The 70,771-nt window shown below is 47.8% G+C and overlaps 2 protein-coding genes across 3 annotated transcripts; both read left to right on the plus strand.

The window, feature by feature from the left end:
* Positions 1–475: 475 nt before the first annotated feature.
* SF3B4 (splicing factor 3b subunit 4) lies at positions 476–53,825 on the plus strand. Of its 2 annotated transcripts, XM_056852896.1 has the most exons (7): positions 476–480; positions 41,870–41,903; positions 43,622–43,750; positions 49,918–50,460; positions 51,738–51,929; positions 52,858–53,028; positions 53,634–53,825. In XM_056852896.1, exons 2-7 carry the CDS (start codon positions 41,870–41,872, stop codon positions 53,816–53,818), a joined length of 1,254 nt encoding a protein of 417 aa, XP_056708874.1. In that variant the 5' UTR covers positions 476–480; the 3' UTR covers positions 53,819–53,825. The 2 variants fall into 2 exon arrangements, with proteins under 2 accessions (XP_056708874.1, XP_056708873.1); XM_056852895.1 differs by lacking the exon at positions 476–480 and having other exon boundaries at positions 41,831–41,903.
* MTMR11 (myotubularin related protein 11) lies at positions 10,921–37,652 on the plus strand. The gene is made up of 16 exons (XM_056852892.1): positions 10,921–10,969; positions 15,686–15,822; positions 16,975–17,047; positions 19,814–19,956; positions 22,012–22,090; positions 22,184–22,322; positions 25,135–25,222; positions 25,938–26,026; positions 26,508–26,638; positions 27,980–28,052; positions 29,502–29,572; positions 31,426–31,598; positions 33,197–33,367; positions 33,905–34,153; positions 35,808–36,089; positions 37,542–37,652. The coding sequence occupies exons 1-16, from the start codon at positions 10,921–10,923 to the stop codon at positions 37,650–37,652; spliced, it is 2,058 nt and encodes a 685-aa protein (XP_056708870.1).
* Positions 53,826–70,771: the final 16,946 nt, after the last annotated feature.

The following is a 70,771-nucleotide window of genomic DNA, read 5'->3' on the forward strand; positions in this document are numbered from 1 at the left end:
GATTCAAAACAGATAAAAGGAAGTATTTTTTCACACAACGCATAGTTAAATTGTGGAACTCCCTGCCCCAGGATGTGGTGATGGCTGCCAACTTGGAAGGCTTTAAGAGGGGAGTGGACATGTTCATGGAGGAAAGGCGTATTCATGGCTATTAGTTAAAATGGATACTAGTCATGATGCAGACCTATTCTCTCCAGGATCAGAGGAGGATGCCTATTATACTGGGTGCTGTGGAACACAGGCAGGATGGTGCTGCTGCACTCGTCTTGTTTGAGGGCTTCCTGGAGGCACCTGGTTGGGCCGCTGTGTGAACAGACTGCTGGACTTGATGGGCCTGGGTCTGATCCAGCAGGGCTTTTCTTATGTTCTTTGATTCCAGCTTCCCTCTGGGTGAGGTGTTGTTCCGCCTCTGCTGAAACCTCCCATCTCGGAGGAGCTCAATTTTTTCCACCCCGGCTACTGGCAGGCTGCTTTGCCAAAGCTGGGCCAGAGCCATTCCCCAGAACGCTGCGTGCCGGAGGAGCTTCCTGCCATTTCAAACAGATGTTTCAAGTAAGCCACGGCCGGCCGGGACTCCCTGGGCTAAGATGCTCAACTCTCCCCATAAAAATGCAGATGGAGTCAGCCGAGGAGGATTGGCTAACTGCACAGTCTTGTGAAGGAACACTTTGGGGTTGGTGCATTCACCAAAGCAGTTATGTGCTGCCTTTGAGCAAAAACCTTTGGCTGGCAGCTATATACAGCCCTCCCCCAAGGCGTTGGAGATATCCTGGACCCAGCAAAATTCTTTAAGAAGAAAAAGAGTTGGTTTTTATATGCTGACTTTCTCCACCACTTGAGGAAGAATCAAACTGGCTTACAATCACCTTCCCCTCCCCACAACAGACACCCTGTGAGATAGGTGGGGCTGAGAGACCTCTAAGAGAATTGCGACTAGCCCAAGGTCAACCAGCTGGCTGCATGCTTAGGAGTGGGGAATCGAACCCGGTTCTCCAGATCAGAGTCCACCGCTCCAAACCAATGCTTGTAACCACTGCACCACACATAAGTGTTGCTTCAGGCCTGCGGCCTCCCTATCCCTTTCTGCTAACTGTTATTTTTGCCTCTCTGGTGCCAAGACGGTGCTGTTCCTTGTTTTCCTTAAAATGCCCTCTATGCCTCTGCCACTCTGTCTTAACCATAACCCCCCCAGGTGGGGGGGGGGGGCTTTGCGCTGTCTGCTCAAACAAAAATGTTTTCAGGCCATGAGTCTGCGGCATCTAAAAATGGCTCCCTCGGTTGACAGAAGACGCCCCCAAACACCACTTCCAAAGAAACCAAAAGGCACGGCAAACATCTTTGGAGCGAAATTTGCTATTCAAGAAGGGTACACAGGAAAGAAAGGCAGACAAAGAAGACAAGAGAATAGGCCTGGCAGAATTGCCAGCTCCGGGTTAGAAAATACCTGGAGATTTTGGGTGCGGAGCCTGAGGAGGGCAGGGTTTGGGGAGGGACTTCAGTGCCATAGAGTCCAATTGCCAACACAGCCATTTTCTCCTGGTGATCTAATCTCTATTGGCTGGATATCAGTTGTAATAGCAGGAGATCTCCAGCTAGTACCTGGAAGTTGGCAACCCTACTGTCAGTCTTTTAACATTTTTTTTTTCTGGAAAGACACCCCTATGAATTGGCAGGTCTGTGGCAAAATAGGGGCAATTGTCCGGCATTCTTTAGCGGGGTCGAATAGGGGCTTGGCTGTTGAATGTGGTGGGCGCTAGAGCGGTCAATGCTTTGCCAAGCCCAAGGGAAGCAGAGGCGCTGGTCCAATAGATGGGAGAAGTTGCCAGAAGAAAAGAGGCTGCTTGAAGAACTGAATCAGGACGTTGGCAACACAGCTGGGGCCACCTGAAGGGAAGCGGTCCTGAGTTCAGGAACAGCACCTCCTGCATCAGCTCTTTGTTTTCCCTGCTTGTGGCATGGAGGAGCCCAGGAGCCCTGCGGTTGCTTGGTTCTGAACAGAGGCTGTGCCCTCAGCAAGTGTGGGATGGGCAGAAAGGTGAGGGGAGTCTCTTCCCTCCCACCAAAGGTCCAGAAAAGCCGCACCACTTTAAAGGCAGGGAGCCTCTAGTCTCCAGGGATGGCGCTGGAAAGAGAATGGCGGTTTTAATTGACGTGGCCTTCCTCAAGGGTCCTGGAGGGAAGGCAGCATTGTTCGACCCAGTTGGGGCAAATCATGGCAGCTAAGCAGGGTCAGTACTTGGATGAGAGACCACCAAGGAAGGCTCTGCAGAGCCAGGTGATGGCAGACCACCTCTTTTGTCCTGACCTGGATGGGCCAGGCTAGCCCTTTCTCATCAGATTTTGGCTGCAAAGCATGGTTGGGACTTGGAAAGGGAGACCACCAAGGAAGGCTCTGCAGAGGCAGGTGATGGCAAACCAGCTCTGCTTCTCTCCTGCCTTGAAAGCCCCTTGCTGGGGTCGCCATTGGTCGGTTGTGACTTGACCGCACTTATGAACCTCACCACTGGCCCTGGACAGATGGGGAAGCTCTGAAAACAGCACCACCTATTTGCTGGTGAAGGGCCCCCCCCCCACAGAAGCAGTTCTGGTCTACATATTTTTCCACTTTGATCTTTTCTAAGGTCAACATTTAGGAAAAGTTTCCCAAAAAAAAAAGGCGCCTTAATATGAATGGATTCTTTCCTGCACAGTGGCTCTGGGAGATCCTTTGAGAGCTAGATAGATATTTAATCTGAGAATGAAAATAAAAACATGCCTGGCTCCGCTGTGGAAGAGAAAGGGAGCACGGCGGCTTCGGCATGTGGGTTTGTCATCAGCTCCTTGGAATTAAGTTACCTCATTAAGCGGAGGAGCGGATGGGGGGATAGAGATACAAGACGTTGTGGGGGATGTTTTTCTCAGTTGTGGAAAGGACACCAGAGGGAAATTCCTGGAGATTTTGTAGGTGGAGCCTGGGGAGGGACTTCAGTTGGGTATAATGCATACAGCCCACCCTCCAGAGCAGCCGTTTTCTTCACGGGGGACTGATTAATGTTGGCTGGAGGTCAGCTGTAATTCCAGAAGATCTCCAGGCCCCACCTGGAGATTGGCAACCTGACTCCTGGTGCACCAGTGGCCGCCTACTTTGATGAAGATCCTGTCATTGATACGGATTGTGTGCAAGTGACTGGAATCCCTAGTGGGGGAGATTATGCCTCTTTAGGGAGGGTTGTGGCTGGTCAAGACGAATTCCTCAGGAGTGCTGAAATAAAGCACCGTTGTGGTTTGTGGCAGTCTCCTTTGGTCCCACCCTCTCCTCCTGTTGCTGGCTGTGCTCCAGTTGGGCCCTCGGTGGGTGAAGCTGCCTGCCCACATTCATCTCACATTCCTTTCCTCAGCTTAATCCCTTGAGCTTTTCCTACCCTCTCTGGACCACTGAGAAGCCTGGCAGGCAGGCCGGGGGAGAGGGCCCGGGGCAGCCTCCTGCTTCCTGACGGAAAGAGAGGAGAGAACGTTTGGGGTGAGCTCCCAAAAGCCCTTTATTTCCCAGAAGGCTCCAACGGGCGACACCAGCTCCCCCCAACAAAGGGCAGGCCATTGGGAGACTCCTCTCCTGCTTAATTCCAGGCTTGTGCCTCTTTTACAGTTTACCTTACATAGGAACATAGGAAAAGCCTTGCTGGATCAGACCTGGGTCCATCAAGTCCAGCAGTCTGTTCACACAGGGGCCAACCAGGTGCCTCCCGGAAGCCCACAAGCAAGACTGCTGCAGCAGCATTTATCCTGCCTGTGGTCCACAGCACCTCAGATAACGGGCATGCTCCTCTGAGACTGGAGACAATAGGTGTGCATCATGACTGGTATCCATTTTGACTAGTGGCCATGGATAGCCCTCTCCTCCATGAACATGTCCACTCCCTTCTTAAAGCCTTCCAAGTTGGCAGCCATCACCACATCCAGGGGCAGGGAGTTCCACAATTTAACTATGCGTTGTGTGAAGAAAAACGTCCTTTTCTCTATTGAATCTCTTACCCTCCAGCTTCAGCAGATGACCCTGCGTTCTAGCACTATGAGAGAAGGAGAAAAGCTTCTCCCTGTCCACCCTCTCTGCTTCTTGGTAGGAGAGAGAGAAAGACACACATGGTATATTTTAAGTGATAGTTAATTTGAGATTAACCTTGGATAATGGTTCTGTTTGCACTAGGGCGACTGTAACATTTCCTCCCATTTTCTCAAAGATCTTGTGTGATTTTGTGGAAGGAGAATTAATGGCTGCTGGTGATATTAAATCCTTCTTCAGACAGTAAAATCAGAAAAGCCCGTGATCTTCTACCGAGAGTATTTTTGAAGGCGGTTGAAGGATTCCAATTAACTGGTCCATGGAGATTCTTTGATCCAAGGGAATAGAGAGTAGACCTCTTTTTCTCACATTCCAGTGTAAACTATTGTGGGATTGATTTTATTTTAGTAACCTCTGGAATTTTAGCTCAGCTTTCTGAAATTACAATGCAGCCAAAAACATTATCAGATCATGCAGCCATGAGGTATTAAACCATTTTTTTTTGCCGTAAAGTCACAACTGACTTATGACAACCCCTGGTGGGGTTTTCAAGGCAAGAGATGTTCAGAGGTGTTTTGCCATTGCCTGCCTCTGCATAGCAACCCTGCCTCTCCATAGCAAGGATGTCCTTGTTGGTAACCAGAGTACTAACCAGAGCCAACCCTGCTTAGCTTCTAAGATCTGATGAGATCAGGCTAGCCTGGACCATCCAGGTCAGGGCAGAGACCCACAGATGTGGGTTGGCCATAATCTGCCTCTGTGCAGCAACCCTGGACTTCCTTGGTAGTCTCCCATCCAAGTACTAATCGGAGCCAACCCTGCTTAGCTTCTGAGATCTGATGAGATCAGGCTAGCCTGGGCCATCCAGGTCAGGGCAGAGACCCACAGATGTGGGTTGGCCATCATCTGCCTCTGCGCAGCAACTCTGGACTTCCTTAGTGGTCTCCCACCCAAGTACTAACCAGGGACAACCCTGCTTTGCTTCAGAGATCTGATGAGATTGGGCTAGCCTGGGCCATCCAGGTTAAGACAAGAGACATTCAGAGGCGGTTTGCCACTGACTGCCTCTGTGTCACAACCCTGGACTACCTTGGTAGTCTCCCATCCAAATACCAGCCAGGGTCAGGGCTGAGTGTGTGTTGCTGGCCCAAAATCACCTGTAAAGCTTCCATGGCAAAAGTTGGGTTCGAACCTGGGTTTCCCAGATCCTAGTCTGACACCTTAAACATTGTACCACAGTGGCTCTCATTTTAGCCATTTTTTTTAAACCAGCGACAAACATATTATTTCTTAAGGTAAGAAAGAATATAATAGGAAGGGGGGGGGAAACAGCAATGAATTGTTTTTGCTCAACTGAAGGCCAGCTATCAGTAGATCAGTAGCCAGCGTAATGGCTGCAATATTGGGTTCAACCCCATATTACTAGCTTCAAGCACTGGTTTAGATCTAGAGTTGCCAGCTCCAGGTTGGGAAACACCTGGAGATGTTGGGGGTGGAGCCTGAAGAGGGAGGGGGTTGGGGAGAGATTTCCATGGGGTATAATGCCATAGAGTCCAGCTTCCAAAGCAGCCATTTTCTCCAGGGGAACTGATCTCTTTTGCCTGGAGATTAGTTGTAATCTCAGATCTCCAGCCACCAATGCACTCCTATGTGCATTGACTGGTATGATCTTTTAATTATTTATTTTATCTATTTATGAACATTTTATAATGAATGGCATATTGTAGAACCATGTGTATTTTTTGCAGAATAGTGCACAAAAAGATTGAAGGCTTGAAAAAGACTGCACGAAATGGAATTATACCGGATTTCCATTGCCCTTCATCTTGCTTTTGCGACCTATTGATGCACTTTATGAAATTATTCATGCGGACTCTATAAGGACTGAGTATTGTTCCCGTGGTTCACTCATGGACTTTATGAAATTATTTATGTAGACTGAATAAGGATTGAGAATTTGGGCTCATATTTGTATTGTAAAGCCCTTATTGAAAGTTGGGGTCTTAATTACCTATGTGATACTTTTTTGCTCCAGAATTTTGTTCTTTGTATGTTTCCAATACATATTCTTAATAGCACTAATTGCTATAGTTTGGTCTTCTTCTTATAGAAAGAATTGTCTTGTGCTACTTTCTTGATTTCCACACCACCTAGAGTTTGGCAACCCTATTTAGATCCTCAGCAGCTTCCTCAGAATTAGGTGGGTGCGGGGAGGCAGAGCTGGGTAGCATCCCCATATTGGAAACACCACACCCCAGACTGCTTTCATGTAGATATGAAACAGCACGCGGGATAAGACTGAACCCTGCAGAGCCCCACAGGCCTACGGCCATGAGGCAGAGTAGGAATCCCCCAGCACCACCTTCTGGGACCTGCCTCAAACCACCATAACACAGACCCCTCCCAACACTGCGAAACAGCCCGGTAGGACAGCCCGGTGGATGGACTCGAAGGCCACCAAGTCACTGGAAAAGACAATAACGCTAGGAAAAGTTGGAGGCAGCGTGAAAAGAGAAACGCCCAACAGGAGATGGATTGACTCCATCAAGGAAGCCAGCAAGGCCCTCGGTTTGCAAGACCTGAGCAAGGCTGTTGACCGGAGGAAGTTTGGGAGGACGCCGATCCCCCAGGTCGCCTAAATGCTTCAGGGCACTTCACCTGGTGTTCTGCAGTGGTGCCTTTAGGCTCAATCCGCTCTTGGGAGAAGGACCAGGAGGAGGGAGAGGCACCACCTGACTAGATCCCCTGGGCAGGTGGCATCAAAATGCGTCAAATCAATCAAAATGTCAGGCTGTTATCACGGTTTCTATGTTGCCTCTGTTCCTTTGCTGAACCGTCCAGACTTCAAGGACGGCTCCACATACCAGAGCCTGGGAACGCTACTCCTGGGAAAGTGTGCTCTGTTTATGCTTTGTAATCTCCCGCCGTTTTCAAGCTTTATATTGCCAACTAACGAGCGAGGCCCTCATAGCTGTCATCTTATTCTCAATGCACTGTATTGCCTATTTGACCAGTCAAAGCCATCTGCTTGGATTCTAAGTGTCTCTGTGGTGATTTCTGGTTCTTTGGGTCAGGAGCTCACATGATGACAGCTATGAATGTCTTGCTCGTTAGTTGGCCAGGGGAGGAACCGGTGGCCAGAAACCGCGGAGGAAGGTCGCGCTCCCCGGGCCGGGTCTCCAAGCGCGACATCCTCCGGGCTGCGATCCAGAAGGGTCGCCCGCTCGGGCTGGCGGAGAGGAGAGGGCCGAGGGCGGTTCTGCAGGGGCCGCCCTGGCAAGCGGCCGTCCCCTTCAAGGGCAGCGAGCGAGCGCGCTCCTCCGGGGCCGCGTGCCAACGCCGGGAGATCTTCAGGCCCCGCCGGGAGGACGCCCACCCCGGCGGGCAATCCGGCAGCTGTCTGCAGGCGGGCGGCTCCCCGGGCGTCGCGCCTCCCCGCTGCGGGGCTGCCTGCCTGCCTGCCTGGCGCCGGGTCAGTTGCGCCTGCGGGCCGGTCAGCTGCAGCGCGGCTCTCGGCCAGCCCGGCCCGGCGGGGCAGCGCGCGGCAGACGGCCGGCCGGCCGGCCGCCCCCCTTGGCAGAGGGCAGCCCCGCCGAGGCGCCCCCAGGAGCCGGAGGCGAAGCGCCCCGCAGTCCCGCAGCCGGCCCCCGCTGCAGCCGACCCCCCGCCCCGGGCCGGCCTTTGCATGGGGCGCGCAGGGGGGTCTCGGCCGCCGCCATCGCCATGCTGCCCGGCTCCAAGCAGTCCTTCACCATCCGGCAGCAGCAGCATCTCCCGGAGGGCGGGGTGAGTGGGGGCCGGCTGGGGGGTCCGCATCCCGGGCTCGCAGGTTGCAGTTGGGGAGGGGAGGGCGCGCGCGAGGAAGCGCCTTTGCGCTTTGGAGGACGAGGGGGAAGGGGGTCTCTGCGGGGCGTGGGAAGGCGAGAGCCGCAGACCCCCCACCCGCCCCGCCCCGCCGCAGCCGGGATCGAGCCCCCCGCGGCCCCTCTCCACACCAAAGGCCCTCCTCTCCGCACCGCATCCCCTTCTAGCCTGCAAAAAAACAGGTCACGCTTTGCGGAGGAGGTGCGTAGTGTGGGTTCCCCTCGCCAGGTGCTGGGTGCGAATTCAGGGGATGATGCTGAGTTCCCACACAGCCCTTTTCTCTGAATGGTGGTGGTGGTGGGGGGGGGGGAAGCTGAACTACCCCCCGCCCCACTCACACACACGAAAGCGGTTGTAAAGGGGAATGGGATCGAGATTGATGGGGGGCAGCAGGAAGACAGGACACCTGGCGGGGGGGGGGGAGGGAATTCTGTATTCCCTGGACCAGTCTGCAACCTCTGAGGAGGGAGGGGAGGGAGTTCATGTCTGGCATGTGGATTTTCTAGTAGGGAGGAGAAAAGAAGCATTTTTAAATGAACCGGACCAGTACGAACGATAAAAGATTTTGCGTGCTCACCTTTTAAACATTGTTTACTGTCCTGAGAGCTTTTCAGGCTAGGAATCTGCTTTCTCTAGGTCTCGGGGCAAACCGCATAAAATGAAACTGTAAAACTGTTGGCTGGATTTCCCTCCAAAGCACATCAGACCCAAAGAAAGCCCCCCCCCCATGACCCCGCTGGGGTCTTCTCTGCGCTTCGCTCCGGTCCCTTATTCTTAGATAGGCTGAGTACAGGAGAGATGCCGGATCATGTAGGGGTGGGGAAAAATTAAACTCATCATGAAAACTGGCTGCCCCCCCCCAGGTTTGAATTTGGCCCTTCAAGGCAGGAAAGGGGGCAGGGGTCACTGGGGGGGGGGGTTGAACGCAGTTGCAAATGTCCTGCATTGTGCAGGGGGTTGAACTAGATGACCCTGGGGGTCCCCTCTAACATTCTAGGAAAAACATCCCGGGCCTTTCCTAGGCTTCTTTTTGCCAGGCTGACTGGGTCTGGGGGCATCCACACATACACACATGTCAGTGTCCTGTGCCTGATTCTGTGTGCGTTTGGGAAGGGTTTGCCCGCCCCAGGGTCCCTCCCTTGGCCTCTGTTTTCCTTTGCTCGGCCTCCAAAGACAGGACTTCGAGCCAGGGTAATTTTAGCAATGGGTGTTTCTGGTTGAACATCGTGTTCTCAGCAGTGGAGTTCCACCAGGGCATCTTGCCCATTAATGATTCACAAAACTTTTTTGTTGTTCTTTTGAAATTATTTTTACTGACTTTCTGGCCGTAACCGTCTCGGCCCTTGAGTTGGTCGCTAGGAAACCTGGGCTTGGCCTGGACGCTTCATCCCACTTCTCTCGCCTGGAACTGGCCACAGATCCCTTCCAAATGCTCCTTCCAGAGTAACTACAGGTTCTTCTGGAGAAAGCAAGTTTTTGGTGTTAATTCTTTTGGGGGGAAGGCATCCCAATATAATATTTTTAAAGCCGTGGGGGGGATGGATTTCCTTATTTCAAAATCAAATGCATTTTCATGCAAGGCCTGGCTGCTTTCCTGGTGTTTGTGTTCATATTCTCTCTCTCTCTCTCTGCCGGCTCTTGAATTCTTTGCATAATCAAACAGTGTTTTCCAAATCCAGGGCAGAAAAATGCAGCAAAGAAGCCAAGTCCTTCGTCAGATCATCTGACCTGAAGACAGAGGGAAGGAGCTAAAAACAAAAATCTGGGTTTCAGGAGAGGAGGAAAATCTCAATTTTGCTGGGCCTGAGAGAAAGGTCTTAGGAGAAGCCCCCCTCCCCCCCGAGTGTGGCGTAATAGATACTTCTGGGGTCCTCTTTAGGCATGAAGTTCGGTGGTTGACTTTGGGCCGGTCTGTCAGCCTGCAGGAGTAACCTCATGCTTGCTACTTATGTGGTTACATGCTTACATGCATGCTTCCCAAATGCACACCTAAAAAAGGATATTGCAAAGCTTGAGAAGGTGCAGAAAAGAGCCACCAAAATGATCAGGGGGCTAAAGCTACTGCCCTATGAGGAGCGGCTAAAGCACTTAGGGCTGTTTAGCTTGGAAAGAAAGCGGTTAAGGGGAGACATGATGGAGGTCTATAAAATTATGCATGGTATGGAGAGAGTGGACAGGGAGAAGCTTTTCTCCTTCCCAACACGGGGTCATCTGCTGAAACTGGAGGGCGAGAGATTCAAAACTGATAAAAGGAAGTATTTCTTTACACAACACAAAAGGAAGTATTTCTTCTTCCTCTTCCTCTTATTATTATTTAGATTGTATCCCGCCCTCTATCCCGGCCAAGGGCAGGCTCAGAACAGGTAACAACATAATGTATCATAACATAATAAAACATCAATACATACAAATAATTAAAATCAACAATCCAACATTAAAACAATTTAAAACAAGGACAGATGGTGCGCAAAAAAACTTTCTTACACACAGGATCTCGGCCAACTCATTGGCACAGCCTGGCTCTCTCACTCATTTACCGCTGCCTTCTGTACAAAATGATGTTTCAAAAGATTGCAGGGCATTACCTAGAGTGGCGGTTCCCAAACTTTTTGAGTGATGGAGCACTTTTCAGGAGAGAAATGCATCACAGAGCACTAGTTTTCACCCCAAACCTAAATACTAAACCGAATGACAGTAGTATTTTTCTTTCCAATCTCTTCACGGAGCACTAGGAGATGTTTTGCGGAGCACCAAGTGCTCCTTGGAGCACAGCTTGGGAACCGATGACCTAGATTACTTAGGCTATGGTCCTAAAAGAGGAGAATATTTCCAAAGCCCTCAAGAAACGAGCTCCGGGGGCAGGCTTTTGTTCTGGAGAGCTGCCTGTGCCACATCGGACCAAAGGTCTGTCGAACTCAGCCTTCTGTGTCAGCCAGACAGGCAAAGGAGAATCCAGCCTAACTCTCCCTCCCCTTCTCTCTCTGCCGTTGCAGCCCAAGGATCCAAAGTCCCCCAATATGAGCGCCAGGAGGAATAGAAACTGTCCGGCTCTCCAGTGCCTTCCAGGTACCGAGAAAAGGGACAATTTTGGGGAACGGGGAGAGGACCTGGAATGAAGATGGGCTATTTTTCTTGGGATGGCCATGATCCTGAAAAAAGGGGGGTGTGTGACCACTAACTGTTTAGGCTCCTCATTGAGGAATCTCCAGTTGAATCCTCGGTGGTTTTCAAACGCAGCCGGCCTGCTTCTCCCAAGGAGGGCATGAGAGGTTAATACTCCACTCCACGCTCGAGTGCCGCTGTCTGGAGGCATTTTCCGGGCGGAGGGGGACAATGGTTGCCGGGGCAGATGGCTCCCTTGCGGCCAAGGCTGCTCCGCCGCTCTCTTTGGTTTACGTAACCGGTCGAGAACAAAAGCCACAAAAGACACCAGTTGCCAGGGGAAATGCTGCTCAAAGCAGGGCCCCTCTCCCCAGGAACTGGGTGTGTGTGTGTGATTCTGAGAGGTTCTGAATAGGGGCAATGTTAGAAGATGCCTGGCTGCTGTTGCTGCTGAAGAAGAAAGCTTCCTCTGTGGAAGACAACTGCAGGCAACAGGACACCTGGTTATGGCCCGGACCGTGGCATTCCTTCCAGTTCAGTCAAAAGGGCCCCTGAAGAAGGATGAGTCGACGCCAAAGGGGACTCGGCATTTGTCCTGCTGGCAGACTAGCTTTGGAGAAAGGCATGTTGGGGGCTCACTAGAGTTGCCCATGCTGGCTTCTGAAATTCATGGAGATTTGGGGGAGGAGAACATAAGAACACCAGAACAGCCTTGCTGGATCAGTAGGGTTGCCAGCTCCGGGCTGGGAAACGCCTGGAGATTCTGGGGGTGCAGCCTGAGCAAGGCGGGGTTTGGGGAGGGGAGGGACTTCAGTGTGATATAATGCCATGGAGTCCACCTTCCAAAGTGGCCATTTTCTCCAGGTGAAGTCATCTCTGTCGCCTAGAGATCAGTTGTAATAGCAGGAGATCTTCAGCCACTACCTGGAGGCTGGCAGCCCTACGTGGAACTCACTGCCACAAGACACAGTGAGTGGACATATTCATGGAGGAGAGAGGTATTCATGGCTACTAGTTAAAATGGATACTGGTCATGATGCGTACCTGTTCTCCCCAGGATCAGAGGAACATGCCTGTTATCTGCGGAGCACAGGCAGGATAAATGCTGCTGCCGTCATCTTGCTTGTGGGCTTCCTAGAGGCCCCTGGTTGGCCCCTGTGTGAACAGACTGCTGGACTTGATGGGCCTGGGTCTGACCTAGCAGGGTCTTTCTTATGTTCCAGATGTCCCTGTTGTTGCGAGGGTTGCCAACTTCCAGGTGGTATTCAACAAAATGCAGCCTGTGGCAATTTCTAAAGTATAAAACAATTGTGCAGAAGCAAGGCTTATATCTTATATCATGTTTATTTACAGTCTCCCTAGTTTAACGTATTCAAGCCTTAAATTCAAGCCCCGTGGCGCAGAGTGTTAAGCTGCAGTACTGCAGTCAAAAGCTCTGCTCACCACCTGAGTTCGATCCCGACGGAAGTCGGTTTCAGGTAGGCGGCTCAAGGTTGACTCAGCCTTCCATCCTTCCGAGGTCGGTAAAATGAGTACCCAGCTTGCTGGGGGTAAAGGGAAAGATGACTGGGGAAGGCACTGGCAAACCACCCCATAAACAAAGTCTGCCTTGGAAACGTCAGGATGTGACGTCACCCCATGGGTCAGGAATGACCCGGTGCTTGCATAGGGGACCTTTACCTTTAAATAAACATGATATAAGATATAAGCCTTGCTTCTGCAAAATTATTTTATACTTTAGAAATTGCCACAGGCTGTATTTTGTTGAATATCATATTGGCAGCTATATGTTATTTTTTCTTGACAACTTCCAGGTGGTGGCTGGAGATCTCCTACTATTATAACTGCTCTCCAGCCAATAGAGATCAGTTCACCTGGAGAAAATGGCCACTTTAGCCATTGGACTCTATGGCATTGAAGTCTCTCCCCTCCCCAAACCCCACCTTCCTCCGGCTCTGCCCCCAAAATCTCCAGGAATTTCCCAACCTGGAGCTGGCAACCCAAGGCCAGGGGCCCCGTGGCTCAGTGGTAGATCTGATCTCTGTCATCTGGAGACACGTTCGTTTCAGAGGGTGGCTGGCCATGTTGGTCTGCAGTAGGACAGCTAGATTTGAGTCCAGGATCACCTGAGAGACCAACAAGATCCCTGACGAAGGAAGCTTTGGCTCTTGAAAGTGTCTATCCCCAAAATCTTGTGGGTCTCTGAGGTGCTCCTGGACTCCAATCTAGCTGGAGATAAGTTGTAATTCTGGGAAATCTCCAGGCCCACCTGGATGACACCAACCCTACCTGTTTCCCATGGCTTTGTTGGCTTTTGCAAATCCTGGGGGCGAGAGGCCCAGATGGAAATGGAAAGGGAGTGTCCTGTTGGCAAATGATTAACTGGAGGCCGCACAAAAAGCGAGCAGCTCCCTTCCTGATCGCGGGGACTTAGCGTCTCGAAAGCAAATGGGCTTTGTTTGGCGGCATCGCGGTCACCTGGACACCCGGTTTTGTGCATTCAAGGACAAACAGCCGGGGCTGCGGGTGTTTGGCAACGGCTTTTGTGTGAAGTAGCTGAGAGAAACCAGCCATGGTTACCGTAGCCAGGCTCCTTTCCTCTTTCTCCAGGGAGGTGTCAGGCAGGCTTCCTCGGGAGGTGGTAGGTTCTCCTTCCCTGGAGGTTTTTAAGCAGAGGCTAGATGGCCATCTGTCAGCAATGCTGATTCTGTAACCTTAGGCAGGTGATGAGAGGGAGGGCATCTTGGCCATCTTCTGGACATGGAGTGGGGGGTCACTGGGGGTGTGGGAGGGGAGGCAGTTGTGAATTTCCTGCATTGTGCAGGGGGTTGGACTAGATGATCCTGGTGGTCCCTTCCAACTCTGTGATTCTATGCAGCTGCAATTTTTGGATTACTTGACGTGAATTCTGTGGTGGAGGGCATTTTTCCACACATACATTGGTAACGAAGGGCTAGAGATTTAGGCCTGGATACCTTTGGAACACCAACGCTTCTGTTCATCTATTGTGGATGAGGAGCCTCTGAGGAGCTTGTTCCTCTTCTGGTAGGCAATTTGTAACTCACTAAAAGACGTCAGTCTTACACGACTGGAAGTGCCCTTACGCCACAGAGTGAGGGGGCACGAACCCCAGTGGAGAGCTGCTGCCTTGGCAATGGACGAAGAGAAGCACAGACACCACGAAAGCCAGGGAATCCAAGCCTTACTCGTTAAAAAAAATGAAAGGTGGGAAAGCACAGGTACTCGTAGATCATGGCAGTAGATAGTTACGATGCTCTAGCACAATGGTGGTGGTGGAAAATGCCTGCAAGTTGCAGCCGCCTTATGGCGACTCTGCCAACTTGGAAGGTTTGGAGTGGACATGTTCATGGAGGAGAGGGTATCCATGGCTACTAGTCAAAATGGATACTAGTCAAGATGCACACTTATTCTCTCCAGGATCAGAGGAGCAGGCCTGTTATATGAGGTGCTGTGGAACACTGGCAGGATAAATGCTGCTGCAGCCGTCTTGCTTGTGGGCTTCCTGGAGGCATCTGGTTGGCCACTGTGGGAACAGACTGCTGGACTTGATGGGCCTGGGTCTGATCCAGCAGGGCTTTTCTTGTGTTCTTATGGAGGATAAGGCTATCAATGGCTATTAGTAAAAAAAAAGAATACTAGTAATGATGCATACCTATTTTTTCTGGTATCATAGGAGCATGCCTATTATTTTGGGTGTGGTGGAATACAGGCAGGATGGTGCTGCTGCAGTCGTCTTGCTTGTGGGCTTCCTAGAGGCACCTGGTTGGCCCCTGTGTGAACAGACTGCTGGACTGGATGGGCCTCGGTCTGATCCAGCAGGGCCCCTCTTATGCTCTATTGTCTCCTGTATCAGAGGAGCATGCCTATTACCATAGGTGCTGTGGAACACAGGCAGGATAATGCTGCTGCAGTGGTCTTGCTTGTGGGCTTCCTGGAGGCCCCTGGTTGGCCACTGTGTGAACAGACTGTTGGACTTGATGGACCTTGGTCTGATCCAGCAGGGCCTTTCTTATGGTCTGATGTTCTTAAGGCTCTGTAATGCCTATAAAATCATATCCCTCTCTCTGCATTTGAAGCTGATTGCCCAAGCATTGGACATTGGTAGAGAGATACCGCACCTTCATCTCTTTTAGACCTGGCCCTCTCAGGTGGGCCTCTGCTGTTTACTCTCCTTGGAACAGTCTGTTCTCTTCTGCTGATGTGGCCGTTGACCCTGAAGGGAGTGGATGCATCTTAGTCTGGTGTCTCAGCTGTGACCATTCTGCCTTGAGTAATTCTGCTAGGAGTTGAGACCCCTTACGGTATTGCTCCCAGCTTTGCTGACACACACAAAAACCCCTCACCCCATTAAGGTGTGCGTCCAAGAAGGTGTTACTTAATATAATATGGGGTGGTTTGTGATTATCATGCTTGCTACTCACCTAAAGACTTTGGGGAGGGGAGGGAGGTAATTCGAATAAATAAAATTAATAAAATGGGTTTAGGCAGAGGCTTTCGGGAGGAAAGGTATCCTGGAAGGTCGGAGTTTGTTGTTTGCAAGACTTAGAGGTAGCTGTTCAAGGTGCTTCAGCCCCTGTTTATTAAAGTTATTTGAAGCCATTTCGATTGATCTTTCTCTGTGGACCCGGACACATTCTGCTCCCCTGCATTCTTTGGCAGGTGAATACGTCCAAGAAGAGGCCGCCCACGTGAGGAAGTGTGTCCCACCCCGAGATGGTGGCGGATTCATCCCCGGCAGCCTCTACTGCACCAATCTCAGAGTGGCTTTCTTACCAGACCTCTCCGCAAACACGGCGGTAGGTTTGCCAGCCTTTCTGGGCCGCAAGTAGCCCTCCCTTTCCTCCAGTCAAGCTGCAGGCGGGGATAGGGTTGCCAAGTCCCTCTTTGCCACCGGCAGGAGGTTTTTGGGGTGGAGCCTGAGGACGGTGGGGTTTGGGGAGGGGAGGGACTCCAGTGCCATAGAGTCCAATTGCCAAAGCAGCCATTTTTCTACAGGGGAACTGATCTCTATTGGCTGGAGATCAGTTGTAATAGCAGGAGATCGCCAGCTATTACCTGGGGTTGGGCAACCCTGGGGGGCGATGCACAGGCTATGGAAGGTGGGCGGTGGAGGAGCAGAGTGCCCAGTGGTGGGCAGGGGCAAGCAGCGGAGGCCCTGTGCTGCAGTACGGGGACTGGGCCCTGGGACCTGTTTGCCTTCTAAATAGGGCTGCCAGGTGGGGCTTGGAGACCTCCCTGAATTGCAACTGATCTCCAGACAGCAGAGATTAGTTCCCCGGGAGAAAATGGCCGCTTTGGAAGGTGGGCTCTGTGGCATCACATCCCTGCGGAGCTTCCCCCTTCCCCAAACTCTGCCCTCCCCAGGCTCCGTGGCCAAAGCTCCAGGAATTTCCCAAACTAGGCTTGGCAACCCTATGAGGCCTACATTTTAATTGTATCTTTTCATGTTGTTAGCCGCCCAGAGCCAGACTTCGGTCAGGAATGGGCAGGATAAAAATAAAATAAATTTAATTTAAAAATGCCATATGGATAGGGTTGCCAGGTCCCTCTTCCCCACTGGTGGGAGATTTTTGGGTTGGGGTCTGGGGAGGGTGGGTTTTGGGGAGGGGAGGGACCTCAATGCCAGAGAGTCCAATTGCCAAAGTGACCATTTTCTCCAGGTGGAACAGATCTCTATTGGCTGGAGACCAGTTGTAATAGCAGGAGATCTCCAGCTAGTACCTGGAGGTTGGCATCCCTACATATGGAGATGTGACCTCGATTCTGGACTTGCAGTTCTCCATCTAGGCCTGGTGTCTTTGTAGTGCAGAGATGGCCGGCTGGCCCTTGCTGCTACAAAGAGCTTTGGCTCAGTGCAGACTCAGGAAAGGGACAACTCACCGCAGATACCAAGAGGGTAAATAATGATAGTTATAAACTGGCTAACAGCTGTTTCTCTTCTGCTCCAGGACTGCTCTGGCCCTTTGTTCATGCGCAGTGGTTGCGATGTGGCCCTGTCTTGCATCGGAAGGCTAGTGGCTGGTAAGGCTTACAGGTGAAGCTGGCAGGCTCTCTATAAGACTGCCACCCTTTCCACTGGCAGGGTCCTGCCCCGGGGGTACTCCAGCCACACTGCTTTTCCCAGCGCAGAGATGCTTGCAGTACGGATAGATTCACCTGCTGAGTTTTGGCCTGCCGTTCAATTGTTGGTGCGCGCGGCGCTCTCGTAAGCATTTTGTGAGTTTCTTAGAATTCTGCTGCATATTTTATATGCTGCTTTTATTAGAATAATAGAATCATAGATTTGGAAGGGGCCATAGAGGCCATCTAGTCCAATCCCCTGCTTAATGCAGGACCAGCCAGCATCCCTGACAAATATTTGTCCAGCCTTTGCTTAAAGACTTCCTTATACTGTGATTTAATTTTAATTTTAAATATGTCGTGTGTGTTAAGTGCTGTTAAGTCACTTCCGACTCATGGCGACCCCATGAATCAATATCCTTCAAAATGTCCTACCATTAACAGCCTTGCTCAGGTCTTGCAAACCTGAGGGCCGGGGCTTCCTTTCTTGAGTCAATCCATCTCTTGTTGGGTCTTCCTCTTTTCCTGCTGCCTTCAACTTTTCCTAGCACGACTGTCTTTTCCAGTGACTCCTGTCTTCTCATAACGTGACCAAAATACGACAGCCTCAGTTTAGTCATTTTAGCTTCTAGGGTCAGTTCAGGCTTGATTTGATCTATAACCCACTGATTTGTTTCTTTGGCAGTCCACTGTATCCGTAACACTCTCCTCCAACACCACATTTCAAAGGAATCTACTTTCTTCCTGTCAGCTTTATTCATTGTCCAGCTTTCACACCCATGCATAGTAATAGGGAATATGATGGCAGGAATTAACTTGATCTTGGTTGCCAGTGACACATCCTTACACTTAAGAATCTTTTCTAGCTCCTTCAGGGTTGCCCTTCCCAGTCTCAATCTGATTTCTTGGCTGCAGTCTCCTTTTTGGTTGATGATGGGGCCAAGGAATAGAAAGTCTTCAACCATTTCAGTTTCCTCATTGTCAACCTTAAAGTTGAGTAGTTCTCCAGTAGTCATTACTGGTTTCTCCTTTAACTTTCAGCAGTTGTTGTTTCAAGTGTTCGCTATTTTCTGCCAGTAATGTAGTATCATTGGCATATTTCAAATCCTCATAGTATCATTGGTATATCCTTCCTCCCCTCCACCTTCATCTAAATCTAATACAGCTTTCCTTATGATGTGTTCTGCATACATATTGAAGAGATGGGGAGATTGTGCAGGGGGTTGGACTAGATGACCCTGGTGGTCCCTTCCAACTCTACGATTCTATGAAATACATCCTTGTCTGACACCTTTGCCAAGTGGAAACCATTCTGTTTCTCCTTATTCTGCCCTAACAGTAGCCTCTTCTCCAGAGTACAGGTTGTGCATCAAAACAATTAGATGCTGTGCCTCCCCCATTTGCTATAAAACCAGCCATAGCTGGTTAAATATGTTAAATAAGTATAAATTTTATAGCTCTGTCACATTTCTGCCAAAGCTGTTATGATTAAACAGCTGCGTTTACTATTTTGATTGCTGATTTCTTTTTCAAATTGGAAAATGTATTCTAATCCTCTATTGCCCCCCCACCCCGGGTGTTCTTAGGAAAAAGGAGAGAGGGAGATAAACTGAGCAAGCAAACAAACTTTGCGTTGGCTGTGAATCCCCAGGATGGCTTTGTGGTGGAAGCAGCTGTTTCTCTGCTTAGCCTACCTCACAGGGGTGTGCGACGTGATTGGTGTCATGCTTATTCTTGATTATTTCTATGTATTTATTAAAGGACTTGTAGTTCGCACTCTTTTCCTCGTGGAAACAATAAAAAAAACTCTCCAACTAAGCCCAACCGCTGAAGGCCCAGTCCTCTGCCATCCTTCCTGCTTCCTTCCCGCAAGTTCTGCCGAGAAAGGTCTGCCTCGCAGGGCCTGGGGAAGGCCGACACTGGAGGTGACCTTGTAAGGCCGTTCCCAGGAGAAAGCCTGCAGCAAGGCTGAGCTGATGGAATAGCAAGAATGCCGTCGTCTTGTTAAAGGAGGGAGGAGAACTGGATCCTGGAAAACCTCCACATAACATTATGTGTTTCCATTACCTGTTCTGCACTTAAAAAAATATTCTGCCCCAAGATCATTCATGCTTGGCAACGTGCATAAATGCTGCCAACTGAGCAAGCAGGTTTATTCTGCTTCTCATGGTGTGGCCAAGGTAGGGCTGCCAACCTCCAGGTGGTGTTTGGAGATCTCCCGCTATTACAACTGAGATCAGTTCACCTGGAGAAAATGGCCACTTTGAAAGGTGGACTCTATGGCATTGTACGCCAATGAAGTCCCTCCCCTCCTCAAACCCCGCCTTCTTCAGGCTCCAACCCCAAAATCTCCAGGTATTTGCCTACCTGGAGCTGGCAACCCTAGGCCTAGGGTTGCCAACCTCCAGGTAAGGTCTGGGGATCTCCCACTAATTGATCTCCAGTCAACCGAGATCAGTTGTGAATTTCCTGCATTGTGCAGGGGGTTGGACTAGATGACCCTGGTGGTCCCTTCCAACTCTATGATTCTATGATTCTATTCTATGATTCTTAAGGACTAGAAACTTGCTTTTTGTTTTTTAAAAAAGTGAAAGTAGAGATTCCTAGGATGCTGGGCATGAGCTACCCAGGGCACAGAGAGGCAAAACACTATTTGGGGTGCCGTCCGCAAGAGTCTTCTCTGTTCTCCCCAACATTGTCTGACTCTGTTTTGTTTTTAAATCTTAGTCAACAGCTTTGCAAAAGCCAAGGTGCTGAGCAGTACCTCCAGCCTGAAGTTCATCCCAGAGGAGCTAATCATCTACTGCAGGGATTTCCGGGTGCTGAGATTTCGTTTTCATGAGAGCGGTTTGGAACCTCAGGCCTTCCGGGTGAGTCTTTGGGGGAGCCGGGAATTCAGCGGGGGAGGCAGTGGCATCTGTAGTCCGCTGAGCTATTAAGCTAAGACCCAGCCTTTTTGAGCCTTTGGGTGCCTTTGGAATTCTCACAGTGGATGGTGGGTGCAACCACAAAATCTCAAGGAGTGGAGTCACGCGTAACTCGAATAGGAACAGCATTTCAGGCAGAAGCTCTGCTGAACGGGACACCTTTTAAAATCGTTTGATAGTACTTTCTTGCATACACACTGCTTATCTTCAGTCTTATCTTCAGTCTTTCCAACCAAAGCAAACATTTTAAAAATCTGCAAAGCCAAACAGATCTCCCATGCGTAGGGTTGCCAGGTCCCTCTTCGCCACCAGCAGGTTTTTGGGGTGGGGCCTGAGGAAGGCAGAGTTTGGGGAGGGGAGGGACTTCAATTCCATAGAGTCCAATGGCCAAAGTGGACATTTTCTCCAGGGGAACTGATCTCTATCGGCTGGAGATCAGTTAAAATAAGAGGAGATCTCCAGCTAGTACCTGGAGGTTGGCAACCCTACCCAGGGCCAATCAGAAGCCCTCCTGGGCAAATAGGGTTGCCAGGCCCCTACTTACCACTAGCAGGAGCTTTCTTGTAGTGGTGGAGGGGGGAATGATTTGCGTGCAGAAGGGACATTATTTCACCGCATGCTGCCATGCGCGCAGGTAGATTGCCCCCCCTCCCCTTCAGCTGGCCTGGTTCCCACTAACTGGCAAATGGGAACCCTATGGGCAAAAGCCCCACTTACTTTCTAAAAACACTTGGTGGGCACCAGAAAAAAGTGTCAGTGGGTGCCCATGGTCATCATGTTGGGGACGTCTGGGCTTAAGGAGTCCTCTGGGTGGGTTTGCATCAGACTGAAGGCCAAAGGCAGGGGCAGCTCCAGGCTATATCAACTGTTTTTGGATCTGCATTTCGAGCCTGTGGGATCCTCTCATTGAGAGTGACCTCCTACCCTTCAAGACAGGAAGCTGGAGAATTGTTTTGCCTCCAGATCCCGCTGGAAGGGATCACCAATCAGTCGGGCTGTTCTCCTTTCCTCTGCGTAGGAGGACACCCCAGGCAAGTCCAGCCCGAGGGTGCTGCTGGTCTCTCTTTAAAATATTCAAAGAGACGTGAAGCAAAGCACAGGAATACAATTCCGTAGACAAGGGCATTAAGAACCTAAGGAAAGCCCTCCTGGATCAGAGATCCATCAAGTCCAGCAGTCTGTTCACACAGTGGCCAACCAGGTGCCTCTAGGAAGCCCACAAACAAGATGACTGCAGCAGCACCATCCTGCCTGTGTTCCAAAGCACCTAATATAATGGGCATGCTCCTCTGAGACTGGAAAGAATAGGTACGTATCATGACTAGCATCCATTTTTACCAGTAGCCATGGATAGCCCTCTCCTCCATGAACATGTCCCCTCTTAAAGCCTTAACATAAGAAACATGAGAAAAGCCCTGCTGGATCAGACCAAGGCCCATCAAGTCCAGCGGTCTGTTCACACAGTGCCTCTAGGAAGCAGACAAACAAGACGACGGCAGCAGCATTCTCCTGCCTGTGTTCCAAAGCACCTAATATAATGGGCATGCTCCTCTGATCCTGGAGAGAATAGGTATGCACCATGAGTAGTATCTATTTTTACTAGTAGCCATGGATAACCCTGTCCAAGAACATGTCCACTCCTCTTTTAATGCCTTCCAGGTTGGCAGCGATCACCACATCCTTGGGCAGGGAGTTCCACAATTTAACTGTGCATAGCATGAAGAAATACTTCCTTTTATCTATTTTGAATCGCCCTCCAGCTTGAGCAGATGACCCCACGTTCTAGTGTTATGAGAGAGGGAGAAGCTTTTCACTCTCTCCAAACCATGCATAATTTTATAGACCTCTATCATGTCTCCCCTTAACCGCCTTCTTTCCAAGCTAAACAGCCCTAAGCGCTTCAACCGCTCCTCATAGGGGCGTTGCCCTAGTCCCCTGATCAACATTCTCCAACCGCAAGGCCAAGCAGCCCACCTGAATCAAAGCCTTGCTTTCCAGGTGACCATGGCCATCGTCCAGGCCCGGGAGAGCAGCAGCAGAGACAACACCTTTGAACTGGCACCTCTGAGGAACCTGGGTGAGCAAATGCAGAGGGCGGGCCAAGAGGGATCGAGGGAATGGGGTGCCGGCCATCCTCGGTGGATCACACTAACTCCTCCAGCCTTTCCAGGCCAATGGAAGAGGGAAGAGGAAGAGTTTCCCACGCTGCTTTTTGAGACCCTCCATGACTGGGAGAAGGAGCTGAAGCGACTCGGGACGGCTGGCTGGCGGGTCAGCCCGGTCAACGAGCGCTTCGATATGGCCACCAGGTAGAAGAAGGCGCAACCCGTTGCTTGACTTCTGTAAGAGAGAGGAGGGCTTGGGAGGGCTTGGGAGGGGGGGAAGGTGGGGGGTGGCACCTTTCTGTTCCTCGAGGCACCCCCACAGAGCCTGCCTCTGAAGCTCTTCCCCTAGCGACGCTCAGCCCTCTTAGTAGGGTCGCCAACCTCCAGGTGGTGAAGAAACCTAACAAATAAGCAACCTATACTGTAATGAATGTTGTCAAATACAAAAAACAGCACGAAGGCCCAGAATTTATAATCTATTAATACAATACAGTACACATTATAGATACACCATATGAAACAACATATCACACTGTAAGCCAACATATATGGCCAATGCCATCAATGTGATTAACTAGTGGAAGTCCATCCAAAATTCCAACAGGACACGTGCCCTCCGGATTAGGTTCAACGTTTTCGCCAAGTTATGGCTTCTTCAGCCTCCAACTTTGAAAGTTATACATGTCACCACTGAGGGTTCATACAGCAGATACGTCTTACCAAGCTTCTCCAAGACGTATCTGCTGTATGGTAAGACGTATCTGCTGTATGAACCCATCACATTGATGGCATCAGCCATATATGTTGGCTTACAGTGTGATATGTTGTTTCATATGGTGTATCTATAATGTGTATCTATAATGTGCAAGTAAAGTGATGCTCAAAAACTTACAGCAAAGGCTGTTACCATATATGGAACGAGAAATGCCTGATGTTCAAGCTGGTTTCAAAAAAGGGAGAGGCACTAGAGATCATATTGCAAATATACGCTGGTTACTGGCGCGTACGAGAGAATTTCAGAAGAAAATCAGCTTGTGTTTCATAGATTACAGCAAAGCTTTTGACTGTGTGGATCATGAAAAGCTATGGCTGGTTTTAAAGGAAATGGGTGTGCCACTACATCTGATCATTTTAATGCGCAACCTGTACTCTGGACAAGAGGCCTCAGTTAGAACAGAATATGGAGAAACGGAATGGTTTCCAATTGGCAAAGGTGTCAGACAAGGATGTATTTTATCTCCCTATCTCTTCAATCTATATGCAGAACATATAATTAGGAAAGCTGGATTAGATTTAGATGAAGGTGGAGTGAAAATTGGAGGGAGGAACATTAATAATTTGAGATATGCTGATGACACTAAATTATTGGCAGAAAATAGTGAAGATTTGAAACGACTACTGCTAAAAGTTAAAAGAGAAAGGACTACAGCTGAACATCAAGAAAACAAAAGTAATGACTACAGGAGAATTACATAACTTTAAGGTTGACAATGAAGAAACTGAAATTGTTGAAGACTTTCTATTCTTTGGCTCCACCATCAACCAAAAGGGAGACTGCAGCCAAGAAATCAGAAGGAGATTGAGACTGGGAAGGGCAGCCATGAAGGAGCTAGAAAAGATTTTGAAGTGTAAGGATGTGTCACTGGCCACCAAGACTAGATTAATTCATGCCATTGTATTCCCTATTACTATGTATGGGTGTGAAAGCTGGACAGTGAAGAAAGCTGATAGGAAGAAAATAGATTCCTTTGAAATGTGGTGTTGGAGGAGGGTGTTACAGATTCCGTGGACTGCCAAAAAAACAAATCAGTGGGTTATAGATCAAATCAAGCCTGAACTGACCCTAGAAGCTAAAATGACTAAACTGAGGCCATCGTATTTTGGTCACATCATGAAATGACAAGAGTCACTGGAAAAGACAGTCATGCTAGGAAAAGTTGAGGGCAGAAGGAAAAGAGGAAGACCCAACAAGAGATGGATTGACTCAAGAAAGGAAGCCACAGCCTTCAATTCGCAAGATCTGAGCAAGGCTGTCAAAGATAGGACATTTTGGAGGACTTTCATTCATAGGGTTGCCATGAGTCGGAAGCGACTTGATGGCACTTAACACACACACACACACACACACACATAATGTGTATTATATTGTATTAATAAATGATAATTCTGAGCCTTTGTGCTGTTTTTTTTTGTATTTGACAACCTCCAGGTGGTGGCAGGAGGTCTCTTGCTATTACAACAGATCTCCAGCTGTTAGAGATCAGTTCACCTGGAGGAAATGGCCACTTTGGCAATTGGACTCTATGGCATTAAAGCCCCTCTCCAAACCCTGCCCTCCTCAGGCGCCACGTTCAAAATCTCCAGGTATTTCCCAACCCAGAGCTGGCAACCCTAGGGCCTGGAGATTCCCCAAAATTACATCTGGGCTTGGACGGGGGAGGGACTTCAATGGGGTATAACGCCATAGAGTCCACCTTCCAAATTGGCCATTTTCTCCAGGGGGAACTGATCTCTGTCACCTGGAAATGAGCTGTAATAGCAGGAGATCTCCAGCCACCACCTGCAGGTTGGCACCCCTACCAGGCCCTACCTGGAGGTTGGCAACTCCGGATGATACTAAATGGACCTGTGACAGGCAGGAAGGGGGCAGAGAGTGTGCGACTGGCCCCAAGTCACCCAGAGACCTTCAACAGCAGAGTGGGGATTCGAACCTGGGTCTCCCAGATCCTAGTCTGACACTCTAACTACTACGCCACACTGGCTCTGCGAGTATGACTGGGTGTCTGTTTTAATAAACAACTGGGAGGTTACTTCTGGGTTCCTGTATTGATATTTTTATGTGTGTTTTTTAATATGCATGCACACACATATTCTTATCTGCTCTGAGCACCTGGTATGAACTGGAAACAAATTAATTGTGAAGCCATTAATTGTGGAGGGGTGTGTGTACCTGTGTGTGTGTGTGTGTGTGTGTGTGTGTGTGTCTTTTTGCCAACCGCTTACACTCTCTCTGCAGCCTTCCAAAGTACCTGTGGGTCCCCAAAGGGTTTCTGGACAACGAGCTGAAGAAAGCGTTTGTGCACTTCAATGGACGGCGCATCCCAGTGAGAGCCGCATTTTCATCGCCTGCGCCTGGGTGTGATCTAGCAGAGAGGGGCTTGTACAGTCCAAGGTTGTTGGTGCTGGATAAGGACCCTGGAGGTCATCTAGACCAGCGTCCTGCACAGTGCAGCAATCCCTGGCAGGCGCCCACCCAGCCTCACCTTCAAGATCTCCAGTGAAGGAAAGGACACTAACTCCCCAGGCCCCTGGGCAACTCAGGGGAGGGGCCGTGGCTCAGTGGTAGAGCACCTGCTTGGCATGCAGAAGGTCCCAGGTTCAATCCCCGGCATCTCCAGTTGAAAGGGCCAGGCAGTAGGTGATGGTCTGATCCAGCAGGGCTTTACATTTATTGTTACGGCCATTGGCCAGCACGTTGGCTCTTCTGAGGTTCTTATGAAGGCCTCGGCCTCTGTGCTTTGCTGTTGGACCTCCAGAGGAACTGGTCAGCCACTGTTTGAGACAGGATGCTGGACTGGATGGACCCTCACTGGTCTGACCCAGCAGGGCTCTTCTTAGGGTCCTTATCAGGGGAGGGCCTTGGCCTCTATGCCTTGTTTGCTGGCCCTCCAGAGGAACTGTGCTGGACTAGATGGACCCCTAGTCTGACCTTAGGAGGCTCTAGGGCTGGGATGTTCTTATGAGGGTCTAGGAGTGAGATCTGCAAAACTTGCCCCCTGGAATTCAAGTTCTCACCCCCCTCTTCCTTGTCCTGCCCAGAGGCTGTGCTGGCATCACCCCGGGGGCAGTGACCTTCTTCGAGCTGCCAGTTTCCATGCCGATTCAGACCCAGAGAAGGAAGACATGAGGTACATAGCTTTGGTTTTTCTTATTCTAAGTGCACATCACACGGGCAATTGCATATTGTATATTTTATACAGTGTTGTGCATTGTCAGTGTTTCATGTATTGGTAGTATGAATACAGAAAGGCATTGTTTAGCAATTTAGTGAACTGCTTCCTGCATGCAGTCAGTTGATGTACATCTGGTACATACTGTTTAGCCATAGTTGCTGCTTTTTTGCTTAATATACAGCCTGGAGGTTGGCAGCCCTAGTCATGAGTGCTCCCCCTGACTGGGGAGCTGCTGGGGCTCAGCCCACCATCCTGTCCCCCCCTCACCTGCCCCGGGAATCAAAGCCACATGCAAAGAGCGCACAGATGCCGGCCCGTCCAGCCTCAGAGCTGTTCGGCTTTTGCGCCATGCTCCTCCAGACTCCTTTTCCTGTTCACAGTGCTGCCAGCTCGGCTTCTCTGATGTGGGTTGTGGGCTCCTTCCTGTTCTCCCCAGGTCCGTAGAAACCCTGATGCTTGCAGGACACTCTCAGTGTGTGATCGTGGAGACGGCGGCCGACTTGCCCAGCCCGGCCGAGATCCAGCAGGCCCACCTCAAACTGTGGGGCTTGAGCCTCTGCCTTGCGGGTGAGAATTAGTGGCGGATGGCCTCTCCAAGGTGTGTCACTTGGGAGGAGGAGAAGGAACGCGGACACTGGAGGGGGTCTGGTGGAGCTGGAAGGGAAGAGACGGTTGCCATATCTACACCCATGCGCTTCAGACAGGAGACTTCATACAACAGCTGCTCACAGACAGAACACCCCTGAGTGCTGGAAGATGAGCCAGCTCTGAGCGTAGGGTTGCCAGCCCTGGGCTGGGAAATCCCCGGCGATTTTGGGGGATGGAGCCTGAGGCGGGCGGGAATAGTTCTCATTACTAGGGTTTTGGAGCCATATGTTTTCTCTTCTCAGTTCCTCTGTTGTGTGCTTCTAATGCCAAAAGAGAACCTCTGTTGCCTCTGGTGTTTTATGCACAGGTTGGCCACCCCCCTGACTAGGGGGCTTTGTTTTAATTATGTTTGTATTTTCCATCCTTCAGACGTCGCCTCGCTCTCCCCTCGCGTTTCCCCCACATTTTCAGGAGTTTAAAGTCTGCCTCGATCCCAAATCAAAAGCCAGTCCTGTGCATACTTGTCACTTCGGGTTTTTCTCCCCATGCCTGTTCTCGCTTCTCCCTCTCAGGTGTCCATCCCCCTCATCTAACCTGTCCCCTCAAAGCCATTTGCAAGTGCACTAGCAAGAGAATAATGCTGGGATGCCATGAGGCTGCTTCTTTGGTCAGTTTCACAGTGAATGGGGTCAGTTTCAGTTCTCTGCAGGATGGAACTAAGCCCCTGATTTACACATCCTCTTTTAGGCATGAAAGCCTTTGTGTCTGTGTGTGTGTGTGTGTGTGTGTGTGTGTGCAAGACTACCGATGGAACGATGAATGTCACAAATTGTGTGAGTGTTTCTATGTTCTTATGACCTCTGCATTGAGTTAAGCAGAAACAAATTGGTTGGGGGGTTGTTGTCTGGACCCTTCTCTGCTTTGGCTATAAAATGGCCACTCGGTTCAGATCAAATGAAAGAATCCCACTGCAGGGCTGGCGGGAGCTGGTGACGTATTTCAAAAAATTACATCAAAGCCAATTATAAAGCAGCTTTTCCAGGGGGGAGGGACTCATGTGTGGTTCAGAAGCTCCACATTTTCGCTGGGGATGCATAATTGACCACAAGGTACACCTGGAATTTCTTCGGGGCAAAAAAAGCCCCTGTGGATAGTGTTCTTAGAATTCAACTGCAAATACTGTGCAGTTAGAGAGCAGGAGATCCAGCAGAAACCGACCATGCACAAAGGCCTCCGTTTCCCCACAGCTACTCATGAAGAGCCTGAATGCTGTTTTACAACCGGGGTAATCTCGCTGGATTTTCTGGGCTCTCTTTTTAGATTCCTTTGTGGCTCCATCTGATGAGAAATGGCTCTCCGGCCTGGAAGGCACACGGTGGCTGGACTACGTGAGGTGAGAAAAGTCCCCTGCCTTGCCCACCGGAAATCTGGTTGCGGATGAAAACAGATCATGGAGGGGTGTGTGGGGCTGCCTGAGGCTGCCTCTTCAGTCAAGGGCAGCTAGGCTTGCCAGCTCCAGGTTAGGAAATACTTGGAGATTTTGGGGTGGAGCTGGAGGAGGGCGGGGTTTGGGGAGGAGAGATACTTCAATGCCATAGAGTCCAATGGCCAAAGCGGCCATTTTCTCCAGGTGAACTGATCTCTGCTGCCTTGGAGATCAGTTGTAATAGTGGGAGATCTCCAATCGCCACCTGGAGGTTGGCAACCCTAGGGCCACCTCCAGAGAGCACTGGGGAATGATGGGCATTTGCCAAGGCTTCCCATGGGCAAAGACCTCATTGCCCACCTGCCTGACCTCGCTTGTTTTGTGCAAGGGGCATCCAGAGTTTGCAAGAGAGAACTCTGGGTTCGGACACTTAGAAGCATAGAATCCTAGAGTTGGAAGGGACCACCAGTTGTCAACTAGTCCAACCCCCTGCACAATGCAGGAAACTCACAACTACCTCCCCCGCCCAATGTCTCCCTACTCCACATGGCATCTTCTTCTAGGATATGGGACACCTGAGGAGGCCTTGGTGGAAGGCCTCGCAAAGCCGAAGGCTGGCAGTGCCCCCCCCCCCGCATGGCAGCTTGCCAGTCTGCCAGGATGTCGCTTTGGGTGCCCAAGGCAAGGTTATCTTCCCCCAGAGGGAGAGCTTGTTCTGTGTCATCGAACTGGCTCCTGAGGTAGTTCTGCCAGGTGTGTTCCATCGAGATACTTGGGAGATGGGGGGGAAACAAATCTTGGTTCCTTCAGGCTGTCTGAGATCTGGGAGCTGTTTTCCTCTTTTATTTATTTATTAATTCAATATCACAGTTGGAAGGAACCACTTGAGTCATCTAGTCCAACACCCTGCACAATGCAGGAACCACAACTATAATTTCCCCAACAACTAGGTGTCCAATCAATAATTAAAAACCTTCAATGGCAAAGAATCCACCACCTTACAAGGGAGACTGTCCCAGCGTCAAACACACCCCACCATCCAGCAGTTCTTCCTCAGATTTAGACAAAACCTCCTTTGCTGGTGAAAAGAGCCAGAGTCCAGTAGCACCTTAAAGACTAACAAAATTTCAGGCAGGGATGAGCTTTCATGAGCCACAGCTGTCTTCTGCACGAAAGCTCCTCCCCTGCCAGAAATTTTGTTAGTCTTTAAGGTGCTACTGGACTCTGGCTCTTTTCTATTGCTATTGATAGACTAACATGGCTACCTGTCGTGATCTGAAGCTTATATCCATTAGTCCAAGTTTGTTTGTAGATAGGTTTGACGCTGCTGCTGAATTTCTGGTTGCTTTGAAATGGTTCCGGTGTGAGTTTTGCTTTTCTCTGAGTTTGCTGTAACGGCCTCCCTTTCCCTTATAGGGCATGTCTGAGGAAGGCCGGTGAAGTGGCCGTCCTGCTAGCCGAGAGGAGTCGATCGGTCATTCTACAAGGTAGAGCGGCTTCTTTGCCCTGTATTTCTGCTGCAGAAGCACAGTGGGATTCCCCCCACCCCCAGGCAGAATATCCCTATGAGTGGTAGATGCCTCCAGTACTTTGTGTTCACCTTGCAGGCAACAGGAAAGGGAGGGTACCAGTTGGGGGTGTATACAGGTGTATGTTTCTTTTCCCTTCAGAGAGTGTCAATTTCTACTGTTGCCAGTGGTGGTGGTGGTGGGGGAACCAGGGGGCTTAGATTGGCTCCTGGGAAATCTACAAGTCAGTAACCTCAAGCATCTTACTGGAGGCAGGGGTGGCTTGCTGGCTTTTTTTTCACAATGGAGCTTCTTCACCCACCCTTTGCAACTCCCTGGCCGGACGACCACCCAGCTGCATCGTAGCACTGCCTTAAAAAACTCAGCTGTTTGTGGGGGCTTATCCTGGGATGAGGGAGCTAGAGCCAGTGCAGTGTAGTGGTTAGAACATAGCACAAGAACATAAGAAAATCCCTGCTGGATCAGACCAAGGCCCCTCAAGTCCAGCAGTCTGTTCACACAGTGGCCAACCAGGTGCCTCTAGGAAGCCCACAGGCAAGATGGCAGCAGCAGCAATCATAAAATCATAGAGTTGGAAGGAACCACCAGGGTCATCTAGTCCAACCCCCTGCACAATGCAGGAAATTAACAACTACCTCCCCCCACATCCCCAGTGACCCCAACCCTCCCTCCACCATGCAGGATCCCACAATCAAAGCACTCCCGACAGATGGCCATCCAGCCTCTGCTTAAAGACCTCCAAAGACGGGGACTCCACCACCCTCCGAGGCAGCGCATTCCACCTTCGAACAGCCCTCACCGTCAGAAAGTTCTTTCTAATGTTTAGGTAGAATCGCTTTTCTATTAGTTTAAATCCATTACTCCGTGCCCTAGCCTCTGGAGCAACAGAGAACAAGCGAGTTCCCTCATCAACATGACATCCCTTCAAATATTTAAACATGGCTATCATGTCTCCCCTCAACCTTCTCTTCTCCAAACTAAACAAACCCAACTCCCTAAGTCTCTCCTCATAGGGCATGGATTCCAGACCTCTGGCCATTCTGGTCGCCCTCCTCTGGACACGCTCCAACTTGTCAACATCCTTCTTAAATTGTGGAGCCCAAAACTGGACACAGTATTCCAAGTGAGGTCTGACCAATGCAGAATACGGTGGTAGTATTACTTCCCTTGATCTAGACCCAATACTCCTATTGATGCAACCCAGAATTGCATTGGCTTTCTTAGCTGCCACATCACACTGTTGACTCATGTTCAGTTTGTAGTCCACATCCTGCCTGTGTTCCACAGCACCTCATACAATAGGCATGCTCCTCCGATCCTGGAGACTTGAGTGTTGGCATATAGTCAGGGAGAACCAGGTTCGAATCCCCAGTCTGACATGGAAGCTCTGGGCATTCACACACTCTGACTAGCCTACCCTTCAGGGTTGCAAGGATAAAATGGAGGAGAGGAGAGCGGTGTGAGGCACCTTGGGTCCTTGTTGGGGAGAGATAGCAGCAGAGGTTGGCCGCTGTGTAAACAGACTGCTGGACTTGATGGGCCAGGGTTTGATCCAGCAGGACCTTTCTTATGTTCTTTCATGGGGTGTAAATGAAGTAAGTAAATATAGTGTGGCATTTTGTGCTTTTAATATATCTTTTTAGGAAATTGGGTTCATTGCACCCTCCTTGACAAATCTTTTGGTTGCCCTGCAAGGCTACCCATCCCAGGGTCTGAACACAGAGACCACGCACACACACACACACAGATGCACACACACACACACACCCGACACATCTCTCAAAATCTCTTTCCCCCCCCTCCTCTCTCAGAAACAGATGACAGGGATTTGAATTGTTTGCTGGCCTCCCTGGTACAGGTTATTTCGGATCCGTACACAAGGACCATCTCTGGGTTCCAGAGCCTGGTACAGAGGGAGTGGGTGGCCGCCGGACACGCCTTCCAGCAGCGCCTCAACCTGTGGCAGAAAAATGACCGGGACGAGGTAAGGGTGCCGTAGGGTTCACAATCCAAAGCTGCCGTTTTCTCCAGGGGAACAGATCTCTGTTTTCTGGAAATTCGTTGTAATTCCAGGAGATATCCAGGTCCCACGTGGAGGTTGGCAACCCTATTCTCCAGGGAGGTGAGCCTGGCCTCCGTCAGGAGCCCGTTGAAGAGGGTTTTATTTAGGAGAATAAATAGAGAATAAAACTACTGCTGCTATCATACTGCCCTTGAACAAATCTATGGTGAGACCACACTTGGAATACTGTGTACAGTTCTGGTCACCACACCTGAAAAAGGATATTGCAGAACTTGAGAAGGTGCAGAAAAGAGCAACCAAAATGATCAGGGGGCTAGAACAACTGCCCTATGAGGAGCGGTTGAAGCGCTTAAGGCTGTTTAGCTTGGAAAGAAGGCGGCTGAGGGGAGACATGATAGAAGTCTATAATGGTGTGCAGAGAGGGTGGACAGAGAGAAGCTTTTCTCCCTTTCTCATAATAGTAGAACGCTGGGTCATCTGTTGAAGCTAGAGGGAGAGAGATTCAAAACTGATAAAAGGAAATATTTCTTCATACAATGCACAGTTAAATTGTGGAACTCCCTGCCCCAGGATTTGGTGATGGCTGCAACTTGGAAGGCTTTAAGAGGGGAATGGACGTGTTCATGGAGGAGAGGGCTATCTATGGCTACTAGTAAAAAAGAATACTGCTCATGATGCAGACCTATTCTCTCCAGGATCAGAGGAGCATGCCGAATATATTAGGAGCTGTGGAACACAGGCAGGATGGTGCTGCTGCAGTCGTCTTGTTTGGGGGGCTTCCTAGAGGCCCCTGGTTGGCCACTGTGTGAACAGACTGCTGGACTTGATGGGCCTGGGTCTGATCCAGCAGGGTCTTTCTTATGTTCTTATGACTGCAGTTGGTAAATTTAGTTTTTATTTATTGGCAGTCCAAACCGAGATTTTAAATTGTGGCCTTTTATGTGTTTGTTTATAATTGTTGTTTTCGAATCATGGAATCATAGATTCCTACATTGTAAGCCGCTTTTAGTTCCACAAGGTAGAAAAGGTGTCTAATAAATGTTTAAATAAATAAAATAAAGACACTGATTGGCCGCTGCGTGAAGCAGGATGCTGGACTCGATGGGCCCTCACTGCTCTGATCCAGCAGGGCTCTCCTGAGGTTCTAATACGCTCATGACATCCAGGATTAATTGCCTGATGCTTCTTCCAGCAGCAGTCAAATTTCATACTCCCAAGAGCAGAACAGGTTTGAAAAGGTGGGGAGGGAGGGGTTGTTTCTAATGTCCTGACCTGGGTAAAATGAGAGCCGCATTTCAGCATTTTAAGGAGGGGCCGTGGCTCAGTGATGGAGTGTCTGCTTGGCATGCAGAAGGCCCCAGGTTCAATCCCCGGCATCTCCAGTTAAAGGGACGAGGCAGGTAGGTGATGTGAAAGACCCCTGCCTGAGACCCTGGAGAGCCGCTGCCGGTCTGAGTAGACGATACTGACTTGGATGGACCCAGGAGGGTCTGGTTCAGTACAAGACAGCTTCATGTGTTCATGTGCTTGTTGTGCTTTCCCCCCACCCGTCCCCACAGTCACCCGTGTTCCTGCTTTTTCTGGACTGCGTCTGGCAGCTGCTGCGGCAATTCCCGCCATCCTTCGAGTTCACGGAGGCCTACCTGGTGGCCCTGCATGACAGCACCTGCGTCCCCTTTTTCAACACCTTCCTCTTCAATTGCCAGTGGGAAAGAGGGCGGAACAATCAGGTGAGCCGGGGTGGGTGGTGGCGGCGGCGGTCAGAAACCCTGCAGTACTAACAGACCGACAGCTCCCGACCTGGTGTGAGAGGTAGACCTTGTTGCACCAATTCGGAGCAACGACCACAGTGCCCTGTTATAAGGTCGGCATTCACATCAGTGGGAAATTATCCCTGAAGTCCAAAACGGTAACACCGGCCCGAGGAATGTCCGGCTGGCCTTGGCCAGGGCTCTTTCGGCCCTGGCCCTAGCCTGGTGGAAAATCCTCTCTAGTGAGACCAGGGACCTGCGGGACCTCAAAGAGTTCTGCAGGGCCTGTAAAACCAAGCTATTCTGCCAGGCATATTGCCATTTTGTGGTTGTGGTCCTATAAGAAGCCTCAACCCCTTATAGCCAGTGTTTGTAGGCATTCCTAAAAATACAGTTGGGTGTGGAACAATCTCCAGAGCGCAGCTGCTGTTTTGGGAAAGAGGCCGTGTGTGGGTTTTTTGTGTGTGCAATAGTTCCTTGAATCCTATGAATGTGGGGAAACTCCTCTCTCCCCAGCACCGTTTTCTCAATCAACTTTACACGCCTTTAAACGGCTGGCGAGAAACCCTGTGCCTGGAAATCCTACCGAAGGACGGCTACCCTGCCAAGGAAGCGGGGGGTGCCTCTTTGCCCAGTATCTGGGACTGGGGCCTGAGATACAGCCTCCAGCAGAGAGCTCAGTTCTGGAACCCCGGCTACCAGTACAGCAGCAACAGCAACGGACCTGTCCGGAATGGGAACTTCCTTCCCCAAACCAGTAACAAGGTGTGTATGTGTGTATAAAAGAATGAATAGTATTTTGCAAGCGTTTGGAGCAGGGGTCCCAAGGGTGGCCAGCTCTGGGTTGAGAAATACCTGGAGATTTTGGGATAATAGGAGGGGTACAATTTATGGAAAATGGGCTGCCAAGTGAAAAAAGGTTGGGAACCACTGCTCTAAGTTACCGTATGTCTAACCAGAGCAGAGTAAAGTGTGTGATCTGGACATTATGCCTCAGTTAATACAGCCCTCCTTTCCAGTTTTAGGATTAAACCGTTTTCCCACAGTGTTGCCAAGGTAGGAATTAACCAAACCACTAAGGTTGCCAACCTCCAAGTGGTTAACAAAAATCACAGCTGCTATGGCCAGCCAATGTTCATACAATGAAGACAATAATGCAGCTCAAATGTCACTGATGTTTGTAAGGCCAATATTATGTGTAGACATTCAGTGATCAGCTAGCTAAGTGCACCTAACCTATTTGATAATTCACAGTGGGTAGCCGTGTTAGTCTGTTTGCAGTAGTCAAAAAGGGCAAGAGTCCAGTAGCACCTTAAAGACTAACAAAAATATTTTCTGGTAGGGTATGAGCTTTCGTGAGCCACAGCTCACTTCTTCAGATACCTGAAGAAGAAGATATCTGAAGAAGTGAGCTGTGGCTCACGAAAGCTCATATCCTACCAGAAAATATTTTTGTTAGTCTTTAAGGTTCTACTGGACTCTTGCCCTTTTTGACTACTAACCTATTTGGTATAGGTTGTTGTGTGATTAGTTAGGCGCTAGCCTCAGGCTCCACCCCCCAAACCTCCAGGTATTTCCCAACCCGGAGCTGGCAACCCTACAAACCACTCTCCGCTCAAGATGGCGGCTGTTGTCAAGGCAACCTTTTGCGCCCCTCCTAGAGGCTTCTGCCAGCAGCACCTGCCCTTTGATGACCCGTGGGGAAACCAGATGGAACTGGCCACTCAGAGTGGAGTAATCTGCATACAGACCCAGAGCCTCCTGGGAAACAGGCTGGCAGGGTGGGGTGGGATTCGGGATTCCACGGCCAGGACCTGCAGTCCTGGTCTGCTGCTGTCACAGTGCCCCCCCTTTCTTAGAGCTCCTAAAATGGGTCAGAGGGGAGATTCACCCTAACTGCAAATGAACCTGGCCAACCACCCCATTCTTGGTTATGGGGCTGCCACTGTGGGCGAGAGCTCTTGTGCAGGGGAGCCCGGCCCTACTGCCCACAACTAGTCTCTCATCAGGCTTGGCTGATGGTCATCCGGAGGCTGGACGCTAGGGGCAGGTGCTCGGCGGCCGACATCTTTCTTTTCGTCAATACAGAAAGATTGTTTCCCACTGAAAGACCCGAGGAGGAGGGTCTTCACCTGGGACACCTTCACTAGGGTTGCCAGGTCCCTCTTCACCACCGGTGGGAGGCCCCTGATCTCTATCGGCTGGAGATCAGTTGAATTAGCAGGAGATCTCCTGCTTCCACCTGGCAGTTGGCAACCCTACTTCACCTCTGGCGGCAGCCATTTTGTGATTTTGCCCGCTGCCCTGTGTCAGCATGCCAAAGTTGCCCACAGGGTCAAAAAGATTGAGGATCTCTGGATTAGAGGCTGGTTCATGGCTTTTATCCTGTTCTGAGTTTTTCCTTTGTTTGTTGCTCCAGGTGGAAAACCTTCTTCCTGGGAATGGCGCTGTATTCTTGTTCTCCAAGGGCTGCTTGTCTTTGCAAACGCAACTCTTTCCTTGGAAGAATGGCTCCCTTTCGAAAAAAGTGTCCCGGTGGGCTCAGCTGTCGGAAGGCCCTGGGGAACAGGACAAGCCCCTGCGAGGCAAATCCAGCCTCCGCCGCCTTCACCCCAAGGGACTGCTCCTTCTCCCGTTGCATGCAGGGCCTTTTATCCAGTTATGGAAAAGATGTTACCTTCGGGAGAACCCAGAGGTTCAGGTAAAAATGTGATTGCGGGAGTAGGAAAGCCCGAGTGTTCATATGTTGTGTTCTTTGTCCAACATTTTGCAACTAATATTCTTGCAGATTTCACAATAAATAGCAATTTTTTTTCCTAACCATTCCCTCCTCATTTGTCCAAACAAAATTAGCACTGGGCTACAAAGCACATTAACAACCAACATACTTACTAATAATTACACATATTTCTTGCCAAAATGGTTTCACAACTGGACAGCTCTACCAAGTATGTCAAAATATCATTTCACTTGAAAACATTGCCAACATCGGTCCATACTATTTTGTGAAATGTTTTTGCAAATTCTAGCCAGCATATGACCTATAAATTAATTTTAAGCCATTTTGCCTTCTACTAACAACATATGTCATACTTGCAATAATGGATTTAAATTACGGGCGGAAAGGTACTGGCTGGATAGTAGAAATGTTTTTACAGTAAGAGTTGCAGTGGAATGGGCTTTTTAGGGAGGTAGTGAGCTCCCCCTCACTGGCAGTCTTTAAGCCAAGGCTGGACAAACACTTGTCAGGGATGCTCTAGGCTGATCCTGCATCGACCAGGGGGTTGGACTAGATGGCCTGCATGGCCCCTTCCAACTCTATGATTTTATTATTCAATCTATGAGTGTGATGTTGAAAAACTCAGTGAAAAGATGGAGAACTCATTGGAGCAGAAGTTTAGCTTAGTTAGTTACCCTGCCAGCCAATCTACTTGAACACATGAAGCTGCCTCATACTGAATCAGACTCTTGGTCCATCCATCAAAGTCCGGTATTGTCTACTCAGACTGGCAGCGGCTCTCCAGGGTCTCAGGCGGAGGTCTTTCACATCACCCTACTGCTTGGTTCTCTTTGTCTCCTCTCTCTACCCCATGCATAATTTTTATGAACTTCTATCATGACTCTCCTTAATATTGTCGAAGGCTTTCACGGTCAGAGTTCATTGGTTCTCGTAGGTTATCCGGGCTGTGTAACTGTGGTCTTGGTATTTTATACCAAAATACCAAGACCACGGTTACACAGCGCGGATAACCTACAAGAACCAATGACTCTCCTTAGTCGTCTCTTTTCTAAACTTAAAAGTCCCAGATGCTTCAGACTTTCCTCCTAGAAAACCAGCTCTAATCCAAAGCAGAGTATTTGTTTTTTAAATAAAAAAAACATTTGTGCAGATTTTTCTCTGTTATATAATGCCACTTGTAGAATTTCAGCTTCCTGGTTTCAGAATCTGGGGCGTTAAGAGCAGCTTTCCTGAGCCATCCCCTGGTACAGCTTGCCAGTGGGCAGAGGAATATTCCATTACGATCCCATCCTGAATAAAAACCCTTGGAAAGACCGTCTAGGAGTTGGATCTCTCTCTTGGGTCAATCCCAGCACAGATGCTGTTATTTTCCACTTGCTTTTCTTTTTAACAGCAATCTGTCTTTGTCATCAGGTCGGTCTCTTCGCTTCCTCCATAGCTGGCCTCACGGAGGAATTGCATCTTCTTCAAGAGCGACTGAGCAACTGGCAGGCGAGAGAGAGAGAGCTACAGCCCAGCCGTTGAGAATGGGAGGCGGCCCCGTTAAGGGCCAGTCGAGACCCCACAGAGCTCCCTCTTGCCACCCCACTGATGGAGGGGGGGTGTCTTCAGAGTATCCAGTGAAGAGCTGGGACTGGCAGCTGGCACTCTTCCAACTGCAACAGAGTCTGGTTTATGGATCCTTGACACATTCCCATTGGAAGCAAACATTCTGCTGGTAGAAGCCGGACCGGTATGCTATATTGGTAAACTGTACAGAAAGACTCCATGCCGGATGCCTTGATCAGCACTGGCTCTGCAGAATCTCATAGTCCTCATTGTAACCGAATTTCCATTCATTCTGATAACACCTAGCTCATTGGTTTTTTAGACCCCACAACACAGCATCAGCAGACTTCAGTTTTGCATGGTTTACTCCCAAAAAAATCCAAACAAACCCTGACATATCCATCGCCTACCATGTGAGTTCAGTTTAAAAAGCCAGAGTGTCTACTCAGGACCTCTTCACGGTTAAGGCATAAGTAATTGGTGTGAAGTCAGCCTGTATGTCTGCCACTCAGAAGTGCCTTGCAGGATCAAGACCAAAACCTACCTAATCCTGCATTTGGGGAAAGATCTCCTGCAACCAGCAGGTCCCCAGCGGTCCCCCAGAGATTGGCCCGGGGTCCTTCAGTTGACCACAGCCTGCTTCGGCTCACGCAAGCAATACCCCTATTACTACCCCCGAGGTAGTAATGAAGAAGAAGAGTTGGTTTCTATAGGTTGACTTTCTCTACCACTTAAGGAAGAATCAAACCAGCTTACAATCACCTTCCCTTCCCCTCCCCTCAACAGACACCCTGTGAGGTAGATGTGCCTGAGAGAGCTGTGACTAGCCCAAGGTCACCCAGCTGGCTTCATGTGTGGGAGTGGGGAAACAAACCCAGTTCACCAGATTAGCCTCTGCCGCTCATGTGGAGGAGTGGAGAATCGAACCCGGTTCTCCAGATCAGACTCCACCGCTCCAAACCACCGCTCTTAACCACTACACCATACTGGCTCTTAGTCGCAGGGTTAGAGTTCCCCTCTGGAGGAAGAGAGAAAGAGTGAGTTTCCTGCATGGTGTAGTGGTTAGGCGCAGTAGACTCAAATCTGATGAAGCAGGCTGGTGTCCCCAGTCCTACCCATGAGGCCTGCTGGGGGACCATTGGAGACCTGCTGGTTGCAGGGTATCTTTCCCCAGATGCAACCTCCTAATTTCCAGGAATTTCCCAACCAGAATTGGCAACCCTACCTACCTGCCTGCCAGCCTCAGGGTCAGCTCTCTGCTCCGCGGCTGTGTACCTTAACAGGGCTGTGGCCTCCTAATGCTCTCTAGTGAAGGCACCCAATCTCCTTTGGTGGCACTGGGGAGGGGGTGTTAGCTGCTGTTCTCCCAGCAAAATGTCCTGGGAGCCCCCTCTGGTCCAACCCTCCCTCACTCCAATGCAATTAAACATCCGCCAAACTCCTCTGGGACTCAGGGACAGGATTTCGTAAGCCGAGAAGAGGCTACCTGGAAATTCATGACCTGCGTCATCAGATGGCATCAAATGCTGCTTATGTGTTCTGTATAGATCAGGCCTTCCAAGCTGGAAGAAGGGCCTCAGGAATCTGCTAGCCTGGGTGAATAGAAGAATAATGCTGGTACCAAGGAACTGCATGCATTTCCCCATCTCGGTATATCTGCACCGTCTGTTGTTTTATCCGGTCTCCGTGTCTCGAATGCCTGTTCTGTGTTATTTTCTAGCAAGAGAAATCCGTAGTGGGGCTGGGGAAGCGTTGCCCCGGATACTACTATGTGGCCTTACTATGTCAAAGGCTTTGCTGCTGTCATACAGTTACTATTACATTTTTATTTTACACTCTTAGGTGAGAAATAGGAAGCAGGCAATTTTAAGCTAAAGGGGTTTTTTTAAAGGCCTTGTAAATAGCAACCGGCCCTTGTAAGTTAGATCATTGCCATGAGAGCATTTTCACCCTCCTGCCTCAGCTTAAAAAAAAAAAAAAAACCTCCACACAATTCACCACGTGTTTGGCGTTGCCTGTAGTTGCTACCCTTTACATGCATAGGGTTGCCAACTTCCAGGTACTAGCTGGAGATTTCCTGCTATTACAACTGATCTCCAGCCGATAGAGATCAGTTCACCTGGAGAAAATGGCCGCTTTGGCAATTGGACTCTATGGCACTGAAGCCCCCCCCCCTCCCCAAACCATGCCCTTTTCTGCCTCCACCCCAAAAACTTCCCACCGGTTGCGAAGAGGGACCTGGCAACCCTACGTAAGTTGGTTGCTAAGGCATGTAGGTAAGTAGATAATCAGTTGCTTTTAAAAAAAAATGGATTTTGCTTTAGCCGCTCACAGATAGCTGCAACTTGTGCCGATTTACACATTCTGTGTAGCATGAAGCACAGGTGAGTCACCAAGGTACAAATGGCGACATTCCCCTCCCCTGACTGTGTACATTTTTAAACGTAAGAGTTGATGAAAAGTTCAGTATTCTAAAGCCTATGCACTTGCTGCGTCGTTCATGTAGTTTTGGTTGATGGAGAACTGTTGGAAAGCGCTGGGGCTTGCAAGGTGCTCTCAGGACCCCCGCCCTCCTTTGTCTTTTTTGTTGGAAACATAATTTTGCACAGCATCGAGTCCCGTAGGGGCACGACGGTCATGAAAATAATAATGGCATGGTAACGATAATTGTATTACTATTGTTGCTACTATCAATAATGATAAAAATTGTATAGCACATTGTTGCTTTTGCTAATGTTATTAATAACGTTAATAGATTACCATTAATAATAAATTATTATTACTGTTATTGGTAGCATGATGGGTTGTATTATTTTCTGAAAACCTTTCTCACTAATGGTCTGGAGACCAAGTCCTATGAGGAAAGGTTGAAGGAGCTGGGTATGTTTCGCCTGGAGAGAAGAAGACTGAGAGGAGACATGAGAACCATCTTCAAGTCCTTGAAGGGCTGTCATATAGAGGAGGGTGCCGAGTTGTTTTCTGTTGCCCCTGAAGGTCGGACCAGAACCAACGGGTGGAAATTAAATCAAAAGAGTTTCCGTCTAGACATTAGGAAGAACTTTCTGACAGTCAGAGCGGTTCCTCAGTGGAACAGGCTTCCTCGGGAGGCGGTGGGCTCTCCTTCCCTGGAGGTTTTAAAGAAGAGGTTAGATGGCCATCTGTCAGCAAGGCTGATTCTGTGACCTTAGGCAGATGATGAGAGGGAGGGCACTTCAGCCATCTTCTGGGCATGGAGTGGGGGTCACTGGGTGTGTGTGTGTGGGGAGGTAGTTGTGAATTCCCTGCATTGTGCAAGACTCGATGACCCTGGTGGTCCCTTCCAACTCTGTGATTCTATGGCAGTTTCTGCATGCAAAACAAATGCTTCCCAACACACATGAAGCTGCCTTCTACTGAGTCAGACCCCCCTGGGTCCATCCAAGTCAGTATTGTCTACTCAGACCGGCAGTGGTCTCTCCAGGGTCTCCGGCAGACAAAGGCCTTCCGCATCACCTGCTTGCCTGGTCCCTTTACCTGGAGATGGAACCTGGGACCTTCTGCGTGCCAAGCAGAGGCTCTACACCACTGAGCCACGACCCCTCCCCAAATGAAGTCTGGGCTTATAAATTTGCCTATTTTATTGAAACCTTCACATCCCTCCTTTGGAGGAGGGGGGAATCGAACCCAGCACCCCAGGTGAGAGGATGCTGCTCTTCACCACCACCCCATGCTGGCTTTTTGGCAAGCCCGACCGACAGTAATTCTGTGGGGAAGGCCGCGGGCCAGGAGGGTGCATAAAAACCCTTTTCCTGATGTATTTGTATGAAAACATTTTAATTTTTTTAAAAAGAGCGGTGCAATGAGGGGGGGGGAGGAGAGGCACGCGCGCTGATTGGCCAACACTTCTCCTACTACGCGGTGGGCGGGTCGAACTGGGTAAAGGAAATGACGTCGCCCTCCCCAGCCATTTTGCCTCGGCTTTCGTCCCCTTTAACTAGGAACCACATAAGAGCCAGCGGCCTCTAGAGGCCTCCTTCACTTCCGCCCTCTTTCAAAATGGCGGCACCCGAACGGGTGGCGTTTTTTCCTGCCCCATCGCAAGATGGCTGACGCGACGCCGGCCTCTGTCGCGCGCCGCTTCCGGCTCAGGGCGGAAGTCGCCCGCGGAGTGCGGGAGAGGGGGCGGGGTCGCTCTGCGCGCCCCTTTGGCCAAGATGGCGGCGGGTCCCATCTCGGAGAGGAACCAAGGTAGGAGAAGTGAGGGGGTCGCGGCCTGGAAGAGAACAGGCGGGGAGTGGGCGGCATCTTCCTGTCGGGGGTCTTGGGGGGGGGCCCGACGTTTTCTCACGCACACCCCGTGGAAAAGCGAAGTCTGAGCACGTGCAGAGTGCCTCCCTTCCAGGGCATGGGCCGTGAGGGCCGTTTTCCTCCCCCTGGCTTCGTAGGTTATCCCCCTGCCTGGGAGTGGGCTGGCCCGCCGTAACGTCAGCCTGTTGGGAGCCCTAAACTTCTCTTTTCCTTTCTTACTTGATTCATTTCAACACCGCCTTTCACACCATTTCGTCTTCACAGCAACCCTGTGAGGTAGGCTCAGCTGACGGCGTGCGGCTGGCCCAAGGGCACCCAGTGAGCTTTCACGGCCAGAGTGGGCGATTTGGACCCAGCGGTCCCGGATCCTAGTCAGATGCTGTAACCACCCCATCGTAGCAGATCCACAATGCAGTCTAAGCATAACACCAATAGATATTTCATGGAAACATTTATTGATTGCATATCGACCGTGATGAAAGGGAAGGGGCGGATTTCCATAGTCTGCTATCTTTCCCCCCAGCATTTAAGCCCTCCTTTCCAGTGACCCATTCAAATGAGAGTGTGAGAACTGAACACAGTGGCCTGACCTCTCTGTCCCTGCAGAACGGGGCGGGGGCGGGGGGCTCTTGTCACGCTTGCCTCCTTTGTCAAAAGTGCTTGGGTGGGTGGGGGGCTCCAGGTGGTGGCTGGAGATCTCCCACTTTTGCAACTGATCTCCAGCCAACAGAGATCTCTGGAGATCCGTTCATTTGGAGAAAACGGATGCTTCGGAAGGTGGACTCTATAGCATTAAACCCCATTTAAGTCCCTCCCCAGACCCTACCCTCTTCCTGCTCCGCCTCAAAAATCTACAGGTATTTCCCAACCAGGAGCTGGCAACCCCACACCTAGGGGTTTGAGTTCTCAACAAAAGCCCAGTCAGCCTGGCCTCCCAAAGTCCAATCCCCTTCCAGCTGGACTTAGTAATGTTATGTTTTGGCAGGGTGCTGCATAAAACAGGAATAACAACAACAGCTCCACCACAACCAGGGCTTACTCTTCAAATTTGCAGTCTAGATTTTTGTAGTGGGTTAAACCACAGAGGCACAGTTGGGTAGGATGGGGAGAGGAAGGACAAGGGAGGAATAAGGGGAGCAAATGCTGTTAGTTCAATGGAAATGGTTTTGTAGTTAGAGATGAAGACTTGGAGGGGGGTGGAGTTAAGTGGCACCCTTCCTGAAAATGTTGGGTTTTCAGGAGGAATTGGAAGGAAGGGGGTGGTGCCACTTCCCTGGGTGTCTCAGCTTTAGGGCAGTGTTCCTCAGTGGAACAGGCTTCCTCGGGATGTGATGAGCGCTCCTTCTCTGGAGGTTTTTAAGAAGAGGTTGGATGGCCATCTGACAGCAATGCTGATTCTATGACCGTAGGCCGATGATGAGAGGGAGGGCACCTTGGCCATCTTCTGGGCATGGAGTAGGGGTCGCTGGGGATGCGTGGGGTAGTCTGGAATTTCCTGCATTGTGCAGGGGGTTGGACTAGATGATCCTGGTGGTTCCTTCCAATTCTGCGATTCTTTGACTCTAGAATGCCCTGTGGGCTGGTTTCTTGGTACCTTGTTGAGGGAGCACAGTCTTTGCCCGCATAACCAAGGAGGGTTTTTTTTCTCTTTCTCTCAGATGCCACCGTGTACGTGGGAGGCCTGGACGAGAAGGTCAGCGAGCCCCTCCTGTGGGAACTCTTCCTCCAGGCGGGCCCCGTTGTCAACACACACATGCCCAAAGACAGAGTTACGGGCCAGCATCAAGGTACACCCATTTTTTCAACAATTTTTTTTAATGATTTAGCTTTGTTATTGGCTGAGTATGGTACTGAGAAAATGATTTGGATGGGGGATTTTAATGGTGTAATAGAACCAAAACTGGATAAATCTGTAAAGAAAAAGAAACTGAAATATGATGGTAGGTTGCCTGGTATTTTTACAAATATGACGAACCAATGGGAAATGTTTGATATCTGGAGACTTATAAATGGAGGAAAAAAGGGTTATACATATTTTTCACACAGACACCTTACCTATTCGAGAATAGATATGATATGGCTTTCTAAAACCTTAATGAATTTTTCAGAAAGTCCGGAGATATTACCAAGGGTATTATCGGATCATAATTCCATTATGATAAAAATTAGGATAGGTGATAAGAAATACAGACCATGGTCAGTAAGTGATTATTTATTAACAAATAGAACGATTGTAGAAAAATTAAAAATAGATATTCAAAACTATCTTACTGAAAATGTTGATAAGAGGGTTATAGATATGATGGAATAGGATGCTGGTAAAGCAGTAATTAGAGGGCTTTTTTCAACAAAACACGAGGTGGTTTAAGATGAAAGAAAAAGAAAAGAAAATTATATTAGAGAAAATTAAGCTAGAAGAAATACAAATAAAGCTCAAGATAAATTAGTTAAGAAAAGGTTAACAACTTGAAAAGGTTACAACAACAATATGAGGTATTGATAACGGAAATGGAAAATAAAATTATGTTTAATAGGCAAAGATTTTTTGAACACGCTAATAAACCTGGTAAGTTATTAGCCTGGCAGCTTAAACAAAGGGAGAAAAAGGTGCCAATAGTAAGAATAAGGAAAGAAGGTAAAATAATAATTGATAAACAGAAAATAACTGAGACATTTATAGAATATTATACAAATTTATAGAGAGAGAATCCAGTCTCAGATAAAGAAATAGAGATCTATTTGAAACAATATTATTGGAAAGGTATATCGCAGGAACAGAAGGATTTGTTAGATTTACCTATAACCCCTGAGGAATTAAAGAAAGCAATTGGTAAAAGTAAGTTAAATAAATCTCCAGGTTCAGATGGATTTACGGCATTTTATTATAAAACTTTTGAAGAACAGATATCTCCACATTTATTGAAGGTTACGAATTTATGCTTACAGAATGCTTCTATTCCACAAACTTGGAAACAAGCAAATATAGCATTAATACCAAATTTGGATACAGATTTGTTGGAAGTTAAGAATTATAGGCCTATTTCGTTATTAAATAATGACTATAAACTATTTGTTGACATTTTAGCTACGCGATTAAAAAAAGTATTAAATGATTATATACATGAAGATCAAACTGTTTTCTACCTGGTAGAATGATCAGTCAAAATGTTAGAATGGTGATAGACTTATTAGAATATTCAGAGTATATTCCAACCCCAATGGCTATGATTTTTTTAGATGCAGAGAAAGCTTTTGATAACGTTAATTGGAAATTTATGAAAAAATACTGGAACATATGGGTTTGGGTATTGGTTTTAAAACAGCAATTGAGAGTATATACACTCAACAAACAGCCAGACTTATTGTTAACGGAGTACTATCACCACAATTAGAAATCCAAAAGGGCACCAGACAAGGTTGCCCTCTTTCACCTTTGTTGTTTATATTAGTTTTAGAAGTTTTATTGAATAAGTTAAGGCAAGATGATAATATTATAGGTATAAGAATTGGGAGAAATCATTACAAGGTTAAAGCATATGCGGATTATTTAGTGTGTATTTTGACCAATCCTAATTGTCAAATGGAAAAATGGAACAACATTGTAGAGGTCTATGGAAAGCTTGCAGGATTTAAAATAAACAGGAGCAAAACGAAAATTTTGGTAAAGAATATGACTCTACCACAACAAGCAGACCTAATTAGTAAAGCAGGGTTTATTATTGATTCTAAAGTTAGGTATCTAGGAATATGGTTAACTTCAAATAATCTTAATTTATTTCAGAATAATTATGTAAAAATTTGCCAACAAATTGTTAAAAATCTTAAGCAATGGGAGAAGATAACGTTATCCTTATGAGGACCGATTTCAGTAATTAAAATGATGGTATTACCAAAGTTGCTTTTTTATTTCAGAACTTACCAATTATAAAAGGAGTAAAAAAATTTAAAGTTTGGAAGAAGGAAATTCTGAATTTTCTATGGGGAAAAGAAAGACATAGGATAGCCTACCATAACTTAATTGAATTAAAAGAAACTGGAGGCTTGGGTCTCCAAGATTTAAGAATGTATTATGAAGCAGCTTGTTTTGGCTGGTTAATGAATTGGATAATATTAGAGAATCTTAGATTATTAGAACTGGAAGGTTTTAATGTAAGATTTGGTTGGCATGCATATCTGTGGTATGATAAAGATAAATAGGGATTTAAATTTTCATGTTATTAGGAATAGTTTATTACAGATTTGGAAAAGGTATAAAAGATGTTGGGAAGTTAAAACACCAGGTGGATTAATCCTATAGAAGCATTTATGAAAAGGGGAACACAGCTTAATCTGGATATAGGTAATTATAGGGATATTATTGAGTATTGTGGTGACACTTGGACTCTTAAAACAAGAGAAGAACTCAAGATTGGAGACTGGTTTATGTATTATAAATTAAAGGATATATTTAATAAAGATAAATTAATAGGATTTAATAGAAATAAATCTAAATTGGAATTAATATTAAATATGGGAAACAAAGGTCAGATAGCAAAGATGTATAAATTTATTATTGAAACAAATTTAGAGCAAGAGAGGATAAAACCAGTTATGATAAAATGGATGAGAGATTTGGGGTATAATATTAATCTTGAGGTTTGGGAAAGATTATGGAAAATAGAATTTAAATTCACAATCACCAATGAAATAAGAGAGAATTTATATAAGATGTTTTATAGATGGTATATTACACCAGAGATGGTTAGTAAATTTAAAGGGGGAAATTCTGATGTGTGCTGGAAATGTGGAATGGAAAAAGGAACTTTTATCCATACCTGGTGGGTTTGTAAAAAAATTAAAAAGTTTTGGAGAAAGGTAGTAAGGGAAACTAATAACTTGATTAATACTAAAATAAATATAGCTCCAGCTTTTTGTTTATTAGGAATCTCTAGAGATAATTTGAATAGGAATGATAGAGTCATATGTCAATATAGTTTTGCAGCAGCAAGGATTATTATTGCAAAATGCTGGAAGCTAGTAAATAGACCTCTAATTAAGGACTAATTAAGGATAAAAGATTCTTTCCGAGAAGAATCTTCTGAAGAGGAACCTACAGTTTTAGAAAGTGAAGTGAAAGCTGCATTGAGATAAATCGGGAGAAACAAATCACCAGGAGCAGATGGGATATCAATAGAGCTATTCCAAGCCACAGAAACGGAGTCCATCAAAATCTTGACAAGAATATGCCAACAGATATGGAAAACAAAACAATGGCCCACAGACTGGAAACGATCCATTTACATTCCAATTCCCAAGAAAGGAGACATCAAAGATTGCAACAACTATCGGACCATTGCATTAATTTCTCATGCAAGTAAAGTGATGCCCAAAATCTCACAGCAAAGGCTTTTACCATATATGGAACGAGAAATGCCTGATGTTCAAGCTGGTTTCAGAAAAGGAAGAGGCACTAGAGATCATATTGCAAATATACACTGGTTACTGGAGCGTACGAGAGAATTTCAGAAGAAAATCAGCTTGTGTTTCATAGATTACAGCAAAGCTTTTGACTGTGTGGATCATGAAAAGCTATGGCTGGTTTTAAAGGAAATGGGTGTGCCACTACATCTGATCGTTTTGATGCGCAACCTGTACTCTGGACAAGAGGCCACAGTCAGAACAGAATATGGAGAAACGGAATGGTTTCCAATTGGCAAAGGTGCCAGACAAAGATGTATTTTATCTCCCTATCTCTTCAATCTATACGCAGAACATATAATTAGGAAAGCTGGATTAGATTTAGATGAAGGTGGAGTGAAAATTGGAGGGAGGAACATTAATAATTTGAGATATGCTAATAACACTACATTATTGGCAGAAAATAGTGAAGATTTGAAACAACTACTGCTGAAAGTTAAAAGAGAAAGTGCCAAAGCAGGACTACAGCTGAACATCAAGAAAACAAAAGTAATGACTACAGGAGAATTACACAACTTTAAGGTTGACAATGAGGAAATTGAAATTGTTCAAGAGTTTCTATTCCTTAGCTCCACCATCAACCAAAAGGGAGACTGCAGCCAAGAAATTAGAAGGAGATTGAGACTGGGAAGGGCAGCCATGAAGGAGCTAGAAAAGATTTTGAAGTGTAAAGATGTAACTCTGGCCACCAAGACTAGATTAATTCATGCCATCGTATTTCCTATTACTATGTATGGGTGTGAAAGCTAGACAGTGAAGAAAGCTGATAGGAAGAAAATAGATTCCTTTGAAATGTGGTGTTGGAGGAGAGTGTTACGGATTCCGTGGACTGCCAAAAAAACAAATCAGTGGGTTATAGATCAAATCAAGCCTGAACTGACCCTAGAAGCTAAAATGACTAAACTGAGGCTGTCGTATTTTGGTCACGTCATGAGACGACAGGAGTCACTGGAAAAGACCGTCATGATAGGAAGAGTTGAGGGCAGCAGGAAAAGAGGAAGACCCAACAAGAGATGGATTGACTCAATAAAGGAAGCCACAGCCTTCAGTTTGCAAGATCTGAGCAAGGCTGTCAAAGACAGGACATTTTGGAGGACTTTCATTCATAGGGTCGCCATGAGTCGGAAGCGACTTGATGGCACTTAACACACACACAATTAAGGACTGGAGAGAAAAAATTATGGTTTTATATGCGGATGGCTAAATTAACAGATTCCCTTCATGGGAAAGATGTGGAAGAATTTAAAACTATGTGGTCAAAAGCCTTTGCATACTGGGATAAGCTGGCAAAAATGAATTTTATTAATATAGTGAATGAGTTGTAGATTCAATTTTTGATAATTCAGATTAATGCTAAAATAATGTATTAAACTGTTTAGACACTTCTCCGGAAGTTCAACACGGTGGTGGGAAGGATTAAGGGCACACTGGTGGGGGGTGGGGGGAATAAAATGGGTAAGATAAATATAATAAGAATGTAATGATTGTATTTTGGGTTTTTTTTAAAAAAATTATATATATATATCATTCTTATTATGTAGCTTTCTAAATTGTTATACTTTTTTGTTGTTTGTTTTATTTTGTTTGAAAATATAATAAAAATATAAATTAAAAAAAGAATTTTGGGGGGAGATAGAAAAGTGCACAACATGTATCAGATTTAAAATTACTTTTTAATAAAGTGCTTTATGTTCTTAGTACATATGACAAGTTCATGGAGGATAGGGCTATTCATAGTTACTAGTCAAAATGGATACTAGTCATAATACATACCTCTTCCCTCCAGGATCAGAGGAGCATGTTGAATATATTAGGTGCTGTGGAACACAGGCAGGAGAATGCTGCTGCAGTTGCCTTGTTTGGGGGCTTCTGTAACACCTCTAGGAAGCCCACAAACAAGACGACTGCAGCAGCACCATCCTGCCTGTGTTCCAAAGCAACTAATATAATAGTTGGCCCCTGTGGGAACAGATTGCTGGACTGGATGGGCTTTGGTCTGATCCAGGGGCGCTTTTTTTTTTGTTCTTATGATAGTACTGTTTGTATATGTATTTCAAAGAACAGGTTTTATCCAAACAATTATGACAAATATATCCAGGATTAGAGATGCAGTTGCAAGTCACTTCACCCCAAAGAATTGGTCAGAGACCACCTTCATGCCACACTTCTCTTCTCCCCCCCCCCCCCCGTGCGGCATACATTCTAAAGAAAATGTAATTGGGAGTGGTTGAACTTCTTCTGTCCCCCTGCCTTGACCTGGAGTCCCAAAGGATAGTGTCGATAAGTACTTCAAACATTTCCAAAAGCAGTTAGTACTTTGGCTGACCTGTGTGCGTCTTGTGGGAGCTGGTTATTCACAGTAGGCCAATGCCAACAGTCTTTTCATCCCTGTTTAGTTCAAATAATGGATCCTGTTAGCAAATAGATCTTCCAGTGTGCACAGAGGTTCTTTGCTGCCTGTTGTTTTTGAACAGCGCTTACGGTCCTCTCCTCCCAGGTTATGGATTCGTGGAATTCCTCAGCGAGGAGGACGCTGACTACGCCATCAAAATAATGAATATGATCAAGCTCTACGGGAAGCCCATCCGGGTCAACAAGGCCTCAGCCCACAACAAGAACCTGGACGTGGGGGCCAACATCTTCATTGGCAACCTGGACCCTGAGATCGACGAGAAACTGCTCTATGACACTTTCAGCGCCTTTGGGGTCATCCTTCAGACCCCCAAGATCATGCGTGACCCGGACACGGGCAACTCCAAGGGCTACGCCTTCATCAACTTTGCCAGCTTTGATGCCTCCGACGCCGCCATCGAGGCCATGAACGGACAATACTTGTGCAACCGCCCCATCACTGTCTCCTACGCCTTCAAGAAGGATTCCAAAGGCGAAAGGCATGGCTCGGCGGCTGAGCGCCTCCTGGCTGCTCAGAACCCCCTGTCGCAAGCGGACCGGCCTCACCAGCTGTTTGCAGATGCCCCGCCCCCACCATCGGTGCCCACCCCAGTCGTTACCACCTTGGGGCCAGGGGTCACCCCACCAGGTAAGCCAGCGCTGCTTCGGTTTTTGCCTTCAGAAGATCAGTGTGCTAAAATTCTGTTCATCCACCTGTTTTCTACTGTTCCTCTTGCCCTGCTGTGCCATTTCCCCCTTCAACTTTAATTATTGAATTGTAAGGTTTGTAGTGGGATTTTATAGTTTTTCATTAATGTGGGGAACTAGACAAAAGCAGGATCCATTGGGGTTGTCAGTGGAAAGAGCATAGCTCCTCCTCCTAGCAATCCTTTCTGACTTGTATCAAGTTGATTTCCAGAGCTGCTGGAGCCACATAGATTGACAGCCCCTTGGTGAGGGGCTTTGGTGAGGCAGGAGGGCAGGACAACTTTTCCTTCTTCCTCCTCCATCCTGCCTGGCTTGTCGGTTCCCATCCTGGGCTGAGTCAGGGGTCAGCCGCTACTGCTGGGGAAGGGGAGCCTTGGCAAAAATCCACACCTGCGAATCCCTTCAGCTGACAGATCGCCGTATCCAACTCATGGCTGAAAAAGAACTAATAAATGGTCAGCAGCAGTATTTGCATAATGCTGGTACTGCCATGCACCTGATAGGACTGAAGATTTCAATCCACAAATTAAGGAACTGAGGTGGATCAGTGAGAGCCATTTTTAGTCAACATGGTCCCTTTGCCTCACTTGTTGACTTTGTTTTAATCTTAAGAGGGTTACTGCGTGCTACTTTTGTGTCGTATTTATTGTTTAAAATATACTCCCCTTTCTAGGCTCAAGGTGGTTTACATGTAAGAATTAGAACATCAAATCAAAAGAGTTTTCGGCTAAACATTAGGAGGAACTTCTTGGCAGAGCGGTTCCTCAGTGGAACAGGCTTCCTCGGGAGGTGGCGGTCACTCCTTCTTTTGGAGGTTTTTAAGCAGAGGCTGGATGGCCATCTGTCGGCAAGGCTGGTTCTATGACCTTAGGCAGATCACAAGAGGGAGGGCAGGAAGGGTTGTGTCAGTGTTTGGCTCTCGTGGCCCTTTCTTACATGCCCAGGGTAATGCCCATCACCACTTTGGAGTCAGGAAGTGATTTTCCTCCAGGGCAGATTGGCCAGGGATCCTGGAGGATTTTGTTTGTTTGTTTGGCCATCTTCTGGGCATGGAGTAGGAGTCACTGGGTGTGTGTGTGAGGTTGGGGGAGGCGGTTGTGAATTTCCTGCATTGCGCAGGGGGTAGGACTAGATGACCCTGCTGGTCCCTTCCACCTCTATGATTCTATTATCTGATTACAGATCAACATTCTCAACATTCTGCTTTTCCCATTCCAGGCATCCCACCACCAGGATCGTTCCCTCCACCGGTTCCGCCTCCGGGAGCCATGCCCCCAGGAATGCCTCCAGCCATGCCACCTCCACCCATGCCCCCGGGCGCTGGAGCCCCGGGGCCCCCTTCGGGAGGCGCTCCTGCCGGGGCCCATCCTCCTCACCCGCATCCTTTCCCTCCTGGCGGGATGCATCCAGGTACGTCTCCTCACTTGTGTTGCTGCAGACAAATGACCCTGTCAGGGCGCTGATGCTTGGCTAAATAGCAGGCAGTCTGAGTCATGCTCCAGGGCTTTTACGTATGCTGAATGTTTGTGGCTTCTGGTGACCAACCTTGTCACAAAACCACAGGAGTTTAAGAACATCAGAAGAGCCCTGCTGAATCAGCCCAGTGGTTCATCCTGGCCAGGATCCTGTCTCAGGGGCAAACCAGTTCCTCTGGGGGTCCAGCAGCAGGGCACAGAGGCCAAGGCTTCCCCTGATGTTGCCTTCTGGCACTGGGATTCAGAGGTTGACTGCCTCTGATCATGGAGGTTCCCTTTATTCACCCTGGCATAGGAATATCAGAAGAGCCCAACTCGATCAGACCAGTGAGGCCCAACTCGATCCATCCAGTCCAGCATCCCAACTCGCACAGTGGCCAACCAGTTTCTTGGGAGATCCAACAACACGGCATAGAGGCCGAGGCCTTCCCCTGATGTTGCCTCCTGGCAATAGGATTCAGAAGTTGACTGCCTCTGAATGTGAAGGTTCCCTTTAGTCCCCATGGCATAAGACTATCAGAAGAGTCCTGCTGGATTCGACCAGTGGTCCATCCAGTCCAGCATCCTGCCTCACTCAGTGGCCAGTCAATTCCTCTGGAGGTCCATCAACAGGGCACAAAGGCCCAGGCCTTCACCTGACGTTGCCTCCTGGCACTGGGATTCAGAGGTTGACTGCCTCTGAATGTCGAGGTTCCCTTTTGTCAGCGTGGCTTGTAGCCACTGATCTGCCAAATCCCTTTTTAAAGCCATCTTCCTCCCCAGCTGCTCCAGGAGAGGCTGCGTGGCCTTTCTTCCTTAAGGGGCAGATCTGGGGGACAGCCCACGAGCCATCCTCATGCGGTGTCTGCTTGTTCTCTTTCCAGGAATGCCTCAGATGCAGGTGCATCACGGAATGCCCGGGATGGGCCCGCACCACCCAGGGCCGCCGGGGGCAGGCGGTCAGCCACCACCCCGCCCGCCTCCAGGCATGCCCCACCCTGGCCCACCCCCCATGGGCATGCCGCCCCGGGGGCCTCACTTTGGATCTCCAATGGGTAAGTGGGGCAGAGCTGGCGGAAATAATTTTCTTTTCCGTCTTTGGTTGAATTTTAACTCCATTTGGTCAGTGCACGTTGAGAAGCAGTAACTGACCACATCTTAAGTTTTGGCCTCAGAATTACATTTGCAGCCGTATTAATGAGTGGGAATTCCATGGAGGTGTCTTCCCTCTCAAACTGAGTGCACCAAATGAACATCAGAACAAGAGTTTTAGACATGAGCTCCTTACTCTTCCCGCCCTTTGAGGCTGTTGTCCGAAGTCTGTGTCTCTTCTCCTTTTATTAAAAAAAGGAGAGCCAGCATGGTGTAGTGGTTAAAAGCTGTGGACTCTAATCTGGAGGATCAGGTTTGATTCCCCACTCCTACACGAGTGGCGGACACTAATCTGGTGAACCAGGTTGGTTTCCCCACTCCTCCACACGAAGCTTGCTGGGTGACCTCGAGCCAGTCACAGTTCTCTTTGAACTCTCTCAGCCCCACCTACCTCACAAGGTGTCTGTTGTGGGGCGGGGGAGGGAAGGCGTTTGTAAGATGGTTTGAGACTCCTTAAACGTAGAGAAAATCAGGATATAAAACCCAGCTCTTCTTCTTCTTCTTCCAGGTCACCCCGGGCCCATGCCTCCCCACGGGATGCGTGGACCACCTCCCTTGATGCCTCCCCATGGGTACAATGGGCCCCCTCGCCCTCCTCCATACGGCTACCAGCGGATCCCTCTGCCCCCTCGCCCTGCTCAAAGGCCCATGGTGCCGCCGCGAGGGCCCATGCGGGGGCCGCTACCCCCCTAAACAAAAGGACAGCACAGGCCAGCACAAAGAAGTACCTGGCGTATTCTGATTCCTCCACTCTCTTCTTTTTTATTTCTCTTTGGACCAACATTCCTGCAAAGTGGACCGTTGCTTTCCATTGCGCCGCCCCATGTGCGAACCGTTCTTCTATCTGCTTTGGCAGCATATTAAGTTTTTTCTCACCCTGTTTTTTTCAGCCACATTGTCACCGAGAAGATTAACCGGTTTTAAGTTCTTTTTATTATTGTTAGTACTCCTTGTGAAACCCACTGTAGAAATGCAGTTTGCAAATAAAGGTTTAGGAAGATTCTCCTTGAACAAGATTTTTTTTTTTTAATGGATAGCTTGGATCTGAGAATCCAGGTCAATGTTGCTTCCACCGCCGTCACTCATGATTGTCCTTATGGAGGGAGATGTAGGGCTCCCTAGCTTCAGCAGCAGGGAGAGCCAGCGTTGTGTAGTGGTTAAGAGTGGTGTTTTGGGGCGGTGGACTCTGGTTTGATTCCCCACTCCTCCACATGAGCGGTGGACTCTAATCTGGAGAACCCGGTTGGTTTTTCCACTCTTCCACATGAAGCCAGCTGGGTGACCTTGGGCCAATTGCAGTTCTCTTAGAGCTCTCTCCGCCCCACCTGCTTCACAGGGTGTCTGGTGTGGGGAGGAGTCTGGAAGGTGATTGTAAGCCGGTTTGATTCTTCCTTAAGCGGTAGAGAAATTTGGCATATAAAAACCAACTCTTCTTTGTATTCTCTGGCTGTGACCTGTGGGCTCAGTATTTCATGTCAGATGTGGATTTTGCATCAGGATATTGCCATTAATCACACCACCCACCCAAGAGTGGTAGATATATTAATCTTTAACAACCAAAACACATAACCTTGGGCTGGATTTTGAAGATCCGTTTTGTGCATGACTTCACTTTTCCCTGGCTCAAAGAACCCTCCCCTGCTGCAAGAGAAGACTTCTTGTACACAGGAAAGCGCCACCATTAGTAGAATGGCTGTGCAAGATCCAGTCCCTTGTAGTTTCCAACAGACTAATCAGTTTATTGTTTCGGGATTTTTTACATGAGAACATCAGAAGAGCCCTGCTGGGTCAGCCCAGAGAGGGTCCATCTAGTCCAGCATCCTGTCTCACAAAGCAGCCAACCGGTCCTTTTTTTAATTTTTTATTATTATTATTATTTTTCAAAAATATCAAACAAAAATTCAACAATTAAAATAATCAACCAGTGAAATATGAAAAACATTATTGACAGTATTCATATAAAATCAAGAATATATTGACTTCCCCTACCCTCCATCCATCTCATAATGAATTAGTAGCCTCTTTTGTATAAAATTCTAATCCTAATATTGTTATTCATACCTATAAATCTCTTTAACATAAATATTCTTCAATAAAGGAAAAATTAATGATTAATACTGTCATAAGGAAAAAAGGTAAAAAGAAAAAAATGTTAATAGATCTAACTAGTAATAAATGGATTAGAACAATAGAGAATAATTAATTACTTGCATTAAACATTAATTATTTTATAAATCCTCCATTTCTCCCAAGCCCTCAATATACTAATTGTATTTCTAATTCTTTAATGTCATGTATAACTCCATTTCCAGTAAAGTCAAGCCTATTATTCGATTCCCTTTTTTTTTATCCCTTCCAAAAAAAACCTAGACTCTTTTCAACAAGTTCCTTTGTCCGGAATTTCCAACACATTCTTCTTTTTCGCAGTAATGTTAAGCGCCGAAGGGCATCCTTGGAAGCTGTGGATGAAATTTCTTCTGCTGGCGAATAGACTCCATAATAAATCTGCTGCCCAATTTCTTCCATTCCAGTATCCAAAAGGGAAATCGCTGTAATTTCGGTTTTTCTACCCTTTAAGTTCTCCAGGCCAGTAGTAAAGAGTTGATCAGGCAGATTATAAAGACAGAAGTCAAAGTCACTCTCGGTCGAATCCATTGTAAACAGCTGGAATGCTGCAAGAGATTTATTATAGTTGCCTGTTTCCTTTACAAAACTGTTCTATTGTTCATCTCTTATTTCAACTAGAGATCCCTCTAGTGTCATCTCTGGTCTCATTGCGATGAATTGGATTTTTATATCCTTAAGGTCATCAAGAATGATGTCCAGTTTTTGGTTGATAAGTTGATACTGGGTGTTCACCAAAACAAGAAGTTGATCCAGTTGTTTAGTCAGGCTTTCCATGGTTGCTGCTTCTGAGAGTTCTTATAAGGAATAGATAACAGAGTCCAGACAATTATAGCAGTGTTGTAAATAACACGGAGGTACTGCAGGAGTCCGAGTCGTAAATCTTCCGTCTTCCTTTTGTTCAGGAACTTGGGAAGAGTTTGCCGGTAACTCAATAATGCCACTCATCCGATTCCAAGTTCTCCAAAACTCTCGCGATGATAAATTGGTTCCCGGAAGGACGTGGCAGGGAGATTTGTTTTTGTTAGAAAGACAACACCTCCCTCCCCCTTACACGTCGTGGTGTCTGATTGGTGCCTGGAGTGTCTTTCAATTAGAAAGATAAGATTCATGCCTGCTTATCTGATCCTTTCTTGTTTTCAAAGAGTTGATAAAGAATGGGGTAAGGAGATACGGATTTGTTAGATGAGTTTAAACAATCTTTTGGAACTTCCAGATCCAGGTAAAACAAAAGAGTTCTTTTAACTTAGATTTTAGGAGAGTAGGTACTTTGCTTCTTTATAGTTGCTTAGATGGTGAAGATAGAGGAGGACTGAGCCTTATTGCCGAAGCAACGTTCTTGCCAGGTGGGACCGGCATCTAAACCTCCGGGGGATTTGCAAAGCTCCCTCAGATAGTTTAGGGGTCAGACCGCTCTTGTTGGCAGCAGGGAATATCCATTTGCTTCCCGGTCCACTGATTAGAACCAGGTTGGGGTGCTATTCAGCTCCCCAAATTGAACGTTACTTGGATTCCCCCGGGAGAGCAACCTGGGAAATGTGTGCTCAGTCCAGCTGCACTACTGGAAGCCAGCCAATCGGTTCTTCTTGTAGGTAGGTAGTCCCCTGTGCAAGCACCGGGTCATTACTGACCCATGGGGTGACGTCACATCCCGAAGTTTACTAGGCAGACTCTGTTTACGGGATAGTTTGCCAGTGCCTTCCCCAGTCATCTACACTTTACCCCCAGCAAGCTGGGTGCTCATTTGACCCACCTCGGAAGGATGGAAGGCTGAGTCAACCTTGAGCCGGCTACCTGAAACCGACTTCCGTTGGGATCGAACTCAGGTCATGAGCAGGACTTTTGACTGCAGTACTGCAGCTTACCTCTCTACGCCATGGGGCTCTTATAATCAGGTATTTATGTACTCTGTATTGGGGGAAACTAAAAACGAGGAGTTACCTACTACACTAAACCAAATTCTTTCCCACCCTTACAAATGGGTCCAATTGATCTGTACTGATCCTGGCGATTCCTCCCTGCCCCTGGACTTGTCCTCACACTCGACCCCCCCTCCCTTGAGTTAGCTGCCCCACCAAGGAGAAGCCCCTCTTCTCAAACTGTTCCCAGAGTTGGGGACGTTGGAAAGGAGATGCTTTCCTCCGTTGCCCCTAGATGGGGCAGGCTGTTGCCCCACAAGAGCATGTCCACACCCAAACCAGGAAGAAGATATGAGGCCCGAGGGAAAAGCAGGGGCCCCCTGCCTGCCTGCCTGCCTCCCGCGGACCTTATTGCTGGAAACTCCATATTCATGATGCCCACCTATTCTCTCCAGGATCAGAGGAGCATGCCTATTATATCAGGTGCTGTGGAACACAGGCAGGATAATGCTGCTGCAGTCATCTTGCTTGTGGGCTTCCTAGAGGTACCTGGTTGGCCACTGTGTGGACAGACTGCTGGACTGGATGGGCCTGGGTCTGACCCAGCAGGGCTTTTCTTATGTTCTTGTGGTCTTTGGGCTAGACCAGGGGTGTCAAACATAAGGCCCCTTGAGAGCTCTTATCTGGCCCACAAGCCAGCTGAGGCAGCCCCCTCCTCCACTCCGTCTGGTCTGGCGAGGCAGGGCCCAGCCCAACCACATGAGATTTATCCGGCCCTCGTAACAATTTAGTTCGACACCCCTGTTAGGATGTCAAGTTTTGAGCACATGTTGGTATCTTAATCACGAGGTCTTGTGTTGCTGTTTTAAAATGCCCAGGCTTTTTTCTGTAGATGCTCGGGGTGGGTGGGGGGAATGACAGCTGAGTTCCTCTTCAAAGCTGGTGCTTGGTTTGTAGGCTCTTGCGTGAAAGGTATCTCTTCACCTGAATCTTGTATGGAGAGGGTCGGAAAGCTAGTGCGCATGAGCCCATACAATCGGTGACTGGATTGTGACAAGTGGGTGTGTAAGAGTCAGGATTGAACACTTTCTCGACCAGAATGCTCCCTGGCTTGGGGGCCCTGATGTCATTCTGGGCCTAAGCTAGCTGACAGATTGGTTGTGAAGCTGGAAATGCCTCGCATGGATTTATTGGGGGAAGGATAAAAATGCTGTCCCCCGCAGCTGTTGGTGGGCAGGGCGGGGCAATTCGATGCATGAGTGTGTGGAGTTCTTTGAGAGAAGATGACATCTTTGTTCACAAGCCTCATGCCTAACACTTTCAGCGTGAGCACAGGAGGAGAACTGATAATTAAGCCAGTGTTTTTTTCAAAGTAAGTATGGAAAAGTTAGCACTTTCTGTGGCACGACTGGAGTTCGACACCGGCACACAGCTTGGGTTCTGCTCTCTATTTAAAAATAATCTTTAATTTGTAAAACTTTTTTTTAAATCCCTTTAAAAGTCATTGAGGTGGGGGTGAGATAAATCCACTCTTCTATTCTTGTATGGAAAAGGAAGGGCCAAACCTTACTGTGTGTGTGTGTGTGTGTGTGTGTGTGTGTGTGTAGGAGTAGATTGGTTGATGGCTTCTGAGAAGGAACAGACTTGCAAGCCCTTTCTTGTTCCTTCCGGTTCATAGAATCATAGAGTTGGCAGGGGCTGGACAAACACTTGTCAGGGATGCTCTAGGCTGATCCTGCATTGAGCAGGGGGTTGGACAGGATGGCCTGTATGGCCCCTGCCGACTCTATGAGAGCAATGTAAAAACAGTATAAACACATTAAAAGCCAGAAAGAACGTGTGCCCTAGCCAGCAGTATCCCCCCGTTGTTCAGGCAATCCCAAAAGCTCTCTGGAACGGCTCTGTTTTTAAAGCTCACCTGACCTTTTCTAGGATGCCACTCCAGACAGCAGCTGAAAAAGCCCAAGCCTGAACTTTGCCTTAGAACTGGGGGTGGGGGTGGTAATAGATCTTGCTGGGAAGGTCAGAGCTGCCCCCTGGGAGCCAGCCATAGCCAGCTAGATTCAAACCCAGAGTAGTACCTTAGGGACCAACAAGATTTGGGAGGGTTTTGAGCTTTCAAGCGTCAAAGTTCCCTTCTGATGAATGGAGCTTGGCTCTTGAAAGCTCTTATAGAATCAGAATTGTTGAGTTGGAAGGGACTACACAGGCCATCTAGTCCAACCTCCTGCTTAATGCAGGATCAGCATAGAGCATCCCTGACAAGTGCTTGTCCAGCCTCTGCTTAAAGTCCCCCAGTGAGGGGGAGTTCACCACCTTCCTAGGCAGCCCATTCCACTGTTGGAACAACTTACTGAAAAAACCTTTTCCTAATATCCAAAAGGAACCTTTCTGCCTGCAATTTAAACCCATTATTGCGAGTCCTTTCCTCTGCTGCCAACAGGAACAGCTCCCTGCCCTCCTCCAAGTGACAGCCCTTCAAATACTTAAGGAGAGCAATCCTGTCCCCCCTCGACCTCCTGTTCTCCTGGCTGAATGTTCCCAAGTCCCTCAGCCTTTCCTCATAGGGCTGGGTCACCAGGCCCCTGATCGTCCTCGTCGCTCTCCTCTGCACCCGCTCGATTCTGTCCACATCCTTTTGGAAGTGAGGCCTCCAGAACTGCACACACTACTCCAGTATACAATATCCTGAAAAGCATCTCTAAGGTGCTGCTGGACTTGAATCTAGTTGTTCTACTGAAGTCCAACATGGTTACCCCCTGCAACTGCCATAGCCAGGACGTGTTGAAAGGGACTCCAAGGTAAAACGGGGAGGGAATTCATCGGTTCTTGTAGGTTATCCGGGCTGTGTGACCGTGGTCTTGGTATTTTCTTTCCTGACCTTCTGCCAGCAGCTGTGGCAGGCATCTTCAGAGGAGTAACACCGAAGGGAGGGAATTGTCAGTCAACATGAGCTGGGAGGGAAATTTTACACAGACGATTTGCATAAAATGGTGGTTCCTCTGGAAGAGGTGTGCAGCGAGCTGGGAATTGGAGAGGAGAGTCCAGCATCCCGATTTAGCAGAAGGTGAGCTATGGATGGGTGCTCTGGGTGGGGGAAGGGAGCGATGCGCAGGCAGCCGTGGACCAGCTCAGCATCTGTCTTGATAAAACGGGTCACCTGCCAGTCGTGTAGTTTGCAGCTGGTTCAAGTAGCTCTTGTACAAAGCCTGGCATTGAATGAAGAGTGTTGACTCATGGAAGAAAATAGGTTTCCACGGTTGCTTGCCAGGTGTCATCTGGCTGCTTCAACAATAGGGTTGCCGGGTCCCTCTTTGCCACTGGTGGGAGTTTTTTTGGGCAGAGCCTTAGGAAAACTGATCTCTATCAGCTGGAGATCAGTTGTAATAGCGGGAGATATCCAGCTAGTACCTGGCAACCTCTTGTTGGGGCGGAGCCAGAGGAGGGCACGGTTTGGGGAGGGACTTCAATGCCATAGAGTCCAATTGCCAAAGCGGACACTTTCTCCAGGAGAACTGATCTCCATCAGCTGGAGATTAGTTGTAATCGCGGGAGATCTCCAGCTGGTACCTAGAGGTTGGCAACACTATTCAACAAGCACTGTGAAAGGGATGGGAATGGAGTTGGGGGGCGGGGCTGCCCTGACCTCCATATACCATTGAATTGGCCCCTACTCATTCAGAACAACATCTCGAAGGAGATGTCATCATGCTGGTATAGTACAGAAAAAGATGACTCAAAGGATTCTCTACCACCTTAAAGGCCAATAAAATTTTCCAAGGTATATCCTCTCATGCGTCAAAGCTGATTTTTTCAGATTCATCTGATACATGTGGGCGGTAGATTCAAGATAGACAATACTTTACACAACAAGTGATTAGAATGTGGAATTTGTTTCCAGAGGATGTAATGATGGACACAGGTGTAGACCGCTTTAAAAGGGGATTAGACAGATTCATGGAGGAGAGGAAGGTATATCAGTGGCTACCAGCCATGGTGACTGGAGAACAGTTGTAATAGCAGGAGATCTCCAGCCACCACCTGGAGGTTGGCATCCCTATTTCACTTTGCGGCTCCCTTTGTCATATTTGGCCAAGCTTCTCCTTTCAACAAAACTGCTGTGGAGGACTGGGAGGTTTAAAGTGTGTGGGGTTTTTGTCACAGCCCTGCTGGGCCCCCTCCCTGCTTAAAGATAAGAATGAAAAACTGGCTAGCTAAAATACAAGATTCCCCAAACAACAGCAGCATCCACAGACAAAAGCAGCAAGACCTTTTCCCCCCTGGGAAAACGAAGCTACCTGGGGAGAGAATTCCCTAGTCTTGGTTTAGCTTTATGCTACTGTTGTACTTCTACCGGTACTGCCTCAGTTTCCCCCCTTTTCAGCCCCCTCCCTTCAAGCCCCTGCAACCAACATTGTTATTTTGCTCTGTAATTTGCCGGATCTGCTGATGTGGCTCCTACCAATTGTCTCGCTTGGTGAAAGCAAACTTCTCCGATCCATCAGCGGCTCTGCGTGGTGCGCTTGTGTTCCAGGAGCTCTAAATAGCACACAACAAAACCTGCGTGAAGGAGCTGCCGACAGCACAATTAGGGGCTGCAATTTACACCCATTTGCTGTACCCTTCCCTTTAATTTCTCAGCCTTCCCCAAGCAGCATTCTGAGGCCTGCCGTCATGAGAGATGTGTGCTTACATGTTCCCAGAGAGAAAGGTAGAAACAGGGTGAATGAGGGGATCACAATGAGCAAGAAAGGGCAGAGCAGAATTTGGCATTGTGAGAATCTTTCTTTCTTTCTTTCTTTCTTTCTTTCTTTCTTTCTTTCTTTCTTTCTTTCTTTCTTTCTTTCTTTCTTTCTTTCTTTCTTTCTTTCTTTCTTTCTTTCTTTCTTTCTTTCTTTGGCTTGGAAGAGAATGACAAATGGCTGCTAAAATCTACCGAGCAGGATTTCTATGGAAGGCCGAGCGTTGTGGCTTCAGCCTCTACCCCCGTGTGGCCCTTTGCCCATCCCGTTATTCTTTTGCAAAATCTTTTCTGGGTTATCAGTCCAAATGAAGTGGGATAGAAGGAGATACCTGGGAGACCAAAGCTCACCCCGCCTTCAGCCGGCCAATTATTTTATTAATTCAAGATATTTATCAGCTAGCCTTTTTCCTGAACATCTCAGATTGAAAGTCAGGCAACAGCAATGTAAAACGATTTCATAAAGCAAACATTAAAAAACAGGGATAAAATCACATTAAAACCAGTCTAAAATTCCTTATGCCCCCCACCAGTGGGTATTGTCCATTTCCCCAGGCTCAGGCTGCCCCCAAACCTTTTTGGAACACAACTGTTTTGCAGCCTCACTGGAAAGCCAGGAGGGTAGGAGCTCTCCCGCCACCTCACCTTCTTTCAGAGAAAGTCGGCATATAAAAAGCAACTCTTCTTCTCCTCCTCCTCCTCCAAAATGCCTCAACAGCCTTGCTCAGGTCTTGCAAACTGAGGGCCGGGGCTTCCTTGATTGAGTCAATCCGTCTCATCGTGGACCTGCCATTAACGGCCCTTTGGGGGAGCAAACACTTGATACTGTGAGAACGTCCCATGAAGCTGCCGTCTCCTGAGTCAGAACCTTGACCCATCAAGGGCAGGCGTGTCTCCTGCAGCTGGCAGTCGCTCTAGTAGAGAAATGTCTTCCACATCACTTCCTACCTGGTCCTTTTAACTTGGGTCTTTTATCCATGGCTGTTTCCCTCACCATCACCCCTCCAGGTCTTCGATTGGATTATGAATGCCATTTCCGGCTGTCAGAGGTTGCTTTGCTCTCCTCTGCATTTCTCCATGTTTTGCCCACGTTTTTGGGGGCAAAACGGGGAAATGCAGGGGGAGAGCGAGGCGACCTCTGACTGTCGGGACCTTGTGTTACGAAGAGATGCTCTGCTACTGAGCTGGGGGCCCTGGAGCTTCATCCTCAGGTCCATCCCACAAGTAGCAGCACTTTCCCTCAGCAGCTTGGACAGGAGGAAAGCACCCACATGAGCAGAATGAATCTGTGGGAACTGGCATTGCTACCTGTGGGTTAGGAAATTCCTGGGGATTTAGGGGTAGTGCCTGAGGAGAACAGGGTTTGGAGAGGGCAGGGACCTCCATGGGGAATAATGTCTTATACTCTGCCTTTCATAGAATCATAGAGTTGGAAGGAACCACCAGGGCCATCTAGTCCAACCCCCTGGACAATGCAGGTAGTTCACAACTACATCCCCCCCACACACCCCAGTGACCTCTCCTTGCTGAGAAGATGGCAACAAAAACCCTCCAGAATCCCTGGCCAATCTGGCCTGGAAGAAAATTCCTTCCTGACTCCAAAGTGGCAACTGGCACTACCCTGGGCATGCAACAAAAGTCCCGAGAGCCAAACTGACACAAACCTTCCTGCCCTCCCTCTCATGATCTGCCCAAGGTCACAGAATCAGCATTGCTGACAGGTGGCCATCTAGCCTCTGCTTAAAAACCTCCAGGGAAGGAGAGCCCACCACCTCCCGAGGAAGCCTGTTCCACTGAGGAATCGCTCTAACTGTTAGCAAGTTCTTCCTAATGCCTAGACGGAAACACTTGATTTAATTTCAGCCCCTTGGTTCTGGTCCAACCTTCTTGGGCAACAGAAAACAACTCGGCACCCTCCTCTATATGACAGCCCTTCAAGTACTTGAAGATGGTTATCATATCCCCTCTCAGTCTTCTCCTCGTCAGGCTAAACATACCCAGCTCCTTCAACCTTTCCTCATAGGACTTGGTCTCCAGACCCCGCATCATCCTTGTTGCCCTCCTCTGGACATGTTCCAGCTTGTCTACATCTTTCTTAAATTGCGATGCCCAAAACTGAACACAATACTCTAGATGAGGTCTAACCAGAGCAGAGTAAAGCGATACCATCACTTCGGGTGATCTGGACACTATACTTCTATTGATGCAGCCCAAGATTGCATTTGCCTTTTTAGCTACTGCATCACACTGCTGACTCATGTTCAGTGTTTGGTCTACTAAGACCCCAAGATCCTTTTCACACACACTACTGCTAAGATAGTCAAAGATAGGACATTTTGGAGGACTTTCATTCATAGGGTCGCCATGAGTCAGAAGCAACTTGACGGCACTTAACACACACACACTGCTAAGACAAGTCCCTCATCCAACAATTACGCATTTGAATTTTCCTACCTAAATGCAAAAATTTACATTTATCTCTGTTGAAATGCATTTTATTAGTTTTAGCCCAATTCTTCCGCCTGTCAAGCTGATGGAACATATTACAAGCTGATGGAACATATCTTGACTCCACATCTACAGAGAACTTTTAACAAAGTATTACAAGAAGGAATAATTCCAGATTCTTGGAAAGAGGCCCACATTTCATTAATTCCCAAAGATGAAAGAGAACACCACATGCCAAAAGCTTACAGACCGATCTCCTTATTAAATGTGGATTATAAAATAATGGCTGCAATATTGACTGAAAGACTGCAGAGACATATTTAAAAAATAATACACCCTGATCAAATTGGATTTATGCCAAAAAGACAACTGAAAGACAACATAAGAGTAGTATTAGCAGCGATTCATAATTTCAAAATACATAAAAAGAAAGCAGCAATGTTATTCTTAGATGCAGAGAAAGCTTTTGACAACGTTTCTTGGACTTTTCTTAAACAGACACTGAAATATTGGGACTGTGGATTACAATTTATGAACACTGTAAATGCAATTTATTCATCACAAAAAGCAAGACTACTTATAAATGGCATGTTAACGGAGCAATTTGACATTGAAAAAGGAACAAGACAAGGATGTCCGTTGTCACCTTTATTATTTATCTTGGCTATGGAAGTTTTAGCAAACAAGATAAGAAAAGACCCAGAACTATATGGACTGAAATTTGAAGACCAGGAATATAAGATCAGAAGCTACGCGGATGATGATGTACTAATTTGCCAACAACCCAAAAAATCTATAGAAAGAATTCTTCACCAAATCAATTTCTTTAATTATTATGCTGGATACAAGTTAAACAGAAATAAAACCAATTTGATGACATTTAATCTATCTCTTCAAGAAAGAAAAGAACTCCAGGACGCTTTACAATGTGAAATGCCAAGAAAAAGTCTGAAATATCTGGGAATACAAATTCCGACAGGATCAGAAACAAAAGTTTCTCCATCCTATCAGTGACTCCTCTAATAAATGGCAAGAATACCTTTCCTAAAAGGAAAAAAAAACATAACCTACAAACAGTGTTTAAACCCACCAAGAAAATACAACAAATGCTACGATCAGCAAAAGTCAAAAGAGACCCCCTCACCTCAGCAGGAGTATATCATATACCTTGCAGCTGTGGAGAAGTTTACATCGGGACCACAAAACGCAGCATGCAAACAAGGATAAAAGAACATGAAAGATACTGCAGACTTTGCCAACCTGAGAAATCAGCAGTGGCTGAACATGGACTGACACAAACAGGACACAGGGTCTTATTCCAAGACACTGAAAGACTGGACAATTCTACCAACTATTTTGTCAGATTGCACAGAGAAGCCATTGAAATTCATAAACATCAGCACAACTTTAACAGAAAAGAAGAGAGTTTAAGAATGAATAAGGCTTGGCTTCCTGTCCTAAAAACCTCCAGACTAACAAAGACTATAGTCAACAATAGCCATGGAGATTAGCTTTGGACTTCACACATTAACAGATCACTTCAGGATACAATGGTTCCATATTAACATACCACACCATCATTAGCACATTATCTTGATACTTACAGGACAATGATTAGCACATTACTTTTGCAGGACAATGACTCAGCTCAAACCCAACCCCTTTCTGACTATATCTTCCTACACACTTGACACTGAGAGACACTGTCCTTCAGTGTTACTACTCTGAAGATGCCTGCCACAGTTGCTGGCGAAACGTCAGGAAAGAAAATTCCAAGACCACGGTTACACAGCCCGGATAACCTACAAGAACCAATGAACTCTGACTGTGAAAGCCTTTGACAATAAATAGAAGAAGACATTGAAAGTTGGAAAAAACTTTCAATATCTTGCTTTGGCAGAATTGCAACAATCAAAATGAACATTTTACCAAGAATAAATTTTCTCTTTTTGACATTATCAATTGGAATTCCAAAGACTACTCTTGAGAAGTGGCAAAGAACCATCAATAAATTTATTTGGAATGGGAAAAAAACAAGAATAAGATTTTCTGTACTTCAAGATGAAAAGAAAAGAGGTGGACTAGCTGTACCTAACTTGAAAATTTATCATCAAGCAGCATCGTTAGCGGCAATATCGGAATGAATAAAAAAACCAGAAGATCGATCGTTAAGACTTGAGAAATCATGTATAGACGGAGGCTCTCATCATTGGTTATGGCCAGAGAAGAAAATATCAATTCCAAAAGACAAGGCTCAAGAAAACTTGACATTCCAACTATTAAGAAAATGGCAAGACTTGAAAAATATTGTCAATCCAACTCCGCCAGAGGTGATGTCTCCTACAGAGGCGTATTTGGACTGGAAAACTTGTCAAAAGTATGACTTTTTGACATATAAGGACTTAACCAACAGTCAAGGTCACATTAAAACCTTTCAAGATCTAACTGCTGAGAATGTTAAAATATCTTGGTTTCCATACATGCAAATAATACATGCACTCAAAACTGAATATCTCTCCAAGGGGAAAATAAGAAAGCCAACAGAATTTGGAATCATAATAAGTAAAACTCAGGATCATTTATTGTCTAAAATCTATAAAATGTTACTGACATTAGAAACAACTCCAGAACAAGTAAAAGTTTGTATGGTGAAATGGATGCAAAACTTTGGTGAAATGATACTTCTACAGACCTGGGGAAAAAATGTGGCAACAAGACATAAAATTCACAGGTTCTCAAGCATTAAGAGAAAATTGGTACAAGATGTTTTACAGATGGCACTTTGCACCGAAAGATCTACAAAAAATGTACAAATCAAACCAAGCAAATTGTTGGAAATGCTCAGAGACCCAGGGCACGTTTTTCCATCAATGGTGGAGTTGTAAAAAGGCACAAAAGTATTGGAAGGATATACATGGGGAAATGCAAAAAATAATAAACTCAAACTTTTATTTTCAACCAAAACATTTCTTGCTAGGTATGTTGCCATCACAGATAAGTCCAATACACAAAGAGTTTTTTCAATACGAAATGACAGCTGCAAGAATGCTATACGCACAATACTGGAAAGATAAAAGAATACCAACTTTAGAACAATGGATTACAAAAATGCACAAATACGTCGACATGGCAAGACTTTCCAACTGGATGAAAGAAAAAAACCCAGATGAACATCAACAACGCTGGCAACCATTCTACAATAGATATGCGACCAAAGAAAGCACAAGGCAACTGACCTGCTCTAGTCTCTCTGGACATTGACTAGTCTACGCACGCCTGTAGATGAAAGGATTTCAGTAAAAGATTAGATGAAGTAATAAGATTTTAAGATAACTGCGAAGTTTTTATTAACACTAACCATTTTAGGTAAAATCATTGAACACAGCCAGATAGAATACAGAGTATAGAATACTAATAAATGTTAATAAAAGTCCTTAATGTTAAATATTAGACTTTGGTAGATGTCAAATTATGAACCAAAAGAAATGATGAATAAGATGTGAGCCTGTCCTTAATGTCAATCACGTATGATATCACAACTGTTCCTACACCCTTTTTCCCTATTCTTTTTGTATAATCAAAAACTAATAAAATATTTTCAAAAAAAAAAGAAAAAAGATCATCTTGTATCCTGGCTCTGTCTTCTACCATATTTGCTACCCCTCCCAATTTAGTCAAAGCAGCCATTTCCTACAGGGGAACTGATCTTTGTAGTCTGGAGGTTGGGTGTAATTCCAGGAGACCTCCAGGCCCCACCTGGAGGTTGGCAATGCTAGTGGGAACCAACCTGGCATTCTGCCAGAAAAAAGCTTTTCTACCACCACCACCCCATTTTATGTGGCACCTGCATGTATTACAGAGGGCATCATTTTCGGAGAGAGATTCCCTCCTGGGGGGCATGAAGGGAGAGGGAATCCCTCACCAGAGACAGCAATTGCTGAGTGTGACGTGATTGACGAGCTAAGAAGCCTTGAACTGGGGGGCAGCCCTCGTCATATCTGCCTGAGATGAGCATCTCTCAGCGCACGCTGAGTGCCTTTCCCGCACCACACCGCCCGCCCCCCACAGCGAGAATTAAGTGGCAGGGCTGGCTCCCAGTGCAGCTGGCAGAGGTTGTAATCCATCCCTGAATCTCTTTGGTTAGCAATAAGCACTCCCCTCGCGTCCCTGGGCATGCTTTGGTGCCTGTAGCGTAAAGAAAGGTTTGAAAATGTATAATGCACAGAATAAAAGTCTCTGGACCTTCCCATGTTTCTATTTCTCTGGAGGGCGCCTCCAAGACTTTGATTTTTACCCCCCCCCAGAACATTGTTCCAATCATCTCCCCAGAGATCCTTCTTTGTTATGTCCTCGTCATGCTTTATTTCAGTTCCAAACAGTAAATGCTCATGGGGGTATTTGGAGCTCTGGTGTGGACAGGAATTATCTCCCACCCAGGGCCAATCATCTGCCACTTAACAGCTTTCTCTTCTGCTTTGAAAGAGGATCTTTTGGGGGAAAACCCCGCCCTGGGTAAAATGCTACTTGCCGGGCTCAGCAATGAGTCACAGATGTGGGAGGGCAGCTCTTTCAGCCCACAGGAAGGAGGAATGAGAGGGGAGGGCATCTTGGGCATCTTCTGGGCATGGAGTAGGGGTCACTGGGGGTGTGGGGGGGAGGCAGTTGTGAATGTCCTGCATTGTGCAGGGGGTTGGACTAGATGACCCTGGTGGTCCCAACTCTATGATTCTGTGATTCTAACCTGTGATGAATCTGAAAACAAGAAGCCAGCTGGGCAGGGAGAGACAGAGGCCTGATATGCCCAGAGAGGGGAGGACTCTTATTCCAAATGCCTTGTCCTGATTGTTCCCACACCTGCCTTCCAGGGTGCTTGGCTGAGAGGTGCCAGGCCTCTGTGGGGGGGGGGGGGGCTGGAGGTCCAACCCACCATTTTGGAAACCGTCACCCCAGGAGCAAGGGCTGGTTGCTGTAGCTCAGCAAAGGGGCCCCTCCAGGCCCAGCAACCCCCTCCCCCTCATCTTGAGTAGTGCTCTAAACCAAAGCTTAGACTGTGGGGGTTGCGGGGGGGGGGATTAAATTTTAAAATAAAATTCTTTATGATTTATTATCAGTAAATGTTTGATCTGTGTGCCTATTTTATATACCTATATACCTGGGGTCACGTAAAAATTTCTCGGGCAAAAATGGGTAACGAGTGGAAAAAGTTGAAGAAGCCCTGCTCTAAACGAGCCCGTTGTCATGTGGAAGCTTCCCCCCAAACGTGGGGGTGTCCAGCTGGCCCCACAGGGCAAAATCAGGCCAAGTGAAGAAGAAGAGTTGGTTTTTATATACCGACTTTCTCTACCACTTAAGGAAGAATCAAACCGGCTTACAATCACCTTCCCTTCCCCTCCCCACAACAGACACCCTGTAAGGTTGGTGGGGCTGAGAGAGCTGTGACTAGCCCAAGGGCCACAGGTGTGAAGACTACAGCGAAGGGGGCGGGTGTGTGGATGAGGGTTTCCAACCTCCAGGTGGGGCCCAGAGATCTCCCAGAATTACAACTGGCCCCTAGACTCCAGAGCTCACTTCCACTGGACAAAATGGAAACTCAGTGGGTGGCATTAGACCCTGCGGAGGTCCCTGCCCTCCCCAAACCCTGCCTCTACCCCTAAATCTCCAGGAATTTCATAACTTGTAGTTGGCAGCCCTAGTCACAAATCTTTCCCTTCTTTGCTTTTGGGACTCCCCACCCCGGAAGCTGAAGCCCCTTGTTTGTCCTGAGAAAGGAAGCCACACGTGGCAGGCCTGTGGAGCTGTCGATGGAAACGCGCACCTCGGGATCAGCCCTTGACGTTGCCATCCATTTATGGCACCTCTTGCGCATTTGGTGCCGCACTTCACTAGGGCATGGCATAGGCTCAGCGCTCTCTGAGCTGTGTGTTGCGTGCCATACTTGGCTCCTTTGGAAGGGGGAAAGTTGGCTTCTCTCTTGCTTTCTCCTCAAGGGCCACCCCAGGGTCTTCTGCCTTTTGTGACAGTCTTGTTTCGAAGGGGAAACGGAGGCCTTTCGACCCCCCCCCCCGTGGCTCCTGCCGTAGGGTCTTGCAGCCCTGCCACTCTGCTCTAGGAATTTTCCAGCAAAAAAACCCCTCTTTCCTTCCCAACCCTGAAAACCCTCCTCCCCAGCAAGCAGCGTCAGCAGAACTGCCAAAGCACACCATTAGTCACTCGGGCTCCCGTCTTCGCCCGTGTGCCAAAGGGGTTAATCGGGAATCTTGCAGGAGAAACCTGACCGGATCGCCCGCTTTCCTGCGCGCTCCAGGGGGGCAGCCACCTGCCAGCCGGGCAGAAAGAGAGCGGCTTTGTTTTCCCTCCCTGGGCACCCCGGTTGGGCCAGGTTCTGGGTCCTTTCCTGGCAGCTGGGTCCCTTCCCAGCCAGAATGGACTCTCCCATCATTCGGCGCACTCGTCGGCGGCTGCAGGGTTAACACT

This window comes from Euleptes europaea, chromosome 7, assembly GCF_029931775.1.
Source record: "Euleptes europaea isolate rEulEur1 chromosome 7, rEulEur1.hap1, whole genome shotgun sequence".
Classification (NCBI taxonomy): Eukaryota; Metazoa; Chordata; class Lepidosauria; order Squamata; family Sphaerodactylidae; genus Euleptes; species Euleptes europaea.

Coding starts and splice junctions, on each gene's coding strand:
- MTMR11 (XM_056852892.1), top strand. CDS start 10,921: ATGAGCGCCAGGAGGAATAGAAACTGTCCGGCTCTCCAGTGCCTTCCA. Junction 29,573..31,425: donor TCGATCGGTCATTCTACAAG/GTAGAGCGGCTT, acceptor CTCCTCTCTCAG/AAACAGATGACAGGGATTTG. Junction 33,368..33,904: donor AAAGAGGGCGGAACAATCAG/GTGAGCCGGGGT, acceptor CTCTCTCCCCAG/CACCGTTTTCTCAATCAACT.
- SF3B4 (XM_056852896.1), top strand. CDS start 41,870: ATGGCGGCGGGTCCCATCTCGGAGAGGAACCAAG. Junction 51,930..52,857: donor TCCTGGCGGGATGCATCCAG/GTACGTCTCCTC, acceptor TTCTCTTTCCAG/GAATGCCTCAGATGCAGGTG. Junction 53,029..53,633: donor TCACTTTGGATCTCCAATGG/GTAAGTGGGGCA, acceptor TTCTTCTTCCAG/GTCACCCCGGGCCCATGCCT.